At 38.8% G+C, this 72,089-nt stretch overlaps 2 protein-coding genes and 1 pseudogene across 2 annotated transcripts; 2 read left to right on the top strand and 1 right to left on the bottom strand.

Annotated features, from left to right (window-relative positions):
- Positions 1-5,686: 5,686 nt before the first annotated feature.
- On the bottom strand, positions 5,687-8,442 carry LOC132645094 (subtilisin-like protease SBT3). Its single transcript, XM_060361868.1, has one exon. It carries the CDS (start codon positions 8,112-8,114, stop codon positions 5,778-5,780), a length of 2,337 nt encoding a protein of 778 aa, XP_060217851.1. The 5' UTR covers positions 8,115-8,442; the 3' UTR covers positions 5,687-5,777.
- Positions 8,443-20,985: 12,543 nt separating this feature from the next.
- Positions 20,986-21,711, top strand: LOC132644281 (putative disease resistance protein At1g50180). Its single transcript, XM_060360866.1, has one exon. The coding sequence runs from the start codon at positions 20,986-20,988 to the stop codon at positions 21,709-21,711; it is 726 nt and encodes a 241-aa protein (XP_060216849.1).
- Positions 21,712-36,494: 14,783 nt separating this feature from the next.
- LOC132644279 (pentatricopeptide repeat-containing protein At3g24000, mitochondrial-like) lies at positions 36,495-46,410 on the top strand (annotated as a pseudogene).
- The last annotated feature ends 25,679 nt before the right edge of the window (positions 46,411-72,089 follow it).

The raw sequence follows: 72,089 nt of genomic DNA, 5'->3' as shown, positions 1-72,089 counted from the left end.
TCGACTTAATGCAAATTTTCTATAACTATTTACTTTAATTTTCATACTATTATATTACGTATAATTTAAAGGCTAGTTCATTTTACTTTTCCTACATTTCCATAACTTGCACTCGCCTTAGTTAAATAATTAAGTCCGGTCGGTTAACCATTTTTAATGGATCTTAAAGGGTGCTTAATATCTTCCTTTTAGATTAATTGAACCCTTATCTAGAATCTCATAAACTTAGAAGACCATAAACGGAGTTAACTTTAAACAATGACTTTAATTAACTTTAGGTGTCCTAATTCACCATAATAATTAGGTGGCGACTCCTTGACTTGAATTAACCCGGGAATTATCGGAATGTGTAAACCATTTTGACTTCGGTTAAAATGGGGTATAACAAGTATGCCAATGATGGTGATCAGGAAAGACATTAGGCATTAAGGATTTGTCCAAATGGACAATGTAAGTGGATCTCTGTGCTATAGCCAAGAAACAGAATATATGAGCAGAAAGAAACCATGAAAAGAAGAGAAGATGAAAAGAGTAAGGGAACCCCATACTAGATCTTTGTGTAGACTACGCACTACACCTCCTTGAGTCACCACAGATTCAAAGACTTTATAGGATAATACTAGCTGCATTTGGTTGTTGCAATAATAAAGATAAGCTAGTCAAGTGGAGAATGAAATGAACCAAAAAGGGTACTAAAGTAATAAAGATAGTCGGCTAATAAGTGTCTCAGTGAAATGAACTTATTAAGTACAGTATCAGCTTGTATGGATATCTGGTTCTTCTCGCTGTTTCTAATCTTGCACGCTGCTAACAAGGAACCTGTATGTCAATTTGCAAACATGGCCCCACTTATTACTAATTGAAGTCAATGTTATTTACTACACAATTATTTCCTGTTTTCTCAAGTATTACTTTAATGGTTTTGTGAGGCCAGATATGATAGAATTCTGATAAACTTAAGTCTTATATAATCTGTTTTAAGAAAAAGAGAAGTCAATAATGAAGGTTGTTGCTTTCACTCTTTCTCCATGATCAATTTCTCCATGTTACGTATTAGATTTAATAGCTTCTGGATAATATAATCTGGCCAAATTAAAAGGGGCCAGACTTTCCCACATGCTGATGAGTCAGCTATTGAAATTTAAAGCATTTGTTTAATTTGGAGAATAAATAATCAAAGCAGAAAAAGAAGATTAGAGAAGAGAAACTTGAAAAATCCTAAGGTAAAGAACAATAACATCTTTAAATTTCTTAACAAGGCACCCAAAAAATATACATGGACGGATAGTTATTTCGCAGTAGACTGAACAAGATTTAAGAATCTGTTAGAAATTAATTCAAAGTTGTAGGCGACCGAAATTGGTTAATACTTAATAATTTAATTCATGTCTAGCTAGAACTTGTAGTCAAATTTATATAGGAATAGATTTTCGTATTTTGAGTTAAAGTTTGGTTTCATACTATTATAAATATGATACTACTAACTATTTCCAATGAAGAGATATTGTGGAGATTGTAGAAAACATTCAGAAGTTCATAGAATCTATCAATAGAATATTTCCTTCTAAATGAGAGATTTTTTTTTCTATTGCTTTTTTCACTTTCTAGAAATAATCTTTTTTTCTCGTTCTAAGTTTTAATTTAGAAATTTCTGAAAATCAGTATCTGGTTACTTTTCCTGATATTCTATTCCAAATTTTGCTGGGGCATTAATAATGTAGGGGAATAGTGGTATAGTCTGGTGATAAGGCCAAGGACCTTTTTTATGGTCCCTAGTTTGATGAATGACTCAAAATCAATGTAGTGGTGTGTGGGGATGGAATGCGCCAATTATTCAACAATAATTAATGTTGCCGATACTCAGCTTAATACTAGGAAAAAGAATAACAGGGATCTCTTCACTGGATTTGGCCTTTAATTTTGTGCTGGACATATATTAGTTTAGTGCCATTCTGCTTGACTTTGAAGTACACCTTAATTAATGGGAAGTCCTTCAGTTAATAGATCAGCTTAGACCACAAATCACCAAATCAATGTTCAATGGCAGTTGTTCAAGGCTGAAGCATCTCCTACTGGAGCTACAAGCCTAAAACCTCCGACCCTTATTTTCAAATGGCGTGTTTGAGGAACCTCATTTTCTCATTTCGTCGTTGCTCATCCCCAACTTGCTCAGACTTCCCTAACCTAGATTGTTAGCTTCTTGGTTCCCTTCAGGAATATGCATGATCGGAATATCGAAAAAACTACCTTAATAAGTTGAAAACAGATTGGCATTTTTTGGCAATTTATTTCCTATTCAGCCGTTTGATTAGTAATTGGAAATCTCCCATGACTCCAATAATTTGGCCTTCATTGAGATGACAAGGCAAATGTCTTCAAACACATTATAATACATACGAAAATTTGTACGAGCAGCTATGGTCTTTTCAATTAGTTGTCTTCTTTATTATACTCCTCCACTAAAAGCCATATTTCTTGTAGTGTTTTGTTTCGAGTCCGGAGCCTAAAGGATATAAAAATACACGGTATAAATTAAAAGGGGATGATCAAAAATTTATATACCAAAACGGGTATAACGTGGACTGATCCACTTTATACCCCAAATTATTTTTTTCATCTGTCAGAGATTGCACTGAAAAATAAAAAAATAAAAAATTAAAATGTATAACGTGGACTGATCCACGTTATACAATATATATTGTATAACGTGATCAGTCCACGTTATACATTCATATATTTGTAAAGTGTTCACGACTCACTCACAATTTAATTGCTTGTTTATTTTGCAATTGATTGTATTTACTCAGGCTCAACTCATAGTAGATAGATGTGATCATGTATGGCTTGGGAAAAGTAACAAACGTATTTAGCAACCACAGACTTGCAAGTGCTAACGTATTTAGGTTTACTGCTTGAAAGAAGCAGTCAATATCCCCGAGTATGGGTGTACATGGACCGGGTTGGTTCGGATTTCTTAAACACCAAACCAAACCAATTGCGTCGGGTTTTAAATTTATATACCAAACCAAACCAATAAAATTCGGGTTTTTCAACCTCGGGTTTTCTCGGGTTATTCGGGTTGTTTTCGGAATAGTCTTGATACAAAATATATAACTTTTACTTCAAATATTTCTTTAGTCCTAGTAAGATACAACTATGTAATTAAAGTGTTTCATAAGAAAATAACACAAAATGTGAGAAGAGTGATGACATTGTATTAAAATATTCAACAAAAAATAATAAAATCGGTTAAAATAAATATTGCTAATTAATAAGCCATAAAGAAAATGACCATAATCTAAAAATACTAAATCATCCTAAAATAAGTACGGCTAATAAGTATTAATTACATGGCAAGAAAAAAAACTTAAGTAATGTATTTTCACTCTCTAAACCAATTATGCAAAACTAAAGGAGATATATCCTACATTATTGTCATTCCTAGTGGTAAATTGAATTTCTTTTGTTAGTATTAGTGTTGAGTTGGTTTTGGTTTGGACTTTATATGAGTTAATAACATCCATAGGATATAAAACCTATTCACATTCAAAATTCTAATTTCAAGCTTGAATAATATGATAATAGATAAAAAACTACAAAAAAAAAAAATTAAGAAATATTTATAAATTACATTACAAATAAATATACCGTGTTGATTATAGTCCTAGTTGATTCAAGATTAGGATAGTTATGGGTTACTATGTCTAGGTCTAGCAGATTTTGAGCCTGTTTTGGTCAAGCGTGCTATTTTTTACTGAACTTATTTGCTTTGATAATAAAAACTGTTTATTTGCCAAAAAAACCTGTAACTATAGCTAAGTTTTAAATCTTCATTATTTTCTTGTATGCCAACATAAAAAAAAAACAGTAAATCTATTTTTTAATGCTTGCCAGCCTTTATTCCAGCTTCTCAGTTTTGTATTTGAAAGTTGAAATAATGTTTATAAAATGAACACTTAAATTGTTACTGCTTTGGATATTTATTTTGTAGTACCAATTATTATGGTATACACATGCCGGACACATAAAATAAAGATCAGTATGAATAATAAGGAGGGTGATAGAAATAAAACGAGTCCGGAGCCTAAAGGGTATAAAAATACACGGTATAAATCAAAAGGGGATGACCAAAAATTTATATATCAAAACGGGTATAACGTGGACTGATCCACGTTATACCCCAAAAAAAAAATTTCATCTGTCAGAGATTGCACCGAAAAATTAAAAAAAAAAAAATTAAAATGTATAACGTGGACTGATCCACGTTATACAAAATATATTGTATAACGTGGATCAATCCACGTTATACACTCATAAATTTGTAAAGTGTCCACGACTCACTCACAATTTAATTGCTTGTTTATTTTGCAATTGATTGTATTTACTCACGCTCAACTCATAGTAGATAGATGTGATCACGTATGGCTTGGGAAAAGTAACAAACGTATTTAGCAACCACAGACTTGCAAGTGCTAACGTATTTAGGTTTACTGCTTGAAAGAAGCAGTCAATATCCCCGAGTAGGGGTGTACATGGACCGGGTTGGTTCGGATTTCTTAAACATCAAACCAAACCAATTGCGTCGGGTTTTAAATTTATATACCAAACCAAACCAATAAAATTCGGGTTTTTCAACCTCGGGTTTTCTCGGGTTATTCCTCCATATTTCCTTTGTAATTTCGTGATTTTATAATAGCCATATAGATTAAGTATTTCTGATGCTTCCGCCACCTATCAGAAATTCAAAGTCACTTTAAAAGCAAACACAATTAAGGAAATAAAAGAGATTCTACCACAAAACATTAAAAAAAAAAAAAAAAAAAAAAAAACCTCAAAAGACTCTTATCTCCATTTTGCAAATTTTCACTATCTTGTGTAATTTACTCTTCGACTCAACCTACAATCAGAAGAGATTCTATCACAATCTCCATCGCAAATATCTACCTCAAAAGACTCCTTCTTGCCGTTTGCAAATTTTCACTATTTCACGTGACTTATCCTCCAACTCAACGCGCAACCATTTTTCTTGATACTAAAAAACATGAATTTAGTATTTTCAAAAACGAAATCAGTTAGTACGTGAAAAAGCTCACCATTGTCCATTGTAAAAGAGTTAAAGATATGAATATGAGAAGAAAACGTGTGACAACAACACAATGAAGTAACGCAAAAACACAGCAGGGAAAAAGGAAAAAAAAAGGCGAGAACTTTCTGTGCAGCGATTATATTGGATTGAGGGGAAAAATGATATGTTGTTTTTTTTGTTTGGAAAAAATGCTAAGCTTTACTCATTTATGGTAGCTAATATTTTATATCTTATGAGTAATCGATCAGTATGACAAATAGAAAAAGTAACGCATACAGAGTAAATGAAATAATAAAATGAGTCTTAAAGTGCATTAATTGACATAAAATATAAAATTAGTCTCAAGGACATTAATTGACATAAAATTAGTGCATTAAGGGGATGTAGCTACGTGGGTTGATTCAGAATAAAGTTTTACTGGGTTTTATTGCATAGGTTATTTGGCTACTGCTACGTGGGCTTCAATGCTCTACATTTATTGTATGAGTCTTTTATTATTCATTAGTTAGTAGGAGAAATGAATAAAAAAAAATGCAATAAAAATGAGAAAAATGTCAAGAAAAAAAGAGAAAAAAGATAAAAGCAATGAGTCCCTAGAGAGGTGTCAAATAAAATTGTTTATTCCTAACTTTATATTATATATTGATTGATTTCGCTCTTGATTCCCCATTACATCAAGAATCTGATGGCCCTAGTCATCGCTACCCCAGACATCAATAATCATAGATGTCACTATAGGACTCCTAACAGAGTGGTTACCATTCTCTTCAACCCAAGTGACAGACCCAACGTTCCTGCTCTGATCACTATCACCTAGATGCCGAATTGTCAAAGTATAGCTTTGCTTATCATTTCTTTCCTTGAACACCAGAGTTTGTGGAGACACTGAAACTGTGGAATTCTTGGGAGTTTCTATCTTCACTTTATAAGTTGCTCCACCTTTACCAACATTTGTAAGGGTCCTCCTGTATTTCTGCTCCAACCAGGTGTAGTTTCCCTCGAGGCTGAACGGGTACAAGGCAATGAATGATGGGTAATTGAGATCAGCTGATGGATTTGAGCAGTTGTTGTAATTGGCTGATGATCTTGCAAATGTTTTGAATTGCTCTTCTGTGAAATTCATAGAGCATATAAGATTTATGTAATCTTGTGGAGTAGCATCATATACTAGGCCTGGATCAAGAGCTCTATTCGGGTCAACGTGCCCTGCTCCCATGTCTAGGGGCGTGACTACCATGTTATCGTCCTCTCTAATAGGCTTTTGAGTATTATCCAAAGGGTTTGCTGTGGTCATCATGGCAGAGCGAATAGCCGAAGGACTCCATTCAGGATGTGCGCCTTTTAACATTGCTGCAATTCCAGCTGCATGAGGAGCAGCCATGGATGTGCCTGATTTAAGCTCGTAATCAGTGCTTAATAATATGTTCGTCTGAATACTTTCTGAGAAGAGATTTGGTGGAACTGCTGCAAGAATGAGTACTCCTGGTGCCATAATATCCGGCTTTGCGATCCCCAAGTAGCTTCTGGAAGGCCCTCGTGATGAGGATCCAGCAAGAACTGGGGCTGGCCTTTTTCCATCCACATACGTTTCTTGGAACGTGATGGTGGCCGTGGGAGCAACACTGCTTTTAACGTAATTGATGACTTGCTTCCCTTTCTTTTTGTCAATCACAACCCCCGGGTTGGGAAAAGAAGAAGACCTGAACACTCCTGGATCCTCAGAAATAAATATGCCTGCTTTCAGTCTTGCTCGAGTAACATAACGCATTTGACTAGAGAAACCAAAACCATCTTCATCTGCATTATATTCACAGATGATGATCGTACGTTCGGGTTCAGCTACTTGTGCTAACAAGTCATCTGAATTGCAAGCAGCTATTGTCTTGTTGTAGATCACCGGTGAATCCTTGACAAAGGCTCTTGCCGGAAACAAGGTCCACCCCCTAATTTTTAACCCATTTCCCAGTGTCAAAGTTCCTGCAAAAGTCCGGTCGGTGTAGCCTGATGCCACACACAAGATCCATGGAGATCCATTTCCTAAACTCCCCACGCTTGGACCTCGATTTCCAGCTGAAGCTGAAACTAGCACTCCCTTCATCATAGCTCCAAAAGAAGCAATAGATATCGCATCTTCATACAACGGAATGAAACGGTACCCAAAAGATATGGATATGATGTCAACACCATCAGCAACAGCTTGGTCCATAGCAGCAATTAAATCTGATGTAAAAGTTCCTTCATTAAAGCTAAACTTATAAACAGCTAGCCTAGCTCGTGGAGCAACCCCTCTTGCTGTTCCTGCTGCATATCCAAAATGGGAAACACCTTTGGCGAAATTCCCAGTAGCAATGGAAGCGCAATGTGTGCCGTGGCCATCAGTATCCCTCGCAGAATTCATGGAGATGTTCACAGTGGGATCATTAGCCAAAATTCCCTTATTGAAGTAATTAGCGCCAATGAGTTTTTTGTTGCACATTGAAGTATTAAACTGAGTGCCTGGCTTGCAAATTCCCTTCCACCTTTTGGGGATCTCAGGCATACCATCATCTCGGAAACTTGCAGATTCCGGCCAGACGCCACCATCAAGAACACCAATGATCACATCTTGGCCTAAACCAGAAGCTGGCCATAGCCCAGATGAAGGATTGAGCTTGAGGAAATCAGATGTGTAGGTAGTGTGAGGTTCCACAGTTCTATCTTTATAAGCTGAAATGAAACCTGGTGATTTTTTCAAAGCTTCAAGTTCATCTTGGGACAAAACAGCACTGAAACCATGAAACACATTATCATAGGAGTAAACAAGTTTTGGAGAAGAGTGGAATCTGTCTACTGATGAAGGAACAGAAGCTTTGATGGAATCAATGGTAGAAGAATGCCAATGATGGTGATCAGCAAAGACATTAGGCATTAAGGATTTGTCCAAATGGACAATGTAAGTGGATCTTTTTGCTACAGCAAAGAAACAGGACATATGAGCAGAAAGAAACCATGAAAGGAAGAGAATATGAAGAGAATAAGGTAAACCCATTCTAGATCTTGCACTTGACTACACCATAAGCCACCACAGATTTAAGTGACTTTATAGGATTATCTCTACTGTTAGTCAAGTGGAGATAGAAATGAGTTAACAGGGGTACTAAAGTAATAAAGATAGGCGGCTAATAAGTGTTTAAGTGAAGTGAACCCATTATCAGCTTGTATAGATGTCTGGTTCTTGTCTCTATTTCTAATCTTGCAGGCTGCTAAGAAGGAACCTATATGTCAAATTCTCAAACATGGCTCCACTTGTTACCCATTGAAGTCGTTGTTATTTACTGTACACTATTATATCTTGTTATCTTAATGATTTTCGGAGGCCACAGAATTCTCACAAAATATGTCAAATTTTTATCTCTTTTTAGAAAAAGAGAAGTCAATAATGAAGGTTGTTGCTTTCACTTCTTCTGTCTCTCACTGTACTCCCTTTATCTCAAATTATTTTTCGGAGTTACTAAAAATAATTGTGTCAAATTATTTACTATTTTATAAGTTCAAGACATAATTAATTATTTTTTATATATTTTATCTTTAGTATAATTCTTTTATTAATGGAGATGATACATAAATAAAGTAAATAATGGAGAGAGATTATAACTTATACATAAATAAATGTAAAATAGATCAAATACTTCTCCTTATTAATATTTCTTAAAGAACGTGTAAAATAAAAAGACGATAAATAATTTGAGACGGAGAAATATTATTTTTAATTATTTGTGTCGGATATGCTCCTTTAGCTTCTGGATAAGATAACCAAACGGCCAGACATTCCCACTTGCTAATGAGTCACCTGCTGCCAACTGACATTAAAAACATTTGTTTAGTTTGGGAATTAATCAAAGGAGAATAGTGAAATCTTTAATTTGCTTAACAATGCAAGCAAAAGAGAGTTTGTATCGAATTCGTACAATTTCTATTAGTTGGTGATTTAACAGTAAGTATATCTTGATTCATTGATAGTAAAATACCTTGCTTTTAACTAGTGTATATTGTAGTAGTGTTTTAAAGATGTAGGTATGAGGGTTGGCGTGGTATTTAATATGGGGCCAGATTGAAGCCCCATGGATATTTAACTTTAAACATTTTACTAATTAGTTATATAAATAACAAAAATAAAAAGAACTAAAATAGTAGAAAATTCAAAAATAAATAGTAGGAAAATGCATACTTCTATACAAACATGCTAATATGTACACGGACATTACAAAGTGTTCTTTTTTCTTGAAAAGAGAAAGACATAAAGATGCTTTATACTTATAACATGAGACATGCCTGATATTTGGCACAAATATCATGTTTTGTGTCATTTTACATCTTATTCTTATGACTTTTATCGCTTAATTCATGAGGCAATCGTCGTATTTGAACTTATGTCGTTATATTTCATGTGTATAGGTACGATGATGACAAATAATGGAAAACTGTGCTTAAAGTGAGTGATTTTGGAGCATATGACGATTAGACGAGGTGACGAGTCGAAGACCACAAGTGATGAACTAAAAAGAAAAATAACTGAACTGAAGGTCTCGCTTTTCATCCGCATCGCGTGAAGAAAGCAGACAAGACCAGCCCAGGCATTACCATCAGGCGATCCTTCCGCAATGCGGAAGGAAAGCGGGAGGCCTCAGGACATTGCGCTTTTCATCCGCATCGCGGAAGGAAAGCGGGGTTCTGTGCAGCTTTCCCGGTTCGACTAGGATTAGGTTTACTTATTCTTTGTTTTTACCCTAGACTATATATAGACGTTTTATTAGCTGAAAACGGTGTGCTGGGATTACTCAAAGACTTGTAAGCCACCGTTCTATTTTCTCTCTCTAGGTTTATTTTATTTTTCATCTTTTTCAACCCTAGATTATTCATGAATTCTTTTGTCTATGATCGAATCATGAGTAGCTAAACTTCTTAATTCTAGGGTTGTGGCGAAAGACTTGAAAGTTGGTTTGATGACAATTACTATCTATCGATTTTCCATATTTTGGGTTGCTTATTTATTCTTGATCTTAATTGTTTGATTATCTGGCCAATAGTTAGACACTATCTGTGGTGCACGAATTGGACTTGAGAAAGGGAATTCACGTACGTAATAAGAATAAATAGAGTTTGTTCGAGTTAATCGTTTCGCTACTAAGGATAGAGATATACCCTTTAGCCCTACTTAGTTGAATACGGAGAAATAAATGTGTTCTTGTTACTTCTGATGACCATAGAGATATAGGCGTTATAGTAACATCTACAGGCTTGTGAGTAGTTCGAGAGAATATCATAAAGTATAATTAACCCGTCAACTAGTAACCTAGGAAATAAAATAGGTGGAATTGTCCGCAGATCAACTGGATTGTCGAAAGCCATGACTCTAGATCTTTCTCTCATCTGATAATTCTTACAATCTTTGTCAAGATATTCCCAGTCACAAAAACACCCATCACAAATTGTTTACTTTTCCGTTTTAGGTTAGTACAACAAACATCTTGATTTTCACTTTCTTGAATAGTTTCATTCGAATTTGAATTAGCTTAACAGTAGAACCTAAGTCTCTGTGGGATCGATATCTGGACTTAACAGTCTATATTACTTGTACGACCATGTATACTTGCATGTGCGTTTGGGAGCAACAAGTTTTTGGCGCCGTTGCCGGGGACTTAGAAAAATTTACTGTTTTGCTAATTTGAGTTTGTTTGTCTATTCAAGTCTTTACTTTTTCATTGTTCTACTTATGTCACTTTAGGCTTCTCTGGTTTATGCCAAGCACTAGAAGTTCAGGAAAACCGTTAGTTGATCTTGATCACGAAATCGAAAGAACTTTTCACCGACAGAGAAAAATGGCTAACGAAGCAGCAAGACTTGCTCTTGAACTGGCAGAAAGGGATAGAGCCAGAAACGACGATGAACAGGGTGAAAGAGCAGCTGCGAGAGCACAAGAACAACGGATTCTTTTATCCAGTTATGCTAGGCCTAGTCTGGCAACTATTGCTAAGGCTATTGTTAGGCCTGACATTACTGGAAATTTCGAGCTAAAAGAAGGAACAGTGCAGCTGGTGCAACATACGTGCCAGTATATGGGTAAGTCTAGTGAAGACCCGCATAAGCACTTGATGCAGTTCGTGGAGTTGAGCGAGAATTTCCAATATAGAGATGTTCCCGATGATTATGTGAAGTTGTCCTTATTTCGGTTCTCACTGATTGGCGAAGCGAGGGAATGGTTGACGAATCTACCTGCAGGGTCTATCACTTCTTGGGAGATATTATCAAATAAGTTTATCGACAGGTTCTTCTCACCCAAGAAAACAAAGGAGCTGCGAGGAAGAATTGCTAACTTTACTCAGAGAGATTCCGAATCTCTACCACACGCTTGGGAAAGGTATAAGGGCTATCCGTGAGACTGCCCCCATCACATGCAGCCAAAGGAGATCATTGGCAACTATTTTGTAGAATGTCTTAACCATGAATCAAGGGCCCTGTTGAATGCTTCAGCTCAAGGGCAGATCTTAAACAAAACATATGAGGAGATGGAAGATCTCCTTGAGATGATGTCTGAGGGTCATCATGAGTATCACGAGACTAGCCGGGGGTTACCACAAAAAGCTGCTGAAGTTCTTAAAGTTGATGATGTTGCAGCTATTCGGGCTGATATAGGCACTCTTACTAACGTGATGTTGAGGGTGTTTCCTCAAGCTCAGCAGATTCAACCAGTTCAACATATTCAGCAGGCAGCATGTGTAAGTTGCGGTGAACCTCATGATTATAACAATTGTCCATTGAATCCAGAGTCCGTCTATTTTGTGGGACAGCAGAATCGTGGTATTGGAAATCGGGGAAACTATTATGAAAATAATTATAACACTCTATTTGGGAAGCAGGATTTCCACAAGCCGAACAATTATCAACAACCTCAAGCTCAGCCAGCTAGCAATTTAGAGGAGATGATGAAGCAGCTCATAGCTCAAAATCAAGTGACGTAGCAGCAAAATCAGAAAATTCAGAGTGAGATGCAAAAATCTAATCACGAGCTTGAGCGTCAGATGGGGCAGATGGCTCTTATGCAGAATGTCAGACCTCCGGGTGCTCTTCCTAGTGATACTGAAAAGAATCCAAAAGAATGCAAGGCGGTCACCTTGAGAAATGGTAGAGAGTTAGAAGAAGTGCCACCGAAAAAGAAGAACATAGCAGAGACAGAACTTACCCCTGCTAAGCGAGCTGAACCAAAGCAAACACGCACGGAGAAACATGAAGAGGAATTGGTGCGACTACCCCCTCCCTTTCCACAACGACTTCAGAAACAGAAAGCAGATTCGACTTGCAAGAAATTTCTTGAACTCTTAAAACAGGTGCACATCAACATACCTTTGGTGGAGCTTTTGCAAGAAGTCCCAAAATATGCTAAATATATTAAAGATGTGGTTGCGAACAAACGACATTGGACAGAGTTTGAGACTGTTGCACTTACTGAGGAGTGTAGTTCTAGAGTGAGGAGTAAAATTCCTCCAAAGTTGCAAGATCCGGGCAGCTTCAAAATTTCGATTACGATTGGCAACATTGAAATTGGGCTAGCATTGTGTGATTTGGGTGCTAGTATTAATCTGATGCCCACCTCTGTGTTCCGAACGTTAGGTTTGGGAGAGCCTAGGCCAACCACTATTACGTTGCAGTTGGCTGATCGATCTCTTGCTTATCCTAATGGTATTATTGAGGATGTTCTTGTGAAGGTAGGCCCATTTATTCTGCCGGTTGATTTTGTGATACTTGATTATGAGGAAGATAAGAGTGTTCCTCTCATCATGGGGAGAGGATTCTTGGCTACTGTTGATGCTGTGATCCGAGTGAAAGATGGGAAAATGTCCATGACAGTTAATGGACAAGAGGCGACTTTTGATGTGTTTAAAGCTACCAAGCTTCCAGCCCATTATGAGGAGTTGAAAATGATTTCCGTGGTGGAACCCAAGCTCACTAATGCCGAGTTAGATCACTTTCTAACTTCGCGAGTTCCGTTGGAGACAGCTTTGGTGTATGGGGAAGATCTGACAATTGATGCAGAAGTGGATGAGTGTCTTGGCATTCTTGACACTTCATGTGCTTATCTACGAGCAGGTACACCGGTTGAGGAGCTAGACAGACCAGATTCATGGAAGAAGCCGAAACCATCTATTGAAGAGGCTCCCGTTCTTGAGTTGAAACCATTACCTCCTCACCTTCGCTACGCTTTCTTGGGTAGTGGAGACACATTGCCCGTAATCCTCTATGCTTATTTGACTGATGTGCAGATTGAACGTGTGTTACGAGTGCTAAGAGATCGAGTCCGAGCCCTTGGGTGGTCGATAGCTGATATTCGAGGTATTAGTAGCTCATTTTGCATGCACAAAATATTATTAGAGGAAGACAGCAAACCCAGTATTGAGTGCCAGAGGCGACTGAACCCGATCATGAAGGAGATGGTGAAGAAAAAGGTAATCAAGTGGCTTGACAGCTGCATTATTTATCCCATCTCTGACAGCAATTGGGTGAGTCCTGTACAATGTGTCCCGAAGAAAGGGGGCATGACTGTGGTGGAAAACGAGAAGAATGAATTGGTGCCTCAACGAACTGTTACGGGTTGGAGGATTTGTATTGACTATCGCAAGTTGAACAACGCCACCAGAAAAGATCACTTTCCTTTGCCCTTCATGGATCAGATGCTCGACACATTGGCTGGGCATGATTATTATTGCTTTTTGGATGGTTATTCGGGTTACAACCAGATCATGATTGCACCTGAGGATCAAGATAAAACCACATTCACATGTCCATATGGCACGTTTGCATTCCAGAGGATGCCTATCGGTTTGTGCAATGCTCCAGGTACTTTCCAGCGATGCATGATGGCTATATTCACCGATATGGTGGAAACTTATGTGGAGGTATTTATGGATGACTTCTCTATTTTTGGAGATTCTTTTGATGACTGTTTAAATCATCTTGATGTCGTGTTAGCTCGTTGTGAAGAAACGAACTTGGTACTTAACTGGGAAAAATGTCATTTCATGGTTCGAGAGGGAATCGTTCTTGGGCACAAGATATCGAGCAAGGGAATAGAGGTTGACAAGGTGAAGATTGAAGTAATTGAAATATTGCCACCACCCGTTTTAGTTCGGGGAGTGCGCAGTTTTCTTGGGCATGCAGGATTCTATCGACGGTTTATCAAAGACTTCTCTAAAGTTGCTAATCCAATGTGCAAGCTTTTAGAGAAAGATGTGAAGTTTGTGTTTAATGAAGCCTGTCTGACGGCTGTTGATGAGCTGAAACGAAGGTTAGTGTCGGCTCCTATTATCATCGCACCCGATTGGTCTCTGCCGTTTATTTTGATGTGTGAAGCAAGTGATTTTGCTGTGGGAGCTGTCCTTGGTCAGAAAAAGGACAAGATTTTTCATCCTATTTACTATGCCAGCAAGACACTTGATGCAGCCCAGATGAACTAAACTTTTACAGAGAAGGAGTTATTGGCGGTTGTCTACGCCTTTGACAAATTCCGATCATATCTTGTGGGCACGAAGACGATTGTCTATACTGATCACACTGCAGTTCGTTATTTGTTTGCAAAGAAGGATGCAAAGCCGAGGCTGATTCGTTGGGTGTTGCTGCTGCAAGAGTTTGACATCGAGATTCTTGATCGAAAGGGCACATAAAATTAGGTAGCAGATCACTTATCGAGATTAGAAGATCGGGAACATGTGGATGAAGCAGTGGCAATTAAGGAGACTTTTCCGGATGAACAACTCTTTGCTCTTCAATCAGTTGAGGTGCTATGGTATGCAGACATGGTGAACTTTATAGTAAGTGAGATTTACCCCCCTGGTGCTAATCACGAGAAGAAGAAGCAGATTTTGCATGACAGTCGTTTCTATGTGTGGGATGAGCCCTATCTCTACCGGGTTGGCACAGATCAGCTGATCAGAAGGTGTGTTCCAGAGGAAGAGGTCTCCGCGATTCTCGAGAAGTGTCACTCATCACCCTATAGGGGACATCATGCTGGTGATAGAACAGCTGCAAAGGTACTTCAGTCCGGGTTCTACTGGCCAACTTTGTTCAAAGATGCTCATGAATTTGTGCGAGCATGTGATAGCTGCCAGAGAACCAGAAATATCTCCAAGCGTCATGAAATGCCTTTGAAGGGCATCTTAGAAATCGAGCTGTTTGATGTGTGGGGTATTGACTTCATGGGTCCCTTCATACCATCCAAAGGGAATAAGTACATATTGGTTGTTGTAGACTATGTCCCGAAGTGGGTGGAAGCCATTGCACTTCCCACCAATGATGCTAGTGTAGTGGCACGATTTCTGAAAAAGAACATTTTTACAAATTTTGGGACTCCTCGGGCCATCATCAGTGATCAAGGTACGCACTTTTGCAATCGACTCTTCGATAAATTGCTGCTCAAGTATGGGGTGAAACACAAGATAGCGACTGCTTATCATCCTCAGACGAGTGGTCAAGTGGAGGTATCGAACAGAGAAATCAAGAGGATTTTGGAGAAGACTGTGAGCGTAAGTAGGAAAGATTGGTCATTGAAACTTGATGATTCTCTGTAGGCATACAGAACAGCTTACAGAACTCCGATTGGCACATCTCCCTATAAGCTCGTCTTTGGTAAGGCATGTCATCTACCAGTTGAGCTTGAGCATAGAGCATATTGGGCGATCAAGAAGCTGAATCTAGACATGGTTCAAGCTGGAGAAAAGAGACTATTGCAGCTGCACGAGTTGGAGGAATTTCGCTATCATGCTTATGAAAACGCGAAATGTATAAGGAGCGAACTAAGAGAATTCATGACAGGTGCATCCAATCTCGTGACTTTGAGCCTAGGCAGTTAGTCTTTCTGTATAACTCTAGGCTGAAGATTTTTGGTGGAAAGTTGAAGAGTAAGTGGTCTGGGCCATTCGAGGTAGTTCGTGTGACTGCACATGGAGCAGTTGAGCTAAAGAAACCCAACTCGGATGAGACATTCTTGGTGAACGGGCAAAGAGTGAAGCATTACTACGGGAAGGCCACTGACCGCGCGAGGTCCTCCATCGATCTAGAAGAGGCTTGAGGAAAGCCTACGTCGTGCCGCGACGTTAAATCAAGCGCTTCTCGGGAGGCAACCCGTATAAAAAAAATGAGAAAAATACAAAAAAGTGTCGTGCCATGACCTGAACTAAGGCGCTTGTTGGGAGGCAACCCAATTTTTTTTTGTATGATATAGGTCATGTTTGTTCATGTTGCAGGAATTGGGCGGAAAGAATAAAATACGAAGTGCCCAGTGATTTGCGCATCGGTTCCGCGATGCGGATCAATCGCGCATGAAAAATCAGCAACCCCCAGTGATTTGCGCATCGATCGCGCGATGCGGACCGATCACGCAATATACTGAAGCCTCCCGCTTTCCTTCCGCGATGCGGACGGATCGCGCGGGTCGACCCGGGCAAAATGGTTCACACCAAGTCCAAGGGCAAATCTGTCGCCTCCTCCTCCTAAGGCACAAAAAGAGGAAGAGCACAAAACTCGTTCAAAGCGACAAAAGGGCAAACATCCGAAAAGGGCAAGCATCCCGCGGTTGTCATTCCTCTGGCGTCTAAAAGGACGCCCCACCCCCATCTCTCTGGGGATGGGGAAGAGTGGTATGCGAGGTTTGACACCTCGAAGGGATACAATTATGAGCGAGCGATCAGTCGAGTCCCTTTGTAGAAGAATTTTCGGGATATCAACAACCGCATAGTCGCCATGGGATGGACGTCTGTGTTTGAACAACCGGGGCCAGTGAACATTGATTGGATCATGGAACTTTACGCTAGCATGCCAAGCCGCGGGAATCCAGATTCTGTATTTGTTTGAAAAAATTGGGTGCAGTTGACGGCATCGACTTTGTGCGGGGCAATTGGAGTCCCGGATGTGCCTATTGAACCATTGCTAGAATTCATCAAAAGGCCCGATTATGGGGATATCCGGGAAACTCTTTGTGGAGCCAACTCCAAAGCTCAATGGGCACGATACTCAGGGCCTCTTCGGAAGCATCGGAGGATGAGCATGAGTAATTTTTGTAGAGAAGCCCGAGTTTGGTTGCGCCTTCTAAATGCTAGAATCATGCCACTTGATCACTTCTCAGAGGTACAAAAGGAGAGAGTGTACATAGTGTATTTCTTGATGACAGGGCAGCCGGTGAACATTGGGTATTGGATGATGAAGGAAATTCAAAGAGTGCGGGCTGGCAAGTCTAAAAGGCTGAATTGTGGAAACACTCTCACTTCCTACTTAATGAGGCTCGACGAGGAGTTGGCATACTCTACTGATAGAGTACTTGAGGCGCCCACTGAATCACTCGACATCTCAAATGTCATGGCCCCAGCGGGTGCGTCCGGACATCATTTGACTCTGGCAGAGGAGAGGTCCGCCCAATCCACTGTACTATCCCAGCTTTACATGGGGATGATGGTTGCGAGTGAGCATTTTAACATTGATCTTTCAAGGGTATTTATTCAGAACTCCCACACCCCACATCCTCGGGCACTTGTGGGTGAAGTGTCTAGTTACCTGAGGATGTGGACGAAAACTCGGTTGATCGAGTAATGTCTGCATTCGAAGAAGGGGAGGAGGTAGAGTCGCTTATGCAAAGCGATGACAATGAAGAAGAAGAGGACACCGAGCCAGATGATGGCGAGGCTGATGATGAGGACTACATCGATGAGGACGACTAGGCCCTAGTGGGCCCCAGGGAGTATTTCTTACCTTGCTTGCGCTTTGTTTGTTTTCAAATATATGTGCATTGAGGGCATTGCATAATTTTAAGTGTGGGGTGCGAAAATACGTCCCTGGTTTGTAACAACATGTTTTGAGGTCGCGGATGATGATAGTATGCCTTAGGATTATTTTTTTTAGTAGTTTTGCATCTTAGTGTCGGAAAAAAAAATAGAAAAAGTTGAAAAAAATTCGAAAAGATTTTATTTTCCGTATTTTAAGTCTCTCATTAGTAGGCATTCATCATCCACCCCTTTGGGTTTTCTTATGGCCTCGGTTCTTTCCTGAGGGGGGGGGGGGGCCTTTGAACCGGGCATAGGTAGTTTTTTTTATTTAATCATAGAAAGGGCTTTTCCTGATGACGGGTGGATGACAACCTGCTTGAGGGAAAATTAGTCCTTAGGATATGTGTATTCAAATGCTAGGTGCACGGGTTAGGTGAAGTATTGGCATATGAGTGATCTTGAAATTTTTTTGTGAAAACATGCCGTGAAATTGTATCACTTTTCTTGAAAGCACTTGAAAATGGTTTTTGTTTGACTCGTATGACCCACTTGGCATTGTTGATTTTCATTGTTGTTTGATTCGAGGGACAACCGGATCCCTCTTGCGTTGATTGTGTGCCATGTGTGAGTAAGGTTTTGAATTTGAATCCATGTTTGGTATTGACGTCTAGAACTTGCCCTGTGTGTTCACAAAGCGAAATGAAGTTCGGTTGAGCCTAGAAAATGATAGAGGTGTTTCTTTGATTAGTCACTAAAAAGACTAAAAAGTTATCCCACCAACTTGCAAATAGCACCCTAGTTAACCCTTTTGAGCCTTTAGCCTTTTCTTTGATAGCAGTTAATTAGCCTTTACCCCTTCGTTCTATAAAACTTGATTTTTGATCCAAATACTCTATGAGCACTTCAATCATTTACATGTATAATGGGAGTTGGGATGTGAAATAAAGAGGGGAAATGGTTGTTAATTGTAATCTAGGAAGACAATGGGAGCGCCGAATGAACGGAACTAATTCACTTGTTAGTTGGGAATTGAAAGGAAAAAAAAAAGAGAAAAGAAAGAAATCTGAAAAAGACAGAAAAAAATGTAGCGAAAAAGTTTCCCTTCTAACTTGTGTGACTTTTAAAAAGAGTAGTGCTTAAACAAAGAAAATGGGTGAATTGGGAGAAATTTAAAGGTTGGTTGGTGTTGAATAAGGGCTAATGAAGAAATTGTGGAAGAATGATAAAAGTATATGTATTAAAAAATGACCAAACGGGTCGTAACAGTGTCAATGGCCAAAAAAAAAATTGATTGAAGCTTTTGATTTTCTATTGAAAGACCTCGTGGTTACAAACATACATTTTGGTTGGAAAAGCTGTGGTTTTTGGAGGTGATTTCAGACAAACGCTTCCTGTTGTGCGAAACGAAAAAAAAAAAATCATTAATGAAAGTTATTATATTCTGACATTTGGGAAGAACTTGAAAGATTTCCCTATCCGAAAATATGAGAGCAAAAGCTGATCCTCGATTCTGTGATTATTTAATGAGAATTGGAAATGGACAGGAAAAAGTCAATTCTAGAGATAAGATTGAAATTCCAGATTCTTTCATTATTCCCTTTACAACTGAAAGAGAATCTTTAGATAAATTTTTCATAATAATGTATCCAAATATGCATACATTTTTCTCAATATCATCTTCCTCAAATTCTCGTGTCATTCTAACAAGAAAAAAAGATTTCGTAAACGAAATAAATGACATGCTTATAGCTAAATTTCCAGGAACATCAAAAACGTTCGTTGGTATTGATGAAACTATTGAACCTAATGATCATGCACAGTTTGATGACCTATTACATACTCTTAACCCTTCTGGTTTGCCACCATATAAGTTATCTTTGAAAGATAATTGTCGGATTATATTATTACGAAATCTAAATCCATGTGAGGGCTTATGTAACGATACACGGTTGACTTGCTGCAACTTCAAGCCACATGTTATAAGTGTTAAGATTTCATCCGGTGACTTCAAAGATACACACGTCCTTATCCCAAGAATACCATTAATAGCATCTCAAGATGAAAAAATGCCCGTTCCTTTCAAAAGGACGCAATTTCCTATACGATTATGTTTTGCTATGACCATAAATAAAGCACAGGGTCAAACATTGGATTTTGCTGGAATTTATTTGCGAGAACTTGTCTTTTTCCTCTTGCTCGATGAACCAACTTCAGGCCTTAATTCGTCCTCTACTAGGATCAACGAACGAGTTGGTTCCCTTTCCGTCTATCACTAGCATAAATAAAATGGATTCAAATTCATAAATCATCAAAAGAGTGAGAAAAAAGGGATTTGCTTTCATAGAAAAAAAATATTAGGAGATGAAATTTTGATTACATTATTTTTTCTCTGTGCGACCCATAGATCACGGATTCAAGCTGTGAAATCAGCCACTATACTTGCATTAGGGTAGGACTTTCCCCTAACCCTGCTAACGTGAGATACTTTATACACCCAACTACCTTTTAGAGTAAAATTTTATTTGAAAGCAAGGCGAGAGCTAGAGATTCATTTTTTATTTGTATTTTGTTGGTAAACCAATTTTTCTTATCTATGGAAGATAAATTTGAATCCTTACTTTAGTTGAGAAGTTTTCTTAATGATTTCATCCACGTTATCCATAAAAGCTTTTGTGTAGATTCTGTTGACTCATTCACAAGTAAAGGGAGATGCTTTAAGGATAAATCTTATTTTTGTCTTTTTCGAACTTTATTTTAGTTTTTAATCAGCTATATATGCTTTACAGGTTATTTCGTCCCCTTATCTTGACTTTTTTTTTTCATTTGATGTTGAAATAACCCAATTAACGTCGGTAAGAATATGGCACTGGATTCCTTTTTCCTTTTGAAAATGACAAAAATGACACACAAATCAATAAATGTTCCACTGAGTTTCTCTTTTTTGGGACACGAAGAACTCTAGACTGATCAGGGGACGACAATATAAAATATTCCTAGCTTGACTTGTTTGGTTTTGATTCTTGCCTCTTCAAAAGAATTACAAGGAAGATGGGCCTGTTCTTATTTTGATTACAAAAACCAATGAGCATAGACACTTGAGAAGATCAGGTGGAGATGGCAAACTCTGTTGTCCTTTTTGTACTTGACAAAATCACAAATTTATTAGCAGAAGAAACAATACTGCTTCAGGGAGTCAAGGACGATATCCAGTATATCAAAGATGAATTGGAGAGAATGATAGCCTTTCTTGGTGTGGCAGATGCTTTAGAGGAAGGAGATGCAGAGGTCAAAGTCTGGGTTGGGCAAGTGAGAGATGTCGCCCATGACATTGAGGATGTTCTTGACGAGTCCATTGTCTTGTCATATGATCATCACTTCCATGGATCTTGTTGTTTCATTGCTAAATTGGTTTTCTCAATCAGAAACATCAAATCCCGCCATAAACTTGTCTTTGAAATCCAAGCCATCAGATCAAAAGTCTGCAATATTGCAGAGGGCCATCAAAGGTACCGTTACAAATTTTATGTCCCGGAGCAAGGTTCAAGTTATAACCATGCCTACGATACTGCAAATGATCGCAGAGGCGATGCGTTGTTGCTGGAAGAAGCTGAGCTCATGGGCATTGAAAATCCCAGACAGCAACTAATTGGTTGGCTCGTGGAGGATGATCCTAGACTTAAAGTGGTTTCGGTGGTAGGAATGGGAGGTTCAGGAAAGACCACCCTGGTTAAGAAAGTGTGTGAGGATGCAGCAGTCAATAAAAACTTCGATAGCCTTGCTTGGATAACAGTTTCCCAGTCCTTCAAGGTTGAGGAAGTTTTAAAAGACATGATTCAATAGCTCTACGACAAAGTGAAGCAGCCTGCACCTGAAGGTCTAAGCAACATGAGCAGTAATAGGCTAAAAGCAATAGCAAAAGTATTCCTGCAATCGAGAATGTATTTGCTAGTTTTTGATGATGTCTGGTCCATTCAAGCTTGGGAAGTGATGTGCCGTGAATTTTGGCACATTTTATGCCTTTGTAACTAGAAATATTGCTTGATTTTAAGTGTTTTTATATTGTTTCTTATGTTATTTTTGTGTTTTATAGGGTTTATTAACTAAGGATCGGAAATGAGAAGTAATGCTGGAAAAACGGACAAATTTGAGCTAAGCGACGGTCCGTAACTCATGTTACGGACCGTAACGGTGTCCGTAACTCATGTTACGGTTCGTACCTTTGAACCGTAACAAGGCCTGAATTTCCAGAAAGTTTCATTGAAACCATCAGTGTTACGGTGAAGTGTTACGTTCCGTAACTCATGTTACGGTCCGTAACATGTCACCGTAACATGAGCTAAATTTCCAGAGAGTTTCAATAAAATCTTCAGTGTTACGGTTTAGTGTTACGGTCCGTAACTCATGTTACGGTCCGTAACCCTTCACCGTAACATCATCCAAAATTCCAGAGAGTTGCCAAGTAATTGTCACCACTTACGCTTCAGAAGGACGGACCGTAACACAGGGTACGGTTCGTCGCATGGTGGCCGTAACGTCGAAGTGGTCAAATGACGAAATGAAGGACGGACCGTAACCTGAGTTACGGTCCGTAACAATGCGGCGTAAGGGCATTTTTGTCCAGAAACTTGGCGCGATTTTTGGCTCTATAAATACATAATGTAGGGTTTTAATTCATTATTCAGATTTTATTTTAGAGGCATAAACCCTAGATTTTTAATCTTGAAGTGATTGGAGCATTTAAGGCAACAACTTCACTCTCATTCCATCTTGTATTAGTATTGTAAGTGTATTATGTTAATCTTTAAGCTTTTTCTGTCAAGAAACATTATGAGTAGCTAATTTCAATTCTAAGGTTGTGAATCCCATGATGGGTATTATGTGAATGGGTTTCTATTATTGATATATGCATAATGGTTGTTGTTATTTATTCTATCTTTGTGTTGTAACGTTGGGTAATGATTGCAAGCATTAGCCGAAGCCATTATATTGATTTTTCTTGGGAAAGAGAGTCAATATTGGTAAGATTGAATAACAATGACTCGAAGCGTTAACCCTTGTTTAATAGACTAACTTAGGAATAAGAATAAGTCTAAATTGACATTATTGGTCGCTCTTCGATTGTAACTCTTTTATATTCGGAAGAATCATAAAGAGGAAATACTGCTTAACTGTTGGGAAACATTAAGAAGTCTTTAAGAGATCAAGTGCATATTCTTAGAACAACCATTAGAAGTATATCACATTGATATCCGAAGCATAATATCTAATCAAATTGGAAAACACAACCTTAGTCTCTCTCTCATATTAATTACATTCTAAGTCAAAGTATTCAATTACATTATTCAACAATCAATTCAAACTATCCGGAATAGGATTAAAGCATTTAAAGATTGGTATCGCATACGATTAGTACTCTTTTCTCTCCATATTCCCTGTGGGATTCGACCCCAACCTTGTTGGGTTACTATATTTGACAACGTCCGCTTTACGCCATTAATAGGTGTAATTTGAGCGTATCAGGAAGCTATCAGATATGCTTTGCCTGATGTAAATAATGGAAGTCTTGTTATCCTCACAACACGTCTTTTCAATGTAGCTTACTTTTCTAGCATAGAGACCAATGGCTATGTTCATGAGTTGAAGGCATTGTCTGCAGAAGAGTCTTGGGTTCTTTTTCGTTAAAAGGCATTTCATGGTAATTCATGCCCTTCAAACTTGGAGAACATTTGTAGGAACATCTTAAAGAAATGTGGTGGATTGCCGCTGGCTATTGTGGCTGTTGCTGGGGTTTTGGCTACAAAAAACAGGACTAACATTAAGGAATGGAAAATGCTTAATCACAGCCTTGGCCCTGAACTGGATAGCAATGACAAACTTGATAGTATGAAAACTGTTTTACTACTCAGTTTCAATGATCTCCCCTACTATATTAAACCATGTTTCTTGTATTTGAGCATTTATCCCGAGGATCATTTAATTGAGTGCAATACACTGATCTACCGGTGGATAACAGAAGGTTTTGTGAAACGAAAAGAGGGGAGGACAGTTGAAGATGTCACGACCCAACCCCGTAATGTAGCATATCATATCAGATGGCCATAACAGATCATATCATATCATATCAGAATATGTGTACATGGCACAGCATACTCCACAACCCATGTACATGTATACCTGCCCCCTCACATCGAGGCACGGCGAACAATGCAGAGGAATACGCTTGACAACATATCCTGGCCCGGGCTCAGTGTGGGAAACATTGAGGCATCCACGAATGGAGTAGTGAGAAACTAAATGCAATAAAAATACCATATATATTTCCAGAGACTCAATGAAGCATATCGAATGACAGATCAAATCAATGAAATCGAACGGAGTCATAGTAAGTGAAATTTGAATGTCAAAATGGGTTACAGAAGCATAATCTTTCTGAGATCGTTCCCAAGTTTCAAAACAATTCATAAGGCTTAATGAAATATTAAAACAATTATTATTTAGTAGTTAAAAGAGTAGTTAGAATATTTCTAAAAAAAAAATGCTCGAAGACAAGTCATAAACACAAAAGGGTAAAATCGGAAATAGTGGGCCCACCTCGGGACAAACGAAGCGGTGGGCTCAAATTACGTATTTTAAGCTTATAAAGTCACCTACGGAGGTTCTAGGGACATTCCATAATTTTCTAGACAATTTGCGGAAGTTTGCACAATTCTTTCAATAAAGCATACTTATAGGGTTCAATTCAATTGAATGAAAAAGGGGTATTTTCAAATGCAGATTCCGATGAGCAGAATACTTTCCGAGACTCAAATCCGATCCTAGTACACCTAGGACATGCCAAAAGAAGAATCGGGATAGCCTTACATACCTTATATGCTCTTTACGCCTTTCCAAATTCAATTCCCGTTTCGCCCAAAATCTGCAATTGGTCACATTTACCAATTCTCAATTTTCAATCTTTAAGTATTCAATCTTTATTCATAATTGCCTACAGAAATTTGGGCAGCATCTCCCCTATACATATAGCATCCCCGAGAATTTAACTCGGCCAAAACAATCAACAACAACCCAACAACAACATCAACAACAACAACAATCACTATAAACACAATATAACTTAACTAGCTATCTTTCCAACATAATGTCATAACCTTCATTTCAACTTCAATTTCCAAACTAATCTCAATGGTTTCACATTCATCATTAATCTAGATCATCACAATATAATTTGGAAATATTTCATATCATTTCTACGAAATATTCACAAGATATACAAAATATATAAACTTTCCACCAAAACATTATTCACCCAAAACTTCAAATCTTCAACCTACATATTCATAACATATTTCCATCTTCCAATTTCATCAACCATAATCATAATTCACATATTAACAACTTCATTTCCATAATATCACAAAATCATTCTAAAGTGACATAATCTTCTACATTCCAACTTCAACCAAAATTCATTCAACTTTCATTCCCAATATAATTTTCACCATAACCACAACTAGAATACAACATAAAATTCAACTCATATATGTATACAACATATATACACTCATGGCTACATATGTATATACATACCCACTTTGCAAACTTCCTTATTTCCATAATTTCTACTCATTTCCACATACCACAACATAAACAAACCTTCAAAACATAAGAAAAAGGAATTGATTCTTACCTTTTTCTACAACTCCTTCACTTGAACAAGTTGTCAACTTGAAGAAATAAGTGCTCCTTCTTCCAAAACAATTACACCAAGTTGTAAAGGACCCTTAAATTAGTAGGAATACCACAAGAAAATAATTTTTGGAGGAAGATTTGGAGGGGTGAATTTTCTATGGCCAAACCCGAAATGGCCCTTTTTTTTTTTTGCTCTTGTTTTGTTTGTTCTTTCTCCTTCTAAGTTTCTTGAATCATCTAAGGGATAATGATCCCTTTATAATTATTTTGCCACATGGAAATTAATTAATTTGGTGGGCTTGGACCAGGTATGGCCGGCCACCCTCTCACCTTGGGCCTAAATTTTTCTTTTCATTTTTTTGGGCCAACTCGGTTGGTCCCGAGTTGGGCCTAGCCCACTGACCTTTCGACCTTAAAACGTCCATATCTCCTTGTACCGACATCACCTGGGAACCCACGACCTATGGATGGAAAGCTAATTCAATTATCTACAACTTCTATTTCTTGGTATTTTTCCAAATTCCAAACTTATAATACAGTTTTTGCCCCCCAAAGTTAGGTCACCCGAAAACGTTTTCTTAAAAATATTCGTTTGGAGGACTTCCACTTTGATTTGGCCCAAGGGTCCTTCTTGAGTTGTGTTTAACTTCACATATGTGATTTATATAATTTTTCACATGTCCCAAAAAAAATCTTGACGTGTGGGCCCCACCTCAACTTACAATTAACCCGACGTTCAAAAATACGGGATGTAACAGAAGACATTGCAGAAGGCTATCTCAATGAGTTCATCAACAGAAGCTTGATCCGTCCAGTTCAGTACAATAATGAGGGTAGCATGAAATTGGGCCAGATTCATGACCTATATCGTGAGCTTATTCTTTCAAAATCAAGAGATGACAACTTTACTACAACAACTGATGAGCAGAATATATTGTGGCCTGAAAAAACTAGGCGCCTGTCAATCCATGGCACATTGAGGAACCTGCAAGTGAAAAGGTCAGCCACTAAACTCCGCTCTTTGCTTACATTTGGTATAGCAGATGCACAGTCCTTGTCTTGCATAAGTCAAGTGCTTGGTAGCTCCAAGATGCTCAGAGTTTTAGATTTGAGAGGAGCTCCTCTAGAAATGATTCCAGAGACGGTTTTCCAATTGTTTCACTTAAGGTATCTAAGCTTGAGGAGTACCAGTGTGAAAATACTTCCAAGATCCATTGAAAGGCTCAACAACAACAACAACAACAACCCAGTGAAATCTCACATCGTAGGGTCTGGGGAGGGTAGAGTGTACGCAGACCTGACTCCTACCAAGGTAGGACGGCTGTTTCCGAAAGACCCCCGGCTCAATAAAAGCATAAAGATTGAAAGGCTCAAACAGCTAGAAATATTAGATCTGAAGCAGACATATATCACTGAGTTGCCTGTGGAGATTTTAAAACTTGAAAATCTCCGTAACCTTTTAGTCTATAGAGCTGTATCCTATTCGTATCTTCCTTTCAATTGTTCACTAGGTTTTAAGGCTTTCAGAGGAATTGGAACTTTGAGAGCCTTGCAGAAACTTGTGTATATTGAGCAACCCCTGGAAGTGGCATACTTAGAGAAGTAGGGATGTTGAGTGAACTGAGACGACTTTGCATTCTGAAGTTGAGAGAAGAAGATGGGAGGATTGTGTGCTCATCAATTGAAAGGCTCTACAAGCTTCAGTCTTTGAATCTTAAATCGACGGAAGAGCATGAGATTCTTGATCTTTCTTACATGTCTTCTCCTCCACCTCTTCTTCAGCGCCTGTATTTGACAGGACGCATTGTTAAGTTGCCCGAGTGGATTCTAGATCTTAATTCCTTGGTCAAAATTTACTTCAGGTAGACTCGTTTAACAGAAGACCCACTCAAATATCTCCAAGATTTGCCCAATCTTGTCCATCTTGAATTTCTTGTGGGATACACTGGAGAGGAGCTATACTTTGAGCAAGGGAAATTTCAAAGGCTTAAGCTGTTAAATTTGGACAAGTTGGAAGGACTAAGACGGGTGACAATCGGGGAGGGTGCAATACCACATCTTGAGAAGCTGGTTATCCAGAGATGTGCTTTGTTGGAAAGCGTGCCAACGGGAATCGAGTGCCTCCTTAATCTGAGGGTTCTTGAATTCTTTGACATGCCTGATGAATTTATCATGACATTGCGTCCAGACAAACTAGGTGCTGATTCTTGGAAAGTTTCACATATCCCTGAAGTATATTATACATATTAGAGGGACGGTTGTTAGATGGTACACTCACTAAAGGCGAAGTGCAACAATCAGATTTCTGGTCATTCTGGAGCTGTCACTAGCATCCATGGAAGGCGAAATTCTCTCTAGATTTATTTGTTCGATTGAAGGACGTGGAACTCCTGCTTCTCAGTCTGTTTCCAGTTTCTGTGCACATAAGCTTTCTCTGATTCTTCATCAGAGTTGATCATTAAAAGCACTTCACTTTTCCTGTTGTAATACGTTGTGTATATTAATTTGTTATGTTGTCTTTACATAGAAAAAGTGAACATACTGTTATCTAGTGCAACTTTCAGTTATTTGTTTCGAGGAGTTTGTGGGTTCTCAGAGTTGCATTATGCTGCCATACTAATCTGGTGCAATTTTGCAACCTCTATCTGTATGAGTTCTGGTTTTGCAGTTTTTCATCTATGCATAGTTAAATCAAACGAAAAATAGTCTTTTTTTTTTCAAATAGTCATCAGTATACCCAAAACCTTGATGCAACAATAGATAAAAAAACGCCGGGTTCGGATAAGTATCTTTACGTCCTTTTAACTCATGCATAATTAAGTTGTTTGGATCAAATTGGAACCAATTAATTATTGAGTCTTAATAACTTTTCTGATTTTTAGTGGAATTACTGTAATTCTAAACTTGACAAAAGAGTCTTTTCACTTGAGTTCAGATTTTACACTACTATGCATACAAATATTTCTTTTGGCATTTTATCTTCCAAGGCTACTGTGATAAAAATGGAAAAGCAAAGTGAACTTCTAATCCAGGAACACTTTGTTTCAATACTTCCTTTTAGATTTTGTGTTTTAATTCTTGTATTTATTTTTTACCTCTGAATAATAATTTTTTTTTTATTTCCATGAAATTTTCTTTGGTGTGGGAAGGGGTATATAGTGGTCAAAAATTGTACATATCCAGTCTCCAAACCTAATCTGAAGGTAACGCCCAGCCCGTAGCTCAAAAGAATCCTGTAGGATGACCTCCGTCCTATGGTCAAGCCTATGGCTCAACCGTCGCCTGACTGAGTCAAAGCCTTCAACCCTAGGCAATGTGGCACATGGGTCATGCCTTGGCACTTCTAGTCTCGCCTCAATCCACATCAACTCCTATTGACTGAGTCTAAAGGGATAACATGTACGTTTAACCAATTAGAAAAGCATATATCGGCCCCAACGACTAAATTAGTTTGATGGACTAACAGAAGACCCAAGTTAAACTTGGACCCCAAGGATCCAAAAAGTTATAAAATACAGTGTGGCGGACAAGCGACTAAGACATTCAACTACAGTCTCCTACATTGCGAGTACCTAAAAGACTTTTTTTTTCTTGTTTTACATTTGCCCTAAAAAGTGCATGTACTAACCTCTAATTTCAGCTTCCCTAAGTAATCCTAAAAGTTTTAATTGTTATATTATGTATACATTTTACATTTTAATTTTATTCTCTAACATGAACTAATTTATACATTACTAGAAGAAAGAGAAGCAAAAGGGTAATAAATATTTTAGTGGAAATAAATGCGTGAGAGGAGGTAAAAGGAAAAAGTTTACTTTAATTTGTGCAGACTCCTAAAATATACAAGACAAGGAAAAAATAGTTTCTAAATTTTCACGCAATTCTCAAACATACAGAAAAAGGGAATTTTTTTTTTACTTTTGTGCATTCCTTATATATATAGGAAAAGAAAAATTGTTTTAACATTTCCACGCACTCCTATAGGAAAAGGAATAGTTTCTAAAATTCCTACCATTAAGGTGTATATAAGAGAGCAATGTGATAGAGCTTCATGTCATCCCTCACTATTCTTTACAATAGCAAATAGTTTATCACAGTGTTGTTATTCAAGTATAAGCATGGACGATATTGAAGCAGTTTCTATGAGTTTTTTTTTTATTAAAAAAAAGCCTGTAAATATATTCGAGTTGATTGGAGTCATGGGTGGCTCGAGGGTAAGGAAACTAAAGCATCAGCTTTAGGCCCCCCAAGAGTGCTATTATTATGTAACTAATCATTTATGCGATATTTATACTTATATCTTGGTATGCAAAAAGTTAGTATCACATGTCTTATTATATAACTTGGAAGTTCTTTCGAGTTAATAAAATGTTGGTCATGTGTTGCAATACAATACCTTGATTCTTGTTACCAAAAATCTTATTGGTAAATATTAAGATTTAAGTAGTTTAATTCAAAGCTCTAAAATATCACACAAAGTTCTACTACCATTTAACTAAAAACTTAAAGTTTTGAAAAGAAAATTTACGACATTCCTAGCGTCATGACGATATAAGGAAATAATGAACCTTTTTAAATATTAATGTTAAATTTGCAATACGTATAGTGATTCTATAGTGCGTGTAAGAAGACTTTTGTTAAAGAACTAAAATTAAATGTGACTTGAGATATTGATATAAAAACTTGATAATGTGGAAGAAGGTCTAATGCATTCCAATGTCACCATACAAGAAAATTATAAATATTTACATTAAAAGACTTGAAAATGGTATTTAATCTTATATAATATATAATTTTTCTAATTATCATAAATAAATGGTTTTATTTTTCTAAGATTTTAGTTTGGGTTGTTCAAATGAGTGAACAAATTATGTTAAGTTTCTACCTCTCAGTAATTAGTACATATGTCTATCCTGTTGTCATAATTTTTCTTGATATCATGCTTCTTTATCCTTTTATCTTGCTTTGTTCTCTTGAACCGAGGGTATACCGGAAACAGTCTCCCTACCCCAAAAGGTAGGGTAAGGACTGCGTACATCCTACCCTCCCCAGACCCCACTTATGGGAATACCCTGGGTATGTTGTTGTTGTTATATGTATATCCTGTTGGTTCTGATTTTCCTTCTTCTTGTTCATTCGTTCATGTTTGTAACAGTTTAATATACATTTTTAAAGTCAATTCTTTTCAACCAAATTTTTTTCAAGCAATTGTTTTTATTTGTCTATGAAAAAGGATTATTTGAATGAATTAATCCTTAGAAGGATAACTTTATAGCTTTGCATCTAAAAGGGTTAAAAGGTTAAATTAAAAAAAAAAAAAAATGAATTCTATTAAAAGTACTTATGATATTTCGTTTGATTTTGGCTTGAGGCCACTGATTGTATTGAGCGGCCCTTAATTGGAGCGGCTATGTTTCGCGGGTTGCTGTGGCACCTACTCTATCCCCCTGGGTAGGCGAACCACTTTCCTAATCTTTAGAAACAAGCTTAATAAGCGAAAAAATTAATGAGAATAAGCTATCAAGTCTTAAATACTCATAACTAAACTGTCCCAACGTCCCCAAAATCTGGTCAAAGGGTACAAGAGCGCTAAATACAATCTGGAATACAAGTCTGAAAATGTCCAAAGGTTACATATTGTCTGTCGAATGCAAATACAAAAGTAAATAAAAGAGGACCCTTCAGGGGCCATGGATGACCAAGTAGCTCACCCTGAATGACCAAAAGATGTCACCCTCGCGTATCGGCCACGAGACGTAGAACTGGAGCTTGGATCGTACTCTGCACTCAACAAAAAGTGCAGCAAGAGTAGTATCAATACAACACTAGTACCGATAAGTATCATAGGCCGACAATGATTAGATAACGCATGAAGAAGTGGAAACTGACAAGTAGCATATAGAACAAACAGGTATGGTCACGTATCGTATACAAGTAAAGTGTAAGGAATCATGAAATCAACCAAGACAGATATAATTCACCAAATGATCAGTCAATATATAAGTAGATGAATACAATGCAATGCAATAGTCACCTCTGTCACTCCACTCTTGTACACACATGCTAAGGGCAGTGCCTCAAAGCCATGAGCCATGGGGGATCCGCGAAGTCCATGTACCACTCGTTCTCTCCGGCAGAAATCTCGAAGGTTATCAATCACTCTCAATCTCCGTCAAAGACCTCAGAGTCTCTTTGTCACTCTCAATCTCCGGCAAAGACCTCGGAGTCTCTCAATCACTCACCTCACCATCATCACAAGAATAATATGGAAAGCATGTCATGCATGATATCAATCTCAAAAATATCAACAATATACAATCAACAAGTACAATTCATATTACTGTCCACTGTTCAATTATCAATATTACCATTCGATGAGTGAGCTAGTATGTGACGGAGATACAAACAGGTGATAATCACAGAACATAACACATAAGGCGACAAGCCCACATAACAGCTGATAGAACCAACTTAATTGGAATTCACCTCCACTTCATGCCTGAAGGCCTATCATGCTATCCTCATCAGTTTCTACAACTACATACGATTCTCTAATCAGAGTCTAACTAAAGTAAACCGTAACCTACCTCAATGCCAAACGGGTGCCACGAACTCTCATGCTAAAGCTTTTTTCTTCCGAAGTGCTTTCGAGCGGACGAAGTCTATCAAATATATAATTTACGTTAGAATACGAATCTAACAACTCTCATATTTCTATACTTATATTCGAAACCCAAAAACGCATCCCGAAAAGTGATCTCGGGCTCATAAGGGAAAAATTGGAATTTTATTGAAAAATCATTTTACCCATAACCTAAGGGTCATATATCTAGAAAATTAGTCAATTTCATCCATAAATGGACTCACAAATCATTATTCTCATTTCTTAATAAGACTAGGGCTCAAAACCTTCAATTTCCAAAATTTTAAGAATTACAATACCATTCTTCATATCTCAAATACCATGAACTTGAAGGTGTTCATATAATCTAATACACCCATATTCAATTATATATGTTCAATATATTGAAAATTGTAGTCTCAACATGAAAACATATGATAATCTTGAAACCTAAAGGAAATTACGAAACCAGAAGCTTAGAAACAACATTTACGTATGACTCCAGTAACATTACAAAAAACTTATGAATTCATTTGCATTTTATCCTTCCATCATAATTGATTAATCATTAACTCATTACTATCCATCATCATCCATAATCATTACCCAATGTCATCTCAATCATTAGGTCTATTATTTCATAGTCATTATGCATGAAGTGAATATATTATACTAAATCAAGAACCAAAAATGATGCAAGTCTAGTTGCCCCAAAGTCGCCTACGAGGGATAGAGTCGAGGAGGCCCAAGCTTCACAAGGAATGGGTACTCGTGACCATACGTTGGCACCATTCCGGAGTTCCCAAGTGTGGAAGATTGCGTGGAAAAACGGATTGGTGAAAGGGAATGAACATGGTTACGCTTGCAAGGAGGCTATTACTTAAAGGCTAGCATTTTCGGATTTCAAGTTCATGGAAGACAACCAAACAAGGTCCTTACTTCATTAAGGGTAGATTTGTAATAAGCATAGTTGTCTTCCTCTTTTATCTAGTATAAATAGGAGTATGTTTATTTTCCTAAGGAATTTTTGATGATTATTGATATTGAATACTCTTGTGAGAGTTATGAGTGCTTGGAAAAGTCATTGTTGAACCTTGATTGGAAAAGGGGGTTGCTTGGGAATTCAATTCCCTTGAGGCCCACTTCATAGGTTTAGGTACTTTTATTGGATATTCAATTGAGGTCCTTTAGTTTAATATACTTTAGGGTTGCTTTTGATTCCAATCCTTGTGTCTACCTCTTTATCTTTTGCTTTCTTGTTATTTTCTTATTTCCGCTATCTGTTATTGTATCAATTGGTATCAGAGCCACTAATAGGTTTGCCCTAGCAAATCTATTCTTGGGATTTGATTCTACCAAAAAAAAATCAACGAATTTCTTATTGATTTTGTTAAACTAGTGTTAGATTAGAGTTTCCTAGTGTTTCTAGAGTCTAAATCTTCAATTTCGAGTCTTTGAGTCATTCACCATTAAAGGGGGTTTGAAGGTCTAAGAACTCAAGTGGGTCTTGTAGAAGAAGGGAAAATTAGAGATTGGAAGTTATTGGGTTTTGTTCTTCTAGTGAAGAAGGGTAGGAATCCGAAATTTGGGGGAAATTGGCAAAGGTTTGAAGGGTCTACCATTTTTGAAGTTTGAAGTTTTGAAAAACTTGAAGAACAAGTTGATGGGTCTTGTTGATTAGGTGGAAATTGGAGGTTAAGGGTTATTGGTTTTGTTCTCTACAACAAGGAGACCCTAGATCTAGATTTTGGAGTGATTCGGAGGTGAATTAAGGGTGGTTGGATTTTTGAATGTTCTTAGAGTTCTTGAAGATATTCATATCTTCATAGGAAAAAGATGACCAAAAAGTTTATTTGATCCAAAAAATTTTAGGTCAAGTGTGGAAAGGTGTTTGTTGGGCCAAAAGGGGAAAATACTAGGTTGTGTGGGCCCAAGCCACATCACCAAATTGGAAAATCCAGCATAAAGTTCGAGAAAGAAAACGTACAGTAACTCACGTGTCAGCCACCCGTCGTGTGACTAACGCGCGTGGATACATCAAGCATTGAAGGCGCGACGCACGCCTAACGCGGGCTGAAAGAAAAGTTCAAAGACGGGATTTTTTCTTGTTGGGCCCACGACACATGGTCAACACCTGAACATCAAAAAAAATCTGAAAATTTTGGCCAATCTAATTTGTGAGGCAATCAAAGGTGCGCATACTTGAGAGATTGTGAGTTGATTTTACTAACCTAACGTGTTTACTTGTTTTATTGAGTGTCTTGAATAGGTACCATGGCTACGGAGGATGGAACACAAGTTCCCACCGGGGAGCTTACACTTGTTGATATAGCGAAAATGTTACAAGACATGAGCAACAAGATAGGTAGTTTGGATGGTTGGATAGAAAACTTGGGAAGTAGGGTGGAAGCAATTGAAGGAGATAGTAGGGTTGTGTCCTTATCACCGGGAGTTCGTTATCAAGGTGACACAAGTGGCGTGTCCCCCGAAACCATTCACGGATTGTATAACCCCACTCCCCAAAACACCCTACAAGACACCACTCTCCAAAATACCATCCACCAAACAACATTCCAATACCCCAACGGAACACTCCACCTCTAATTCCAAATGACCCACCACCGCATGAACCATTGCCACCCCATAACCCATCAAATGTACAACAACCAAACCGGAAAGATCCACCACTTGAGGATGATGGTAGAGCACATGCTATCCGTGAGCGTTATGCTAATCAAGCTTGAGGGAAACGTGTTTTGGAAGGTCCATATATGGGAAGAGGCGGAAGGAATGGACCTATTCCCCAAGTTAGAAGGCAAGGAGGTTATCAAGCCCGTTATAGGGTACTGTGGTCAATAATACCAAGGTGATGAGTACGATGGAGATAGATACATAAACTATGCAAAAAATGGAGGTCGAGAAACGAGTCTTAACTCCATCAAAGTCACTCTTCCAAGCTTCAAAGGAGGTAGTGATCCCGATGAGTTCTTTGATTGGATAATGCAATGTGACCGAATCTTCTTAACTAATGACATGTCCGAGGTAAAAAAGACACCTTATGCCATTGCCCAATTCAAAGGAGTCGCCTCCACATGGTGGGAAACTCAAGTGAGAGCAAGAAGAATTGTTGGGTTTCCTTCCACACCTACTTGAGAGGATTTAAAGAAGATTATGAGACGCAAATATGTCACCGAACGATACAAACAAGAGCAACTCAAAAAGGTATACACCTTGAGGCAAGATAGCAAGAGTGTGGAAGTATACTATGATGAGTTCCAACTTATGAAAATGAGGAGCGACTTTGATGAGGATCAAATGAATGCCATGACTCGGTTCGGAGCCGGGTTGAATAGAGAAATAGCTTCCCAAATGAGACTCCATAACTATCAAGATATTGATGAAACTCTTGAAGCGACTATTAAGATAGAGGAGGGGCTCAACGAAGATAAGATCAACAAGTCAAGGGGGTACACAAGTTCATGGAACAAAAATAAGGAAGGAGAAACTTATTCCTCCATTTGGCAAAAGGATAAGGGAACTATGCAAGAATACAAGAAGCCCTTTGCAAAAACCGATCAAGTAGAGAAACAACCTCCAAAGTTGGTGCCAAAAGAAGGGGTCAAAAAGCCGCTTCAATGCTTCAAATGTCACGGATTTGGTCATAAGATGTGTGAGTGTCCCAACTGGAGGGCATGTGTAGTGAGGGATGAAGGTCCTTGTTTTGTTGATGATAATGAAAGGGAATGCGAGGGTGATAGAGAAAATGAAGACCTAGAAGATGATGACTTCAGGGATGATGAGTATGAACAAGGTACTAGGGCATTGCCTCGAGAAGGGGAGCTTACCGTGCCAAATTTTGTAGTAAGGAAGGTTATGATAAGCAAGGCTATGGATGATTCGAGCCAGCGAGAAAACCTCTTTCACCCTAAATGTATGATAAAGGGGAATGTGTGTTCTTTGACCATTGATGGTGGGAGTTGTACAAATGTGGCAAGTACTTCCTTGGTGGAATTCTTGAAGCTCCCAACCACCAAACATGCTACTCCTTACAAGCTTCAATGGATAAGTGAATGTGAGGAGTTGAAGGTGCAAAAGCAAGTCTTGATCAAGTTCAAAATTGGAGATTACCAAGATGAGATCTTGTGTGATGCGGTCCCAGCAAGCTTGTCATGTTCTCCTTGGGAGACCTTGGCAATATGATCGAGCTACGAGGCATGACGGGAGATCTAATAGGTACTCACTTGTTCAAAATGATTTCAAATATGTCCTTTATCCTATGACACCTTTGCAAGTTCATGAATTCTACCAAAAGATGAGGGAGTTGAAGGAGAAGAGTAAGGGCAAGTGGAAAAATAGTGATCAAGAGGGTGTCAACATGAGTAGTGAGAAAGGAAAGGATTCCAGTATAAGGGATAAGGTGTCTCTTTTGGCAAGTTTAAAGGATATTAGGGAGGAAGTGGAGGATTACGTTGAGGGCTATTATGATGAAGAGATATTCCACAAACTGGCCCACAGAAGCAATCCGGCGGATCCTTTGCATGGATGTCGAGGTACCCCATTTTCTCATAGTACTGCTACTTTTTTGGGTGATTGGGATACCAATTTGAGTGTGAATTAATGTTTTCCTAGCATTAAGATTGATGTTTATGATCCTTCCCTAAGTGAAATTGACACCACATGTTTTGACATTTCCGTATCTAGTAATTGTTCTCTCTCTAATGATAATGCCTTATTTGATGATGATGAGATCATTTCTAGTGAATTTCCTAATGGTTGGGTATGTGATGACATTGAGGTAGCTTCCTTAAGTAATTACAAAACCTATGGCAACCCACTTTGGGATATTAATCAATCTTCCCTTGACGAAGATTTCTTATTGAGGGATTACCCTTCTCTTTTAAAGGTGGATGGTATTAATAGTGTTATGGATATGCCAAAGGAGGGTGAACCACTTGTTGATAAGGGAATTGACTTGCTTGACTACTTGCAGAATCCTAGTAATAACCTTTTTATCCCTAGTGTCCATGATTATGAATCTTTATATGATGCCCAGCCTATTTGTGATGATGATATTCATGCTTTGCTTCATTCAAATGATCCCTCCGACTATGACCCATTTCTTGCTAAAAATGATAGTGAGGGAGTCTTTTGTGGTGATAAGAGTATAGTGTCATATTTGATTAGTCATCCATCGATAAAGAAACAAGGCTTTGATGTTGTGAGTAACTTTGTTGATGGCTACATTGATGGCGTGACATTAGTAGATGCTTTCCATACCACATTGTTTTCTTGTGAGATCCCTTGTACATGTGATGAGTCTTTTGTGTCCAATTGGGATTTTACTTTTGAGTTTGCACTAAGAGACACGTTCCTCTACTATTTGTTTGCTTATGATGATTGTCATTGTGAGTTGATCCTCACGGATCTCTCTAGTACTAACGAATCTTGTAGTGGTGGCATGTTGTCTTCTTGTTGGATGTGTGTAGGTGACCCCTTAAATTTGAGGACAAATTTCTTTCAAGAAGGGGAGAATGATGCAAGTCTAGTTGTGTCAAGGTCGCCTACGAGGGATAGAGTCGAGCAGGCCCAAGCTTCATAAGGAATGGGTACTTATGAGCATGCTTTGGCACCATTTCGAAGTTCCCAAGTGTGGAAGATTGCATGGGAAAATGGATTAGAGAAAGGGAATGAATATGTTTATGCTTGCAAGGAGGCTATTACTTAAAGGCTAGCATTTTCGGATTTCAAGTTAAAGGAAAACAACCAAACAAGGCCCTTACTTCATTAAGGGTGGATTTGTAATAAGCATAGTTGTCTTTGTTATATCCCGTAATTTTATACGTCGAGTTATTCGCAAGAGAATCGACTCAAGTTAAAGACGGGATCATTTTCGGGCACGAAACAGAAATCTTTAATTTCCGGTCTCTATTAGAAAATGAATTGCTTATGAATTTTACTTAGTGTAAAAATATTAATGAAAAGTTGGGATTAATTTACCATGATTAGATTATTAAGTGGGATTAGTGATTAATTAATCTAATTATCGAAAAGTTGGCCCCACGACACGTGGCGAGATTTGGTTGGACTTGAATAAAGATGGACACATGTCATGAAAATTGACACATGTCCACTTTGTAAAGATAATATATAAGTATAAGTGGATGACTAAGTCATCACATATTCCACAAATTAATCTTGCAAATTAGGTTTTAGAGAGAAGGGCTCTCAAGCCTAGAGAGAGAAAGAAGTTCCCGCGCACTATTCACGGGCGGCGTACTGTTCACGGGGCACTATTCACGGCGGCGCTACTGTTCACGGAGCCACTGTTCACGGGTACTGTTCACGGCCAGCCCATTTTTGCCCCCTTCTACACAATTAATTGGAGAGATTTGAAGATTAAGAGGAGGAAAAAGATGGAGCTCATGGTAGCCATGGCTTTCTTGAAGACATTTCATGGTGAAAAATTAGAGCTTGTCTCTAAGGTAAGATTTAATTCTTTTCTGCATGTTTTGGAGGTAGTTTAGACTTGTATATCTTGGTAGATGTGTGTTGAATACAAACGGGTTATGTATGTTGATGTTGAATTATAAATTGAGCCGTGTAAGGGGGGTGTTTTGAGTAAGAATGAGGAATTGATTTTAGTAGCATTATGTAGGAATTAAATGGTTAAATTTAAAGTTGTGTTGTTTTATGGACATATTGCTATCCTTGCTAAATTGAAAGGATTGAGGGTATGATTATGTTCATATGATTATTGTTGTTGTTATCATGGGTTATGTGATGAGAATGAAGGAAATTAATGGTTAGAAACTTTATAGAGGTCGTGTGGGTGTGTGAAGAGGAGTGTGGCCGTGAGCCACAGTAATGAAAGAGAATGGTGAATTAAAATTTATTTAGCTTGTTAGAGGTGTCGTTGTGACATTGATGACGTAGATAAAGGGTTAACGAGTTGAGTTGGTGTTGAAATTAGTTGTATGTTGTTATGAGAAATTATGTGATTTTTATATAATTTTTATGCAATTATGAAAGTAAGATGCTAAATGTGAACTATGGTTGTTATTAATGAATTTGGAAGAAAACAATGCGATTTGGTAGTTTCGTTGCAATTGTAGAAGTTTCGAATGGAATATGGAAATGGGCGGAATGGTTCAAATCCTTGGATATTGTTTAAAATGTTATTGAAATATGTTTGGATAATCTTGAGTTAGTTAATGAATATGGAAAAAATGTTGATATTAGTGGGATGGTGTGAAGTTAGAATGGAAGAGTTACATTATGTGGAAAGGAAGGGAAAATTTTTGGATTGTTGGAAATGTTGTATGAATTGCTTAGAATGTCTTTAAGTATTGTTGGTATGGATTCGGGTTAGTATTTAAATATATAAGCATCGATGTTGGCTTGAAGGTAAGTCGTCGAGTTGAATTTATGAAAGTTGTTGAATGATGTAAAAGAGAGTTACTATTATTATTTTGCCTTTCGAATTGGTTATCAATGTTACTAGGTTGGTTATTGTGGTTGTTGTTGTTGATTTTGGACGAGTTAAATTCTCGGGTTGGCCTATTTACAGGGGAAATGCTGCCCAAATTTCTGTAGAATTTAGAATTAGTTTGGAATAAATGGCTTAAGTACCTATGGCTAATGTTTGATATTCGTTGGCGTATTCATAGGCCTTGGGGAGCCCGAGGCGTAGGTTGGGATTAACTTTAGTTGGGAAAACTTGGAGCGCGTACGAGGTATGTAAAGCAATCTTTCTTTCTTTTGGCATGCCTTAGTTTTGGATAGGCTAGATTACGAGCCTTTAGGAAAATTCTATGATTTGAAATCCGAGCATGATATGATCTATATATATTCCTTGGCACTCTTATGTTTGATTTGATAAAAGTATGAACCATTACGTCTTTGAAATAATCGCTTTCCGAACTTTGCATAAAAAGGTTTCACTTTAAAGAATTTCATAATTTGTGAACGCCATATCTTTCACAGAAAGGCTCGGATTGCTTCAATATTTTTGTAGAAGTTTATATGGCATATAATGAGTATATTTTCCATAGGCGGGCCCGACTCGGGTCAATGCCCGTCCGTGGGTCCCACGACTTTCCTTTATGTAATTCGGACGACTTTTGAAAGAATTTGGCATGATTAACATTTCGAATTTCAAGTATGGTCATTTACTTATATTTGAGTCTATGCTAATGGTTTTATGCATATGGTTACTCATGACTCTGCTCGTGCGTTCTGTTATATCTTTCGCCGGTTTCCGGGCTGGTTCTGTTATCGTGTGCACTTTGATATACTCCGGAGTTATGCTGTGTTTATGGTTCACCGAGCTACTCGCAAAAGAGGGTCGGGTTCCACCTATATTTGGTGTTATGCTGTGTATGGCGTTATGTGGTGATGTGATATGTGACGGGGATACGGAGATTTGAAACTTTCTGGTGTTATGCTGTGTTATGGCGCCATCGACGGGTGGGCGACCCTATTCTTCTGTACCCTATGCATTACTTACATATTTTTGAAAGTAAGCAAATTTTGATATGTTGGAATTGCACTTATGTTTGGTACTTCCATTTCGTTTATGTCTCAGATTTGCTTTCTGTATATTCTGCTTTGCATACTCAGTACATATTTCGTACTGACCCCCTTTCTTCGGGGGGCTGCGTTTCATGCCCGCAGGTACAGACGCACAGTTCGGTGATCTACCCATTTAGGACACCCTCTTCTGCTGTTTGGAGTGCTCTTCTCATTTCAGAGCACACATTTTGGTATATATTCGTTCGCTATGTATATATGTATTTGTTCAGGGGCACGGCGGGGCCCTGTCCCGCCATATGATTCGGTTTGTCTGTTTTATAGGTCTGTAGACGTATTTGTGGGTGTGTGTGCCTACTTCTGTACGGATGTGTTTGCATGACTCTATTCGTTATGGCAGCCTCGTCGGCGTGCATTTTGTATATGTTGTGGCAGCCTTGTCGGCGTGCATTTGTATATGCGTTTTGGGCCGTTGTGCCATTTGACAGCCTTGTCCGCTTTTGATACATTTGATAGCCTTGTTGGCTTTTGATACATTCGATAGCCTTGCCGGCTTTTTGATATATGTATATGCATATGGTTGTGTTTGAAATATGTCTAAGACAGTTTGATATAATTTGAGGCAGCGTGTGATATTTGTGCCTATATACGTTATCTGTATGTGATTAGATTTGGATACGTGTGTTACGATTTGATAGGTTTGTCTGTCTGGGTGTCCAAGTAGGGCACCAGTCGCGGCCCACAGGGTTGGGTCGTGACAGTCTTCCTCTTTTATCTAGTATAAATAGGAGTATGTTTATTTACCTAAGGAGTTTTTTATGATTATTGATATTGAATACTCTTGTGAGAGTTTTGAATGCTTGGAAAAGCCATTGTTGAACCTTGATTGGAAAAGGGGGTTGCTTGGAAATTCAATTCCCTTGAGGTCCACTTCATAGGTTTAGGTGCTTTTATTGTATATTCAATTGAGGTCCTTTAGTTTAATATACTTTAGGGTTGCTTTTGATTCCAATCCTTGTGTCTGCCTCTTTATCTTTTGCTTTCTTGTTATTTTCTTGTTTCCGCTATCTTGTTACTGTATCAATAAATCAGTGAAATTACCTGATGCTCTTAAAAATCTTGTTACGAGAATTTTTCTCGTCAAATGTAATGTCCAAGTGTTCTCGTCCCTTCCTCTTTCATGCCAAAAGTAAGTAGTATTATTTTAAACCTTAGGCCACTAAGATATATGGGTCCTAAGAAGTGGGCATGACCCAAAAATTTATCTCAATAATTTTTCCAATGAACTTAAGCCCTTAATCACTTTGAGTACTTTAAAATTTGTTCATTCCGTCAAATACTTTATTTACCAACTTATACTTTATATGTGTGCAAATAAAATTCCTATGAAAAAAATACTCACACATTAAATAAATATATTTCAAAAATTAACTATCACTTATATAACCGTGTCACCTATCCCCCAAGTCAAGAATCTCATTTAAGGCTATGGAAAAGGTATTTTAACGAGAAAGAGTCCAAAAGTGTTAAACGACCAAACGGGTCGTTATACTATCATACCCGGTTTCAAGTTTGGGAAATATTATAAGTTCAAAGAGAAGCTTAACATGCATAACCATTTGGGATGTTTAGATTAAATTTTCTATTTCTGGTTTGTATAGCATCAAGGGTTACTTAACAGGAATTTGTTGGAACTTGGAAATGCCTTTCAGTTTATCAGGTGGAGACCCACTTAAGCAAGACCGAATCTATATGTGTAACACAGTGTATATTTTCATAGGAGATCTTTAACTGCCAATTGCAGGATACCAAAGATGCCAGAGAAAAAGACATATTTTTAACATTGATCTCAACCATATTGTGGTCCCCCACTTGTTACTTGGTATGTTGTTGTTGTTATCTCAAATATATTGTGGTCAACAAGTTAACAACACTTAATACAGAATTTGTAACATGCCAAACTCCAGCATATAAATATTATGAAACACATAATGAAGATGAAATTTTAAGTTGAGGAGTAACATATATGATGTTACTTTGCCCGGCTTAGACATCATGTTCTGTCGATCATTTCAGCATTAGCCACAAATCAAGACTATTAAATATCAAGATCACACAGGAAAGAGAAAAAGCAAATGATATTAGTACTAGACATGCCAAACTAAGTAGGTTCTACATCTGTTAAACAGAAGTTTCAGGATTTACAGAACTACATTTAGACCTTTTTGTTGAAAATGTTTTGATAATTTATTACTGTTAGTGAAGTAACACTTCCTTGGATGAACTTAACTAGGATCAATCGATTTATGTCAAGCAAGTCGAGCAAAAATAATGTGATGTTAGTTATCTAAATTCTAATACTAGGGCAATCCACGCAGCAGGAGTGGCTTTGACAAGGAAGTGTATTGCTACAATTATTCTATTACTATCATTTAGTAAAAGCTTTTTTACTTTTGTCATAAGATCAATATCATTCAACAAAGTCAAACACTTTTGTAGCACTTCAATACCATGAAAAAGCCTAATTTTTGTAACCACGGATTTGATGATTTTTGCATGGTTACGTATTTCATTTTTCCATTATACTCCCATCTCTGTCACACCAAAACCCACCCCACCCCACCCCCACCCCAACCCCTGGTTTTTGCATGGTTACGTATTTCATTTTTCCATTATACTCCCATCTCTGTCACACCAAAACCCACCCCACCCCACCCCAACCCCAACCCCCACCCTCTGCCACACCACCCACCCCCATCCTCACAACCACCCACCTCCCTCTATCATACCCAAACCCACCCACCCCTTGTTGAGATCAAAATAATCCGGTGTCATGCGGAAGCTAATAATTACAAACCTCAAACGACGATAACTAAAAGTTAAATGTGCTTGGTCAGATATCACAAAGACTAAAATTAGAATTTACTCTCAATCACTATCAACCTATTTAAAATAAGCTGTCATCACTTGATGGTACATTTGTAAGTCAAGGAAATACTATTTTTTATGTTTTAAAAAGAGGACTATTTTACTCATAATTATCAATTTCATATGGTTCATCCCTGAGCAATCAATCTGAAAGGTAAAATTAATGGATTTACTCATTTCTCTGGACCATTTTACTCATTTCTAGTGCCTCATGTGTAAAATCGATGTTTAATTGTATACAAGTTAGTTAGTTAAAGTTTGAATTAAGAGTTAGTAACTGGTTTGGGAGGGAATTTTGTTTGTTAGTTGGTTTGTCTTACTTTGGATTAAACGGATTTGAAAATAAATTATAGAGGGGTCAATTTGAACACAGTTCAAACTAGCGCATCTGAAAGGTTGGGTCACTTTGACCTATAGAAAATTTGTCAAAACTGGCCGAATTCTTCTATTTGTTCTCTATAAAGAAAAGAAATGCTGTTTTAATTTCATCTGGAAACTAAATGAATTAATAAAAACTAAAAGTTAGTGAAAATATGATTTTGAGTTGGACGGATTAGATTATGACGTATTATTTGGTAGTTTTGGTTGCATTGAGGATGCCTCTTATATCTTCGAGGCCATGATCGAGCGTGACACTATATCGTGGAATTCAATTATTTCTGCACTAGCATATAACCAATTATACGAGAAAGCGTTCAGCTCCTTTTCTGAAATGCGTCACGATCACGACGATGTCAATTCAACGACACTTTCTGCATTGTTGTCTGTTTGTGGAACTATTGACTGTCTAAACTTAGGAAGAGGTGTTCATGGTTTGTCTTTGAAATTGGGATGGGATTCTAATGTTTGTGTCTATGATACTCTTCTCTCCATGTATTTGGAGGCTTCAAGGGACAAAGATGCCGAAAGTTTGTTCTTGGCAATGCCAGCAAAGGATGCGATTTTGTGGAACTCCGTGATGGCTGGTTATGTTTTAGCAGGTAAGTACTTCAAGGTTTTGAAAGTGTTGGCTGAACTGCTTCAATTGCGAAGAACAGTTAATTATGTGACTTTTGCCAGTGCTTTGGCTGCGTGTTCGGATGGTCAATTGCTTGATGAAGGCAAAACTGTTCATGCTCTTGTAGTTGCTCATGGGCTCCATGACAATTTAATAGTTGGCAATGCATTAGTCACCATGTATGGAAAGTGTTGTAGTATGATGTGGGAGGCTAAAAAGGTATTTCAGAAAATGCCTGACAGGGAATTAGTCACTTGGAATGCATTGATTGGTGGCTATGCAGATAATAAGAACACACTTGAGGCAGTGAGAACTTTTAAGTCAATGAGAGAGGAAGACTGGAAGAGGATTCACTAAATTACATTACTTTGATTAACGTTCTTGGTTCTTGCTCAACTGAAACTGATCTGCTGAAGTATAGCATGCCGTTGCACAGATATATAATTCTGACTGGTTTTGAGACAAATGAGTACATCAGGAACTCTCTCATAACAATGTATGCTGATTGTGGTGATCTCGTTTCAAGTAGTCTTACATTTAATTCACTACTAAATAGGACATCGGTGACCTGGAATGCTATGCTTGCCACGAATGCCTGTCGTGGTCTCTGGGAGGAAGCGTTGAAATTTCTTCTGCAGATGCAAAGGGAAAAACTGGAGTTTGACCAATTCAGCCTCTCTGCTGCAGCAAACTTGGCATCCTTGGAAGAGGGAAAGCAGATTCATTGTTTATCTACTAAACTTGGGTTTGACTCAAATTCTTTTGTTGAAACTGCTACAATGGCTATGTATGGGAAATGTGGCGAAATGAATGATGTGCTGAAAATACTCCCCGAACCAAATATGCATCCAAGATTGTCTTGAAATGTATTAATATCTGTTTTTGCCCGACATGGATTTTTCCAGAAAGGTAGGGATACTTTTCACCATATGGTAAAAGCAAGGTTCAAAACCAGACCATGTCACTTTTGTCTCTCTTCTATCAGCCTGTAGTCACGGTGATCTAGTAGATGAAGGTCTTAGATATTTTGCTTCTATAACTTCTGAATTTGGAGTCCCGGCTGCCATAGAGCACTGTGTTTGTATAGTAGACCTTCTTGGAAGATCTGGAAGGTTCTGTGAAGCCATAGCTTTTATTAAAGATATGCCAGTTCCACCAAAAGACTTTGTTTGGGGATGCTTGTTGGCAGCATGCAGGATGCACGGAAATTCAGAAATAGGAAAGGTACCAGCTGAAAATCTTTTGAGATCTAACCCATCGGATGACTCGGCTTATGTTCTTTATTCAAATATTTGTGCAACTTCTGGGAGGTGGCAGGACGTTCAGAATGTGAGAGCTGAAATGGAATCACATAAAGTTAAAAAGCAGCCTGCTTGCAGTTGGGTCAAGTTAAAGAACCAAATTAGCACCTTTGGGATCGGAGACTTGTCTCACCCGGAGTCAGAGCAAATATACAGGAAGTTGACAGAATTAGAAAAAAGATTCAGGAGGCTGGTTATATGGCTGATACAAGCTATGCATTGCATGACACGGATGAAGAACAGAAGGAGCACAATTTATGGATGCATAGTGAAAGACTTGCAGTAGCATATGCTTTGATTAATACTCTTGAAGGTTCAACTCTTCGAATATTCAAGAACCTTAGAGTCTGTGGCGATTGCCATTCTGTTTTCAAGTGCGTAAGCAGCATTATTAGTAGGGAAATCATATTGAGGATCCTTATCGGTTTCACCATTTCAGTGGTGGCCAGTGTTCTTGTGGTGATTACTGGTGATAATGGTATTGGTAATCTCTGATGAATTTTAAAGATTCGATTGGGGTTGTTGACTGGGACTCTACTTTGCTCTTGGGAAAGGGAGAGTCTCAGTTCTGAAAACATGGTCTGATCTTCAATATTCAAATCAAATGAAACGTGATCAGATTTTTGCACGGAGTGTCGATACTTCATTTGATGTTAATAAGTTGTTCTATGCAACTTTTGCCATTGTAGGTTATCACAAAGCCTTCCTTGGCGCTTTAAATAGAAGAGGTTTTTTCAAGTCAGTTCACAATATTTATTCCTTTTGTGCTCTCAGCTTTCTATGCAATCAAGAAGAAAGGCTGGGAGAGCTAGGAACTGGATCTTGTAACCTCGCGTATTTGAGTGTCTATAATGTATCGACAAGGATTTGCTTGCGATTGACATAGTAATTGGCTGGGTGTCAAATGGGTGGGTTGGGCTTAAATTGGCCCAATAAAAATGAGCTGAGGTAATAAATGGGTTGGGCTAACATTGGTCCAAAGGTTATTTGGGCTGAATTGGGTTGGGCTGAAATGGGCTAAAAATGGGCTGGGTCATGACCCGCCCAACTTGACCCAGTTTTTTTGAAGGATCTATTTTTTAGAAAAATATTTTCTAGAAATACATTTTTCTCGAAAAATATTTTTCTGAAAATTATTTTTACGGATTTTTCTTGGAAAATATTTTTTAAGAAAACAATTTTTGTGATAAATATTTTTCAAGTAAAACATTTTTCGTGAAAAATATTTCCCTTCATATTGAACACACCACAAACTTATAAGATACATAATACAAGAAAAGTGTATATATTAAACAAATAAACTAAATCTCAAGCAATAAACCCAAATTTAAGTAAATCTTAAAAATGGACTAGAATTGGGCTAGTATTGGGCTAAGTTAGAGATTACTTTAAAATGAGCTATGTTGGGTTGGGCTGAAATCAGCCCAATATAAAATTATCTTGAGCTCAACCCATAAAAGTTTGGGCGGGTTGGGCGGGTCATCATCTTTTGGGTCAAATTTGACACCCCTAGTACTAATTGCTATTGTCACATGAAACAAATTTGGATGAATACTAATTATAAAGAGCGATTTACTAATATACATATTTTTATTTCACATTCTATCCCTTATAAAATAATACATAGATTCTGCCATAATTTAATACCGTAAATTAAATATTGTATTATTATCTTGCCCAAAACTTTATCCTGGAATTAATTACTCCCTCCGTTCCAATTTATGTGACACCATTTGACCGGGCACAAAGTTTAAAAAATAAGGGAAGACTTTGTTATGTTTACCAAATTGTCCTTATTTTAGTGCGTACTTTTGTTGATTATCTTTAAAATTAAGTGGGACCCAACAAGGGTAAAATAGAGATGGTGTAATTAAAGAGTTGCCGAATAAGAAAAGGTGACATTCATTTTTGGGATGGACTAAAAAGGAAATGGTGCTACATAAATTGGGACGGGGGGAATATTTCTATAATTAAACCATACAATATAATATCTTGTGTCGGATTTTATGCTAAGATTAGGCCTTGAGTGTTGAGGCAGGCAGGCGAGCCTGAGTCGAGCTTACTACAACATCGATCAAAGTCAAGCTCACCCGAGCTAGTTATAGTACTGACTAGGACCCAATTTTAAGCGATCTCAATTGATCCCTCATTAATGGGTAGGGATGATAGTATTTGAACCCGTGACATTTTGTACCCAAGGCCACCACTTTTACTAGATATAGGTCCGGATGACTACATGTAAATCTTAATAGCAAATATATTATGACAATTTATTAGAATTGATATAAATACCTATTACAATAGATAAACCGTGCTAATAATATACATTTATTTATTCGGTTATTTTTAGTTTATTCAAGTTGGACTGTTTTCTTAAAATATCACTTTAATAACAAATTAAAAAGAAAAACTCGTGGCATTTTATTTATTCCATGTTAAAGAAAGGTTTGTAAGTTTACTCAGCCATATATAAAGGAGTGAATTAGAAAATCAGTTGTCACTCTGCTTTCCCATAATATCTCAACTTTCTCTCAAAATTTGTAAGATTTTCATGGCTATCGTGTTCTTCTTCTCTGCGAGTAACATGGTCGCCATGACACAACCGGAGATTTCACCGGGGAAAGCTCCAAAATGTGAGTATACACACATACATCAAAAACAAGGTTGGTGTTACCTTTTTATTTTGTCATACTAAAGGTGCACAAAAAACTATATTTTGAAGGAACTTTTTTGTATTCCGAATGCAATAGGCAGGGGTGGCTCAAGTTTTTTTTATAAAAAAAAATCTATCGACTTTTTAAAAGAAATATTTTAGAACTTTGAACTAAATTACTCAAATATTCATATTATTAACTAAATTTTTACAGAAACATCCAAGGTAAAGTATTTACAACACATGGCTAGTATCTTATTACTTGAGCTAATACTCACTATTATAAATATTAATGTTACTATATAAAGTAAAAGACAACAAGTATGACAAAATAAAAAGGCAACACCAAGTTGTTTTTTATGTATGTGTATATACTTATTTAGATATACTTGCTGATTCATCTTTCTTGATTTTTTTCGATACATTTTTCGTCCTAGCCATGAATATAATGAAAATTCGAATCCCAAGATACAAACTGTGGAAAAAAATAGGAAATATTACAAACCGACGATATCCCAAAATAAATAAAAAAAGGATAAAATTAGCGTTCCATACCTATATCTTCAAGGTAGAGAAAATCCTAAAATCGTAACTTAGAGCCACCCCTGCCCATTGCATTCGGAATACAAAAAAGTTCTTTCAAAATATAGTTGTTTTGTACACCTTTAGTATGACAAAATAAAAGGACAACACTAACTTGTTTTTTATGTATGTGTATATACTCACTTTCTGGAGCTTTCCTCGGTGAAATCTCTGGTTGTGCCATGGCGACCATGTTACTCGCAGAGAAAAAGAACACGATAGCCATGAAAATGTTCCACATTTTGAGAGAAAGTAGAGATATTTGGGGAAAGCAAAGTGACGACTGATTTCTAATTCACTCCTTTATATATGGCTGAGTAAACTTACAAACCTTTCTTTAACATGGAATAAATAAAATGTCACGTGCTTTTTCTTTTTAATTTGTTATTGAAGTGCTAGTTTAAGAAACTACAAAAAAGGCGCCTTTTAGCCACGCGAGAAACCGTGGCTATATGGTCCTAAAACTGTGGCTAATACTACTTCGCCACGGTTCGTTAGCCACGGTTGCCAGCGTGCCCATAACGGCCGTCGCTCTCCTATTAGCCACGATTTTTGCGTATGTGGCAACATTTAGGTAGCCACGGTTAGGTGGTATATTAGCCACGGTCCTCTCATGGATAAATTTGACTATAGAAAATAAATAAATATATATATCGTATAAAGTAGCCACGGTTCAACCTTGGCAAAATTACATTTGTTTTTTTTTTAAATTCAGTTACTAAAATAGCCACGGTTAACCGTGGCAAAAGTAAACTTAAAAAAAAAAAATTACAATTTTCCCCTGCATTTTCTTGGTATGAATACATAAGTAATAAGCATTCATTACTACAAAAATCATTGCTATTATGATCAAAGTTAGTTGCACTGTTCTACTTATCATATAATATATATACTGTTGGGTTTTGATATTGGTGAATGGGAAATGATGGGATGAAAAGTGAAGGGAATATAAAAGGTCTCTTTTGCTTTGGGGAATGTAAAATGTCCCTTATGCTTTGGTTAAAGCATCTGTCCCACATAGGAAAAAGAGAGGTGTATATATTACATTACACCTTCTCTAGTCGCTAAAAGGGTTGAGGGGGCAAGGACCCCTCGTGCCGTCGTCGTCGCTCGCTCGGCTTCGGCTTCGGCTTCGGCTTTGATCGATTGATTGATTATCTTTTTGGACAAACTTTTCTTTACTTATTTAATTATTTATTTATTTAATTAATTAATTATTTAATTAATCCAATGCGGACCCTGACCCGCGACTTGAGATCGACCCGGTCTTCCCGGATAATTTCGAATTTCCCTCCAAAAACCTGGTGACTGATCTGAATGGTTGCAAAAATTCAGAATCAGTACCTCCAACAGCTATAAATTCCTGTTTTTGTTCCAGAATTCAGTAACGAAAATTTTCTGCAACAAAACAACTAATCTTTCTCTCCACAACTCTCTTCTTTTATTCTGTATGATAAACTACCGTTGAGTGGTTCGCCGCTGCCGGAATTTGGAGTACTACTATTCTGGTAAATAATCGTTCTATCCTGGGAGGGAATATTCCATCAACCTCGAGTACTGTGAGGGGAATAATTTCCTTAAGGACACACTTTGAACTAAGTGGGCTCGATTACATTCTGGAAAATATTTTTTATTTTTCCAACACTGTTTCTGTTCATTTTCCAGTTTCTGTCGTTTACTGGTTTTTAAGTATTTTACTGTTATACTGTGTAATCTGTTTTACCAAGTGTTTTTTACAGATTGTGTTGAAACTTTATTTAAACCTATACATATTATTTTGACAACAATCTTAAGGAAATTACATATAATCTGTATTCTGTTTAAGGAGATTAAAACTTGTGTCGTTTTCTACTCCATATGAATATTAGTATTCTGACTCGAATATATAAAAACTTCGTTGGAATACCAAAGTTCATAATTATACTGCGATTTGAAGAAATAAAATCTTCATCGTTTAAGTTTGTGATTTAATTGTTATTCTGGTTTTCTTAACTAAAACAGTTTGTCCATTTGACAGTGACAAAGAAATAATGGCAATTGAGACTGGAACTCCCTCTGCGACTGGAACTCCCTCTGCGGGTATTGCACCAGTGGTTACTCCGACAACCCGTACCGCTGTGCCACCGGCTGAGAAACCTGCGAAGTTCACCGGTGCCAACTTTAAAGGATGGCAGCAGAGAATGTTCTTTTGGCTTACCACCCTTGGTATGCAAAAGTTCACCAGTGAGGACCCTCCCGTGCCTGCCGCCGACATGCCTGACAACCAGAAGTTCATGGTTACTGAGGCTTGGAAACAGGCTGATTTTTTGTGCAAAGGCTACATTTTGAGTGCCTTAGAAGATGATTTGTACAACGTCTACAGTGCAGTAGAGACCTCCAAAGAACTGTGGAGTGCACTCGAAAAGAAGTACAAAACCGAAGATGCTTGCTTGAAGAAGTTTGTGGTTGCCAAATTCCTAGACTATAAAATGGTGGATGGAAAAACTGTTGGAACCCAAGTTCAAGAGCTTCAACTTATCTTCCATGACCTTATTGCTGAAGGTATGGTAGTGAATGAAGCATTCCAAGTGGCTGCAATGATTGAGAAGTTGCCACCCTCATGGAAAGATTTCGAGAATTATCTTAAGCACAAGAGAAAGGAAATGAAGTTGGAGGATCTTGTGATTCGTCTCAAGATCGAGAAAGATAACAAAACCGCTGAGAAGAGGTACCGTAAGAGTTCACCGATTGAAGGGGCAAGTGTCGTTGAAGATGCTGATCCGAAAAAGAACAATAAAAGGAAGAGGCATTCTGGAAAGGAGAAGTATCCTAACAAGAAAAAGTTCAAGGGAAACTGTTATAACTGTGGTAAATGTTATATCCCCTGTTTTGTGAAATGGGATAATTCAAGATAATCGCGGGGAGACAACAATCAAGGCAACATTTTTTGTTGTTTGACACACGGGTTGTTTATGAAAAGTCTAGAAGTGGAGACAATGAAAATGGTTCAGAGCATAAAGGGGAATTCACAAAATGATTTGTGGTAATAATGAGAAGAGTCGAGGGGCAAAATGGGAACTTCATAAAAGTTTTGAAAGTTTATAAAAATTTCCATGTTGGTTGTGTGGCATAAGTATGTGCCCACATTTCTTTGGGGGGCTAAAGTGTATCAAGAAGACATTTGGTCTTCTTTGACCAAATAAAGTAATCCAAAAGAAAAAAAGAAAATTGGGGAGTCTTCTAGAGAGGGGCATGTGCCCCTCACATGCATAGGATATATATGGATATATATTGGTATTATCTTCCAATTCAAGACAAGAAAAGATAAGAACAAAAACAAAAGCATAGAAGAAAGAACAAGAAGGAGGATTTCGGCCCTACAAAAATTTCCAAGAAAAAGTGACAAAAATTCCTTCAAAAATTATTTCTAACCAAGTAGGGGGTGCTTAACAAGATGGAGTGTTTATTGGAGCAAGAACAATACAAATACTTATAAGTTGGAAGTGTAGTCAAGTGAAGAAGTGGAGAAGAAGCAAGGTGAGAACTTATGCCCTTTTTTTTTCATGTTATGAATAATTATGCATGTTGTTGTGTGCAAAGTGAGTGAAATTTGTGAAGAATAGGGAAGTGGGGGTGGAGGCCGTGAGGTGTGGTGCATGATTGTGTGTGTAGAAATTATGTGTTAATCATTTTATCTAATGTTTAGTTATTATTGTTATGAATGCCATGTTGATGATGAAAGTTGAATGACTCTACTAAGGTTGAAGCCGTGTAGGTGTGCTTGATGTTAGGCCGTGTATAAGGCATGTATAATCGTGTGAATGTGTTGAATTGTGAAGGAATAAGGGGCAAGTTGAATTTAAAATTTTAGTTGTTGTGTTGTAGATCTTATATTGCAAATAAAGACTCAATAAGTTTGGTGAAGTATTGGTGATTGGAAGTTTGTGTAAGTTGGAAATAATGCTCTTGCATGGATAGTATGTAATGGTATTGGTATAATGTTGTTGGAATATATATATATGTATATTTATGAAGTTGTTATTGTGCTCGTTGGAGTCGGAAGGTGTTGACGATAGTAGGAAATCGATATAATGTACTTTGAATGGAATATGTGAATTACTAGTGTGGTTGTTGAATTATGTTAACCGTTTGGCCGGGTTTGAATTCCCGGGTTGTGTTTGATGAGAATTTGACGAAATTGAATGTTGAGGATGGTATATTTACAGAGGAAATGCTGCCGAAATTTCGGTAGCAAAGTGCTTCCTTAAGATTCTAACTCAAAATGTACTAATGAAAGTTTTGGTAAAAATGACCAATTCGCAGATTTCGACGAGATTGTGATGTGAATTTGGAGTAGCCAAAGGAGCGGAAAGAGGTATGTAAGGCTTCGCCCTTCTTTCTATGGCATGTCTTAGATATAATGAGTCGGGCACGAGCCTCGGGGACAACCCGGTTCCCCGGAATCCGTACCTAAAGTTTTCAACTTTTCGTTCAATTGAATTGAAGTAGAAAGTGTGCAAAATGATGAAAAGGCCTCCTAGACCCCTATAACTTGCCTAAGTGGGACCCGATTACCCTAAGACTCATACAAGTAACTCTATGACACGTAATATGGGTAAATTGTATACGCTACCTCGTCCGGCCCGAGGTGGGCCCGATACTCTCGGATTTTCCTATAGTCTTGGTTAGCGTACTTGAAGTGAATCTAAAGGGGGCCTTTGATCCCGATTCCGTCACCAAGTAATAAGTGCTATGACTACCCCAACGGGAGTGCCCCTATGATGATAATGATAATGACAATGTCGGGCAAGAGGATGTAGCTATGATAAATACGACCGGAACGACCCTATGACTAAGCCAAGTACCTTATGTAAACATTAAATTGATAAACTAATTTTCTAAATCGTATTTATACCTTCTAGTTATAATCTTATTTTCTAAGACTACAAAACCTATGACTGTCACCTAAAATGCCTGCGATTTCATTTTTGGTTACTATAACACTATTCTCCGTTAATAATCTCACTTTAAAATACTTGTTCCTTCTAGGTGAGACAAAGCTATCACTAGCATTTCGTACTGTAATCGGAGGTTACCGACCTTACGTCACTCCGATGGACACATGATTTTCCTTGGCTCTCTTGTGTGCTTATAGGATATATGTATATAAAGCGAGTTAACGTGTATGGATATGTATGTATATTAGATAAAGAAATTGTATATGAGACATGTATATGCATAAAAGAGGAGTAAGCGTATATGTATGTGTATATGGGGAAAAAGGGAAGGGCCACTGTTATACCACCACCTGATTCAGCTGGATTCCATCCTGGACGCGGGATGCCCGGACGCGGGATATGGGATGAGCCGTACGCGGCGTCTGTATATATATATATATATAATGTGTGATACATGTGTGATGTAATATGTTGGGTTATCGTTGGGGAGGGGATTGGGGGAGCCGATTGTATTCGGCGTCTGTAAATGTAAGCAAAAGATACCGTTACTGAAACGTACTGTTTTATTTCTGTACACGAGAATAAGTAATATGAAAATGTTGAGTCCTATGCCTATGAAAAGAAACGGTTCAAGGATGGAAAGGCAAGTCTACATGACAGCCGGCCCGAAAAGGGGCCTCCCTACTTACAGGTTACGTTCTTGCCTCATTATACGCGCTATGACTCTGTGATATTATTATTGATCGTACTTTATGTTACTGCTTGAACTGTTTTCCATGCCTTACATACTCGGTACATTATTCGTACTGACGTCCCTTCTTGTGGACGCTGCGTTTCATGCCGCGCAGGTCAGCAGGTATACGGACCAGATTCCTAGTGCCCTATCAGCAGCATTCGACAGCGCTCCAGTTGTTCCGGAGCCTTATTTCACCGGTACTATTTTGTGTATGTATTTTCGGGCGCGACAGTACTCGGCCCTTTTCTCTGTATAAATGTACTATGTCTAGAGGCTCGTAGACAGATATACACAGTCAGCTATGTACAGTTTAATGTATTTTATTCCGAATGGTCCGCGTTCTGGTGTAACGCGATATTAGAAAGTTTACTGCAAATGTTAATGTTTAGAAAAAAAAATATGGCACTGCTTATACAGGATAGCTAAGGGGTGCTCGGTACAAGTATCGGGTACTCGTCACGGCCCCTGGTCGGGTCATGACAGAAGTGGTATCAGAGCAGTTCGGTCCTAGGGTTTGTCTACGAGCCGTGTCCAGTAGAGTCTTGTCTATGGGTGTGTAGCGCGCCACACTTATAGACGGGAGGCTACAGGGCATTTAGGAAATGTGACCTTCTTTGTATTCTGAAATCGTGCGATAGAGCTATGTTACCAGGCTTCCATGCTCCTTTTCTAAAACCGATGTTATGGTTTCAGTAATGCCGCCGAAGAGAAAGGCTACGACGGCCGAGAAAGCCAAGGGGGTGGCGGCCCGCAGAGTTGAACAGGAGCTAGACGAAGAAGAATCTCACAATGAAGCTCCCCCTCAGACTGTTCCTGCACCCCCTGCACCGGCAGAGCAGGGAAGAGCTCCAGCTCCAGCCCCCGCACCTCCAGTTCCACCGCCAGCAGCTCCGGGCCAGCAGATGGCAGAGGCCATCCAGTTATTGACCCAGCTAGTCGCCGCACAAGCTCAGCGGCAAGATGTGGACACAGGCGGCAGGGCGGTAAGCGCAAGGGCCCGAGACTTTATTACCCTGAAGCCGCCAGAGTTCTATGGATCGAAGCCAGAGGAGGACCCGCAGGGTTTTATAGACGAGATGCTGAGGACTCTGAGGATCATACATGCTTCGGATACGGAGTCCGTAGAGTTGGCTTCATACAGGCTGCGGGATGTGGCAGTTCTGTGGTACGGTAACTGGATATCATCGAGGGGAGCAAATGCACCCCCTCCGGTTTGGCAGGAGTTCACTGAGGCTTTCCTACGACATTTCCTACCGCCAGAGGTTCGACGGGCTCGAGCCGATATGTTCTTGAACCTGAGACAGGGAAATATGAGCGTTCGAGAATACAGTCTTCGTTTCAACTCGCTAGCCAGGTATGCCCCCGCCCTGATAGCTGATAGGGGAGACCATGTGCACCGGTTTGTAAGTGGGCTAGGGCCACATTTGGTTAAGGAGTGTTTGACGGCCTCACTCCAGGACGGGATGACTATTACCCGCATCCAAGCCCACGCCCAAAATCTGGAAGAACAATATCAGCCACGGAGAGAGGAGAGTTTTCCAGATAGGGGCTCCAGAAAAAGAGGCAGATTTTCCAGGGCTAGGAGTGAGTATAGAGGGGGGCAGGCACAAGAGCAATCTAGGTATTCGGGCCAATCAGCGGCCAGTGCCCAACCTCGATTTGCGGATAGGGGGTTTGATCGCCCTACTTATTCAGTACCAGGTCAGGGTGCCAGAGCTTTGGAGTCCCAGTACAGAGTTGATTCCAGCAGGATGGGGCTTCCCCCACCACGATGTGCCCGGTGTGGCAAGCCGCACTCTGGGCAGTGCTACTTAGACACCGGTGGTTGTTTTGCTTGTGGTCGGACTGACCATTTTGTACGTGATTGCCCGCTAAAGGATGGAGGAGGCCAAACTCAGCCAGCCGGATCAGCGATCGGTTCGACGTCGACCGTGCGCCCTCGTGGGCAGACTTCTCAGGCGCCAGCAGGCCGCGGCCGAGGTAGAGGAGGAGCACCCAGTTCAGCCGGTCCTCCGCACCGCCTATATGCACTGACAGGACGACAGGATCCTGAGCCTTCTGCAGACGCGGCCACAGGTACCTTTTCAGTATTTTCTGTGATAAACGTGTGCTAATTAATTCGAATTTTATTTTTTCCTATACCGTCCTCTGCATTACTGGGCACATTAAAAATTTGGAAATTTGGGCGAAAAGTGGCCATACACATAGGTAAAAGGTGAATACTGGAAATTGCGAAGGTCAGAACTGTAAATAAAATAAAAGACGTGTTACACGGACGTTTCGAAAACTGCCGAGACCCCAACTCGTACCATATTATATGATATAGGTAGTACGGGGAAGCGGAAGTAAAAATATTGACGCCGAGACATCGGAATGCATTAAAGTTCTAAGGTTAAGCGTGCTCAGGTGGGAGTAATTCTATGATGGGTGACCCCCTGGGAAATATGCTGAAAAATTCATAAATGAGGAAACAAGAGACGAGTGTAAAATTAGGCAGCCCAGAGTAAGTTGGGGTGTGAAAAGTGGTTAGAAACCCCATACGAGCCATATAGGCTAAGACGGATTAAACTAACAGAAAAAGAAAAGCCATGACAACAGAAAGCCTTGGGAATGAAGGAGAAAAGTACAGGTGTCGCAGGGTGGGACCAATATTGAGTCCACACTGTCTAAGGCAAGGAATTCCTAATATGGCGATATACAGGAACATGTATAGTGAAGGGATAGGCGCAGCAGACTACACGGAGAAAGGAGCACAACTGTAAAAAACGCAAAGAGGGCAACCTAAGCTTCTAAGATGGATATGCGAAGTGACATGAGGTATCTATGACGGAGACCTCCCCGAAATAATGCGCTACGCTATGAGGCCAGTTCAACATTCGAGGACGAATGTTCTAAAGGGGGGGAGGATGTTATATCCCCTGTTTTGTGAAATGGGATAATTCAAGATAATCGCGGGGAGACAACAATCAAGGCAACATTTTTTGTTGTTTGACACACGGGTTGTTTATGAAAAGTCTAGAAGTGGAGACAATGAAAATGGTTCAGAGCATAAAGGGGAATTCACAAAATGATTTGTGGTAATAATGAGAAGAGTCGAGGGGCAAAATGGGAACTTCATAAAAGTTTTGAAAGTTTATAAAAATTTCCATGTTGGTTGTGTGGCATAAGTATGTGCCCACATTTCTTTGGGGGGCTAAAGTGTATCAAGAAGACATTTGGTCTTCTTTGACCAAATAAAGTAATCCAAAAGAAAAAAAGAAAATTGGGGAGTCTTCTAGAGAGGGGCATGTGCCCCTCACATGCATAGGATATATATGGATATATATTGGTATTATCTTCCAATTCAAGACAAGAAAAGATAAGAACAAAAACAAAAGCATAGAAGAAAGAACAAGAAGGAGGATTTCGGCCCTACAAAAATTTCCAAGAAAAAGTGACAAAAATTCCTTCAAAAATTATTTCTAACCAAGTAGGGGGTGCTTAACAAGATGGAGTGTTTATTGGAGCAAGAACAATACAAATACTTATAAGTTGGAAGTGTAGTCAAGTGAAGAAGTGGAGAAGAAGCAAGGTGAGAACTTATGCCCTTTTTTTTTCATGTTATGAATAATTATGCATGTTGTTGTGTGCAAAGTGAGTGAAATTTGTGAAGAATAGGGAAGTGGGGGTGGAGGCCGTGAGGTGTGGTGCATGATTGTGTGTGTAGAAATTATGTGTTAATCATTTTATCTAATGTTTAGTTATTATTGTTATGAATGCCATGTTGATGATGAAAGTTGAATGACTCTACTAAGGTTGAAGCCGTGTAGGTGTGCTTGATGTTAGGCCGTGTATAAGGCATGTATAATCGTGTGAATGTGTTGAATTGTGAAGGAATAAGGGGCAAGTTGAATTTAAAATTTTAGTTGTTGTGTTGTAGATCTTATATTGCAAATAAAGACTCAATAAGTTTGGTGAAGTATTGGTGATTGGAAGTTTGTGTAAGTTGGAAATAATGCTCTTGCATGGATAGTATGTAATGGTATTGGTATAATGTTGTTGGAATATATATATATGTATATTTATGAAGTTGTTATTGTGCTCGTTGGAGTCGGAAGGTGTTGACGATAGTAGGAAATCGATATAATGTACTTTGAATGGAATATGTGAATTACTAGTGTGGTTGTTGAATTATGTTAACCGTTTGGCCGGGTTTGAATTCCCGGGTTGTGTTTGATGAGAATTTGACGAAATTGAATGTTGAGGATGGTATATTTACAGAGGAAATGCTGCCGAAATTTCGGTAGCAAAGTGCTTCCTTAAGATTCTAACTCAAAATGTACTAATGAAAGTTTTGGTAAAAATGACCAATTCGCAGATTTCGACGAGATTGTGATGTGAATTTGGAGTAGCCAAAGGAGCGGAAAGAGGTATGTAAGGCTTCGCCCTTCTTTCTATGGCATGTCTTAGATATAATGAGTCGGGCACGAGCCTCGGGGACAACCCGGTTCCCCGGAATCCGTACCTAAAGTTTTCAACTTTTCGTTCAATTGAATTGAAGTAGAAAGTGTGCAAAATGATGAAAAGGCCTCCTAGACCCCTATAACTTGCCTAAGTGGGACCCGATTACCCTAAGACTCATACAAGTAACTCTATGACACGTAATATGGGTAAATTGTATACGCTACCTCGTCCGGCCCGAGGTGGGCCCGATACTCTCGGATTTTCCTATAGTCTTGGTTAGCGTACTTGAAGTGAATCTAAAGGGGGCCTTTGATCCCGATTCCGTCACCAAGTAATAAGTGCTATGACTACCCCAACGGGAGTGCCCCTATGATGATAATGATAATGACAATGTCGGGCAAGAGGATGTAGCTATGATAAATACGACCGGAACGACCCTATGACTAAGCCAAGTACCTTATGTAAACATTAAATTGATAAACTAATTTTCTAAATCGTATTTATACCTTCTAGTTATAATCTTATTTTCTAAGACTACAAAACCTATGACTGTCACCTAAAATGCCTGCGATTTCATTTTTGGTTACTATAACACTATTCTCCGTTAATAATCTCACTTTAAAATACTTGTTCCTTCTAGGTGAGACAAAGCTATCACTAGCATTTCGTACTGTAATCGGAGGTTACCGACCTTACGTCACTCCGATGGACACATGATTTTCCTTGGCTCTCTTGTGTGCTTATAGGATATATGTATATAAAGCGAGTTAACGTGTATGGATATGTATGTATATTAGATAAAGAAATTGTATATGAGACATGTATATGCATAAAAGAGGAGTAAGCGTATATGTATGTGTATATGGGGAAAAAGGGAAGGGCCACTGTTATACCACCACCTGATTCAGCTGGATTCCATCCTGGACGCGGGATGCCCGGACGCGGGATATGGGATGAGCCGTACGCGGCGTCTGTATATATATATATATATAATGTGTGATACATGTGTGATGTAATATGTTGGGTTATCGTTGGGGAGGGGATTGGGGGAGCCGATTGTATTCGGCGTCTGTAAATGTAAGCAAAAGATACCGTTACTGAAACGTACTGTTTTATTTCTGTACACGAGAATAAGTAATATGAAAATGTTGAGTCCTATGCCTATGAAAAGAAACGGTTCAAGGATGGAAAGGCAAGTCTACATGACAGCCGGCCCGAAAAGGGGCCTCCCTACTTACAGGTTACGTTCTTGCCTCATTATACGCGCTATGACTCTGTGATATTATTATTGATCGTACTTTATGTTACTGCTTGAACTGTTTTCCATGCCTTACATACTCGGTACATTATTCGTACTGACGTCCCTTCTTGTGGACGCTGCGTTTCATGCCGCGCAGGTCAGCAGGTATACGGACCAGATTCCTAGTGCCCTATCAGCAGCATTCGACAGCGCTCCAGTTGTTCCGGAGCCTTATTTCACCGGTACTATTTTGTGTATGTATTTTCGGGCGCGACAGTACTCGGCCCTTTTCTCTGTATAAATGTACTATGTCTAGAGGCTCGTAGACAGATATACACAGTCAGCTATGTACAGTTTAATGTATTTTATTCCGAATGGTCCGCGTTCTGGTGTAACGCGATATTAGAAAGTTTACTGCAAATGTTAATGTTTAGAAAAAAAAATATGGCACTGCTTATACAGGATAGCTAAGGGGTGCTCGGTACAAGTATCGGGTACTCGTCACGGCCCCTGGTCGGGTCGTGACAGTAAAGCAGGCCATAAAGCTCCCGACTGTCGTGCCCCCAAGAAGGACAAAGAGAAAAACAAGGGTCAGGCAAACATGGTGGAAGATGTTGATGACCTGTGTGCAATGCTGTCTAAGTGCAACCTGGTTGGTAACCCAAAGGAGTGGTGGCTTGATTCTGGCGCCACTCGACATGTGTGTGCTGTTAAGGAAGCATTTACAACCTACACTCCCGCTGGACCCGAAAAGGAGCTATACATGGGAAATACTGTAACAGCCAAAGTTGAAGGATATGGAAAGGTTCTGTTGAAGATGACATCCGGCAAGGTGCTGACTCTCAACAACATCATGCATGTTCCATCAATTAGGAAGAACCTAGTTTCAGCCACACTACTCGTGAAAAATGGGTTTAAGTGCGTGCTAGTTAGTGATAAATTTGTACTTAGTAAGAATGATATGTTTGTAGGAAAGGGCTACCTCACCGAGGGCCTTTTCAAACTTAATGTAATGATTGTTGCCAGTATTAATGGAAAATCTGCTTCTTCTTACTTATTGGAGTCAAATAATTTATGACATGTTCGTTTAGGACATGTCAATTACAAAACCTTGCGAAAAATGATTAATCTTGAAATATTGCCTAAATTTGAGTGTAATATATCTAAATGTCAAATATGTGTTGAATCAAAGTCTGTTAAGCATTCGTATAAGTCTGTTCAAAAGAATTCAAATCCTTTAGACTTAATCCACACTGACATTTGTGATATGAAGTCAATACCATCTCGCGCTGGGAAAAAGTATTTCATAACTTTTAATGACGATTGCACTCGATATTGTTATGTTTATTTGCTAAACGGTAAGGATGAAGCAATAGAAGCATTTAAGCAATATAAGAATGAAGTCGAAAATCAATTGAATAAAAAGAGAAAAATGATTAGAAGTGATAGGGGTGGAGAATACGAATCTCCTTTTGCAGAGATATGTTTAGAATATGGAATTATTCATCAAACCACTGCCCCCTACACACCACAATCCAATGGAGTTGCGGAAAGGAAAAATCGGACATTGAAAGAAATGATGAATGCTTTACTAATAAGTTCCGGTTTACCGCAGAGCTTGTGGGGGGGAAGCTATCCTTACGGCTAACCGAATACTCAACAGAGTGCCCCACAGCAAAACACAATCCATTCCATATGAACTATGGAAAGGAAGAAAACCCAACTTGAAATATTTCAAAGTGTGGGGGTGTTTAGCAAAGGTACAAATTTCTTTACCTAAAAGGGTAAAAATCGGACCAAAAACTGTGAATTGTGTTTTTATTGGATATGCTACAAACAGCAAAGCTTGTCGGTTTTTGGTTCACAAATCCGACAATCCTGAAATTCATGTTAATACGATAATTGAATCAGATAATGCTGAATTCTTTGAAAATATTTATCCGTATAAGATTGAATGTGAGTCGTCAAGTGAAAGATCCAAATGACCGCGGGAAGAACCAAAGGAAAGTACACCAAGTGAAGAGGATCCAAGGCGTAGCAAACGTCAAAGAACATATACTTCCTTTGGACCAGATTTTGTGACATTCTTGCTTGAAAATGAGCCTCAAACATTTAAAGCAGCGATGTCTTCTTCTGATTCAGCATTTTGGAAAGAGGCAGTCAATAGTGAGATTCAATCAATATTAGATAACCACACATGGGAAGTGGTTGATCTTCCTCCTGGAAACAAGCCTTTAGGTTGTAAATGGATTTTTAAAAGGAAAATGAAAGCTGATGGCACTATTGAAAAATATAAGGCAAGACTTGTAGTCAAAGGTTATAGACAAAAATAAGGTCTTGATTATTTTGACACATACTCGCCTGTAACAAAAATAACATCCATTCGGGTGTTAGTGGCTCTGGCCGCGGTGTATGGTCTTGAAATTCTTCAAATGGACGTTAAAACAGCTTTCTTAAATGGTGATTTGGAGGAAGAAATTTACATGGAACAACCCGAGGGTTTTGTGGTTCCTGGTAAAGAAAAGAAAGTGTGCAAACTTGTAAAGTCGCTTTATGGACTTAAACAAGCACCCAAACAATGGCATGCTAAATTTGACCAAACCATGTTGGCAAATGGCTTTAAAATCAATGAGTGTGATAAATGTGTTTACATTAAAAACACTCCAGGCCACGAAGTCATTGTTTGTTTGTATGTTGATGACATATTGATAATGAGCAAAGATATGGTAGATATAAATGCTACAAAGCGCATGCTGGCTAGCAAATTTGACATGAAAGACTTAAGAGTTGCTGATGTAATCCTAGGAATCAGAATTCATAGAACTCCACAAGGTATAGCATTATCACAGTCTCACTACATAGAGAAAGTACTTGACAAATTCAAGTACTTGGATTTCAAGATTGCCAGAACTCCAATTGATGTGAGTTACGCACTTCAAAAGAATGAAGGTGAAAGTAAATCACAAGGGGACTATGCGAGAGTGTTGGGAAGTCTGATGTATATCATGAATTGTACACGACCGGATATAGCATGTGCTATTAGCAAACTGAGTCGGTTTACAAGTAATCCCAACTACACACATTGGATGGCAATGAAACGAGTTTTGGGGTATCTGAAACATACTAAAGACTATGCTTTGCATTATAATAAATATCCCGAAGTGATTGAGGGATATAGTGATGAAAATTGGATCACTGGATCGTCTGAAGTTAAATCCACGAGTGGATATGTTTTCACAATTAGGAGTGGAGCAGTGTCTTGGAAATCATCCAAACAGACTTGCATCGCCCATTCCACTATGGAATCTGAATTCATAGCTTTAGACAAGGCCGGAGAAAAAGCTGAATGGCTCCGGAATTTCTTAGAAGATATTCCATTCTGGCCCAAACCTTTGGCTCCTATATGTATACATTGTGACAGTCAAGCAGCAATAGGTAGGGCAGGGAGCGTAATGTATAACGGAAAATCTCGTCACATACGACGGAGACACAATACCGTTAGACAACTCCTCTCTAGTGGCGTTATCACAATTGACTATGTAAAGTCAAGAGATAACGTAGCGGATCCGCTTACAAAAGGCTTATCTAGAGAGGGAGTTAGTAGATCATCAATGGGAATGGGGTTAAGGCCGAGGACAAGTCATCATGGCGGAAACTCTACCTAGCAGACTGGAGATCCCAAGAGCTAGGTTCAAGGAGATCAAACAAAGTTATGACTGACGGTTCAAAATTGTCAAACAACTCAACCTATTCTCGGATGAAGACAATGTTCAGAAATAAGGATAAAACTTTATGGCTTGTTAATGAGTTAATAAAGCATTAAGATTTTTAATGATTATCTAAATCTGGCAGTTTATGACCAGATAATGTGGCTATAGGACCACATGTTTAGAAATCACCTATGTGAGTGTTAAGTGTAAGCCGCTTTAAAGGGGAATGACAGTGAAGGCCAATTCTCTATGCACTCATGAAACCAGGCGGTGTTCACGGCTGAAACGAACACAACCATGAGAGCCATAAACGGTTGAAGGTTGATTATGTGACTTATGTCGTCTAGGTATACAACAAAGTTCGGCGGTTCAAAGATATCAAATCTACCGATTGATAGAGTATATCCGATATAAGTTCACTACGGAAAGTTCAAAGGGAAACCTACTTATCCAGATGCAGTCAATCTTCGCTTGTATATCACACTTGTCCGCGCATTCTTTTATATTATGGTCATTCCCCATTCATGTGGGGGATTGTTGGGTTTTGATATTGGTGAATGGGAAATGATGGGATGAAAAGTGAAGGGAATATAAAAGGTCCCTTTTGCTTTGGGGAATGTAAAAGGTCTCTTGTGCTTTGGTTAAAGCATCTGTCTCACATAGGAAAAAAGAGAGGAAAAGAGAGGTGTATATATTACATTACACCTTCTCTAGTCGCTAAAAGGGTTGAGGGGGCAAGGACCCCTCGCGCCATCGTCGTCGGTCGCTCGGCTCGGCTTCGGCTTCGGCTTCGGCTTCGGCTTCGGCTTCGGCTTCGGCTTCGGCTTCGGATTCGGATTCGGATTCGGATTTGGATAAGATCGATTGATTGATTATCTTTTTGGACAAACTTTTCTTTACTTATTTAATTATTTATTTAATTAATTAATTAATCCAATGCGGACCCTGACCCGCGACTTGAGATCGGCCCGGTCTTCCCGGATAATTTCGAATTTCCCTCCAAAAACCTGGTGACTGATCTGAATGGTTGCAAACATTCAGAATCAGTACCTCCAACAGCTATAAATTCCTGTTTTTGTTCCAGAATTCAGTAACGAAAATTTTCTGCAACAAAACAACTAATCTTTCTCTCCACAACTCTCTTCTTTTATTCTGTGTGATAAACTGTCGTTGAGTGGTTCGCCGCTGCCAGAATTTGGAGTACTACTATTCTGGTAAATAATCGTTCTATCGTGGGAAGGAATATTCCATCAACCTCGAGTACTGTGAGGAGAATAATTTCCTTAAGGACACACTTTGAACTAAGTGGGCTCGATTACATTCTGGAAAATATTCTTTATTTTTCCAACACTGCTTCTGTTCATTTTCCAGTTTCTGTCGTTTACTGGTTTTTAAGTATTTTACTGTTATACTGTGTAATCTGTTTTACCAAGTGTTTTTTACAGATTGTGTTAAAACTTTATTTAAACCTATACAGATTATTTTGACAACATATACTACTAAAAAAAATTTGTTAAAGGGCATGTAATCAGTGTTACCTATGTATCAATTCTACGATTCCATTCGTTAGGTTCTAAATTTTGTTAACTAATTTATTAGTCATTACAAAATGCTCTGTTGGCGTAGTATATGCCGAATTTCTCATTTTACTATGTATTTTAGATTTTTCTTCAAGTTTCCTTCAGAGAAGTACTTTAGGCATTTGTTATTTATGCCCTACAAGTACCATCAACAGTTTTATTTTGAATCTTCCTAATGAGGTCATGAGCATTCATTGGACACCCACATAAGTAAGTGATCCTTTGCACTTTGCATAACTTGCTCCATTTAACAGATTAGCTTTTGCCATCAATTTCTGAAGTCAATAAATATGGTTAATGTGCTTGGTGCAGTATCTATCTACCACTTGCAGACTAAGCTATTCATTTGAAACATATTCATGGGTGGCGTCCATGATATTTGTAATCTTTGATGTGGGTTCATGACAGATTACTTGGCTAATGCATGCCATTTGCCTCAGACGAAAAAAAAAATTATCAGTAAACATCTAATTTGTTTAAGCATTAAAAAATGAGAAATGTAGCTCAACATATGGGTATAGATTCTCTAGGAAGAAAGCCAATGGAAATTTATTGAGCTTTAATTGATTAATCAGTAGACATAAAGAAAGTTGCAATATTTGTTGGCTCATTAGTCGTGACTCCTGACTTTTCAATTCTTTTGCTGCTATGTAGTTATTCACATCATTATATGGATGCACTTTACTTTGGTAAGTGCTTTGATTAGTTTGAGAAGTGATTTAGGACAATTGAACTTTGTTGGCCGTCACAATTCACAAGTATAAAATTTAAACTTCATATGTGTTCTTTATCACTAAACAAAAAGAAAAAAAATTAGAATTTAAATAAAACGCTAATAATGCAAAGTATTGAATCCTGTATATGAGCCTGTTTGGATGGGCTTATGCCTATAAGTTGTTTGCAGCTTATAAGCTAAAAAAAATAAGTTGGGTAATCTAACTTATTTTTTTTGGCTTATAAGCTATTTTCACCTTATAAGCTGCTTTAGATAAGCTAAGTCAAATGTGTCCAATTATTTTGTTGAGCTTATTTTAAGCACAAAATGACTTTAAGTTGGCCAGCCAAACACTCAAAAAAGTTGAAAACAGTTTATAAGCAACTTATAAGCCAATCCAAACGGGCTCTATGTCCTTTATATATGCACATAATTAAAGTAGTAGATTCTGTAAGAAATATTTTCCTTGAATCCTTTCATTACTTGAATTGGTATATATACACAATAGGAGAATAATATTCTAACCTAAAATAGGAGATTACACAATATACAAAATATTTCTAACCTAAAATAGTAGACTACAAAATATTCGAATTAATATTTACATAATCTATCACACCCCCGCAGTCGAAACGGGAGGTTTACGAACGCTAAGACTGTCCCGAAAATCTTCAAATAAGACCTGTGGTAGTCCCTTGGTGAAAATATCGGCAATCTGATAGCGGGAAGGAACATGAAGGACACGAACCTGTCCGCGCGCAACCTTCTCACGAACAAAGTGAATGTCCATTTCAATGTGTTTGGTGCATTGATGTTGCACCGGATTTCCCGAAAGATAAATGGCACTCACATTGTCATAATATACCATAGTAGCCTTATGAATAGGAAAATGTAATTCCAGCAGAAGATTGTGAAGCCAGCAGGACTCGGAGACAACATTAGCAACCCCCCTATACTCCGCCTCAGCACTCTAAAGAGAGAGGGTAGGTCGGCGTTTCGAAGACCACGATATCAAGTTATCCCCAAGAAAGACACACTAACCAGACGTTGACCGACGTGTGTCAGGGCAGCCCCGCCCCCCCAATCTGCATCAGTGTAGGAAAGAAGGTCCGTAACTGAGGATGGATACATATGCAAACTCTAGTCAAGTGTACCCTGAATGTAACGGATGATACGCTTAAGTGCATGCATATGAACCTGTCGCGGTGCATGCATGTGTAAGCATACCTGTTGAACAGCATAAGAGATATCCGGCCTTGTGAAAGTAAGATACTGAAGGGCACCTGCGAGACTGCAATAGTGAGTTGGGTCATCATAAGGAGCACCCGATGTGCCGCTCACCTTCGGTTTAGTATCAACCGGAGTAGAAGTAGCCTTACAAGAAGACATGCCATCCTTATGTCGAGTGACATGAATGCCAAGGAAATAATTCAAAGGACCCAGATCCTTCATAGCAAATTCCGAGGCAAGGAGAGCCATAATGGAGCATCGGAGAGAATCTGAGGAAGCAGTAAGAATAATATCATCAACATAAAGTAGCAGGTATGCCATATCGGACCCCTTTTTGTAGATGAACAAAGAATTGTCAGATCTGCTGTTTGAAAAACCAAGAGAAGAGACATAATCTGTAAAATGCTTGTACCATGCTCTCGAGGCCTGCTTAAGCCCATATAAGGACTTACGGAGTAAACATACATAATCCGAATGAGTGGGATCTCTGAAACCCAGAGGTTGATGCATATACACTGTTTCCTTGAGCTCATCGTGTAAGAAAGCATTCTTGACATCTAGCTGATGAATAGGCCACTTCTTTGATAGGGAAAGACTGAGAACGGTACGGATCGTAGCCGGCTTGACCACTAGACTGAAGGTCTCACCACAATCAATGCCAACCTGTTGAGTCTTACCATCACCTACAAGACGGGTTTTATGCCTCTCAAAGTCACCATTAGATTTTTATTTATGAGTGAAAATCCACATAGAACGAATAGCATTCACATTAGGTGGACGGGGCACCAACTCCCACGACTTATTTTTAATAAGAGCATCAAATTCATCATCCATAGCCATTTTCCAATTCGGGTCGCGAAGGGCGGTCACAGGGTTACGAGGGAGAGGAGATTTCGTAACCACGGTATTCAAGTTAAACGTGTGTTTTGGCTTAAACATACCATGCTGACTCCGGGTCACCATTCGGGATGGATTGGTAGAAGGGAGAGGGTGGGGTGACGGTGGGAGGGGGCTGCCAGCGGAGGGGAGAGGGGCAGCGGGCTGGGTGACGGTGGGAGGGGACTGGGCAGCGGGCTGCTGGGTCACGGTGGGAGGGGACTGGGCAGCAGGCTGGGTCACGATGGGAGGGGACTGGGCAGCGGGCTGGGTCACGGTGGGAGGGGGGTAGATGAAGCCAAGTGATGCAACCACAATGGGGAAATGCCATCGTCCAAAAACTCATCTCATCAAAAATCACGTGACGAGAAATAATGATTTTATGGGACGATAAATCATAACACTTATACCCTCTGTGATTCGTAGGATACCCCAAAAAGACACACGGTGTAGACCGGGCTTGAAATTTGTGGATAGTCGGAGAAGGAAAGAGGGGATAGCATAAACACCCAAAAACCCGAAGATGAAAGTAAGATGGCTTTCTTTGGTATAGCACTTGAAGAGGAGAAACGTGACCTAATAATTTACTTGGTAAAATATTAAGACGATATGTTGTCATTTGTAAGGCGTGATGCCAGAACAAAGGGGGGAGAGAAGCATGAGCAAGAAGGGTCCGAGTGATATTATTGATAGAACGGATTTTTCTTTCGGCTTTCCCATTTTGTGAAGACGTATATGGACAAAAAAGACGAAATGACATCCCATTAGACTCACAAAATTTCCCGAATTGACCATTATCATATTCCCTCCCATTATCACATTGGACATTTTTAATATGACGTTCAAATTGGGTATGAATGTGGGTTTTTAAAGCTAAGAATTTCGGATAAACATCGGATTTCTTAGGCAAAGGAAAAGTCCATAAACATTTTGAAAAATCATCCATAAACAGAACATAATATCGATGACCCAATGAACTTAACACGGGAGAGGTCCACAAATCACTATGAATAATATCAAATGGCATCAAAGTTTCGGAAATAGAAGAATCAAACGGCAACTTAATGTGTTTACCAAGAACGCAAGAACGACAAATACTAGAAAGACTAGATTATTACATTCAATGCTTTTATTAACCCTAAGACAATCTAAGATAGAATTTCCCGGATGACCCAAGCGAGCATGCCAAAAAGGAGAGGACAACGCCGCAAAGGTTGATGGAGTGGTGGTTGGATATTTGATGGTGGTGACCGGATAAAGATCTCCCCTACTATCACACCGCATTAGTGGCATCCCTGTCTGAAAATCCTTCACAGAAAACCCATATGGATCAAAATCAACAGACACAGAATTATCAGTAGTAAACTTCCGGACAGAGATTAAATTTTTAATGAGTTTAGGAGCATGTAAGACATTTCGTAAGGATAACGGGGGGTTTGGGGGAGGCAAACTAGTATGACCACAACCACGAATTGGAATCGAATGACCATTTCCCACAACAATACCATTATTTTGATTGCTCAAATTAAAATAAGACGAGAGATTACCGTCCGAGGATGTCATATGAGAAGTGGCCCCGGTGTCCATGTACCAATTTTGATCGGGCGGGTTCAAGGACATTGTGTGCATTGCGGACTCAATGTCGGTTGGAACATACGACCCGGGAGAAGCCACTGCCGCCGTGTAGAGCTGCTGAGCTGGAGGAGGGCCCAAAATACCCTACTGCCGTGGCGGGACTGGCGGCGGACGAGCCCAAGAGGCTGTCGGGTACGGGCAGGGGGGAGTAGCTGCCTAGCGTGGTTGGGGGACCCACTGCCAGTGGCCCAACTGCTGCTGACTGCCACTGCCGGCAGTCCACTGCTGCTGACCGCCGCTGCTTCGGGCAGAAGTACCGCGGCCACCGGTGACTTTGCCGCTGCCTGAGCCGCGGCCCGATCCCCCCTTACGACCAGTTCCAAAATTTTGGCTGCGGGAATTTTTTAATTTCCCTCGGCATGAGTTTGTGTTGTCCAAGGGGAGTGGCGCGTCGTCGACCGAGGCCACCATAGCCGAACAAGACCCATGAGACACCATAGCCACAAGTTCACGTTGTTCCAAAACAAGGGAAGACCGAGCCTCAGTGAATGGGGAGAGTGGCTTTGCATGGCGAATTTGTGTCCCAACCCCTTTGTACGCTTCAGTGAGACCCGAGACCAGTTGAAGGACAAGGCGGCTATTCGTCACTGGAGCCCCGACGTTTTTCAGTTGATCGGCAAGGCTCTTGAGACGTTGACAATAGGCGGAGGCATTGGGAAAATCCTCCATACGAGTCGTCGTGAATTCTTGTTCAAGAGTCGCCGCACGAGAAGTTTGATGATCTTGAAAGATATCACGCAAGCGATCCCAAGCGTCCATGGCAGTAGCGTCTGGTTCGATGATAGTGTTTAACAGATCATTCGAAATTGTCGAATAAATCCATTGAAGCACGGTGGCGTCAATGGCGGTCCATAATTCAACTTCCTCATCAATTTTGGGAGCCGACTTCTCCTTACCTTTGGGTGGAGGAATGATGTGATGAAGGACCTTGTGAGAACGAGCATGAATTTTGAAAAGCTCTGCCCATGTACCGTATTGTGAGTTTTCCATCTCAAGAGTAACAGAGATGTGATTCTTGATATTGGAGACCGCGAGGGTCGGGTGGAACGTGGGCTTAGCCGGGGTGGTAGGTGCGTCGGCCATGGGAAAAAAAAAGAGAAGAGGGGGCGACGGCTTAGTGGAGGAAAAATAGGGATTAGGGCGTAGCGGAAGGAGGAAGAAGAAAGAAACCCTAATCTGATACCATGTAAGAAATATTTTCCTTGAATCCTTTCATTACTTGAATTGGTTTATATACACAATAGGAGAATAATATTCTAACCTAAAATAGGAGATTACACAATATACAAAATATTTCTAACCTAAAATAGTAGACTACAAAATATTCTAATTAATATTTACATAATCTATCAGATTCCTCCTATAACTAAATTATTAGACTCTTACTAAAATTTAAAAATTGAATATTCTACTAAATCAACTATTAGACTCCTCCTATAACTAAACAATTAATAATTCTAGAAAACTGTAGCAGTAACAGATGCAAAATACAACACTCCTCCTTGCTTCTATTGTTGCAGTCCAAAAAAGTAGGTACTCTCCACTTTCTTCTTCTACTAGTAGTGCTTGTGAACTATTTTGAGATTCTTTGAACTTGCACACTTTTAATTATAACATGACTTGTTTGTTTGCAATTTTCACATATTGCGTCAGATCTCCACCAACAAAATTTTTCTAAGTGTGTTTTTCTTTTTGCAATATTTCAGGGAGGATAATAGACTTTTCCTTTTTGGTGTTTTGCATAAAAAATACCTTCAACAACTTTATCCTGTCTGAACGCTCTTCTTTGTTCTTGTGCTTGAAGAGCACTTATTA

Source organism: Lycium barbarum, chromosome 6, assembly GCF_019175385.1.
Source record: "Lycium barbarum isolate Lr01 chromosome 6, ASM1917538v2, whole genome shotgun sequence".
Taxonomy (NCBI): domain Eukaryota; kingdom Viridiplantae; phylum Streptophyta; class Magnoliopsida; order Solanales; family Solanaceae; genus Lycium; species Lycium barbarum.
This window is presented reverse-complemented; position numbering and strand designations above follow the sequence as displayed.

Coding starts and splice junctions, on each gene's coding strand:
- LOC132645094 (XM_060361868.1), bottom strand. CDS start 8,114: ATGGGTTTACCTTATTCTCTTCATATTCTCTTCCTTTCATGGTTTCTT.
- LOC132644281 (XM_060360866.1), top strand. CDS start 20,986: ATGGCAAACTCTGTTGTCCTTTTTGTACTTGACAAAATCACAAATTTA.